At 38.7% G+C, this 72,089-nt stretch overlaps 4 protein-coding genes, 1 non-coding gene and 1 pseudogene across 5 annotated transcripts; 5 read left to right on the top strand and 1 right to left on the bottom strand.

Annotated features, from left to right (window-relative positions):
* The first annotated feature begins 22,836 nt into the window (after window positions 1–22,836).
* Window positions 22,837–24,872, top strand: LOC145052423 (pentatricopeptide repeat-containing protein At5g66520 pseudogene; annotated as a pseudogene).
* A 1,344-nt stretch (window positions 24,873–26,216) lies between these two features.
* Window positions 26,217–28,335, top strand: LOC145052422 (protein NEN1-like). Its single transcript, XM_079000242.1, has 6 exons — window positions 26,217–26,620; window positions 26,712–26,869; window positions 26,948–26,994; window positions 27,075–27,138; window positions 27,228–27,844; window positions 27,929–28,335. Exons 1-6 carry the CDS (start codon window positions 26,341–26,343, stop codon window positions 28,164–28,166), a joined length of 1,404 nt encoding a protein of 467 aa, XP_078856368.1. The 5' UTR covers window positions 26,217–26,340; the 3' UTR covers window positions 28,167–28,335.
* Window positions 28,336–32,278: 3,943 nt separating this feature from the next.
* LOC145052421 (two-component response regulator-like APRR1) lies at window positions 32,279–34,990 on the top strand. The gene is made up of 6 exons (XM_079000241.1): window positions 32,279–33,006; window positions 33,123–33,281; window positions 33,354–33,487; window positions 33,572–33,736; window positions 33,814–33,847; window positions 33,955–34,990. Exons 1-6 carry the CDS (start codon window positions 32,829–32,831, stop codon window positions 34,629–34,631), a joined length of 1,347 nt encoding a protein of 448 aa, XP_078856367.1. The 5' UTR covers window positions 32,279–32,828; the 3' UTR covers window positions 34,632–34,990.
* A 593-nt stretch (window positions 34,991–35,583) lies between these two features.
* On the top strand, window positions 35,584–35,657 carry TRNAT-AGU (transfer RNA threonine (anticodon AGU)). The gene has a single exon. It is a non-coding gene; the product is annotated as a tRNA-Thr (tRNA).
* A 694-nt stretch (window positions 35,658–36,351) lies between these two features.
* Window positions 36,352–40,503, bottom strand: LOC145052419 (DNAJ heat shock N-terminal domain-containing protein). Its single transcript, XM_079000240.1, has 18 exons — window positions 40,279–40,503; window positions 40,111–40,180; window positions 39,903–39,945; window positions 39,737–39,814; window positions 39,556–39,640; window positions 39,331–39,468; window positions 39,131–39,241; window positions 38,978–39,035; window positions 38,760–38,856; window positions 38,633–38,668; window positions 38,406–38,542; window positions 38,164–38,288; window positions 37,955–38,097; window positions 37,743–37,874; window positions 37,425–37,658; window positions 37,274–37,333; window positions 36,932–37,174; window positions 36,352–36,800 (listed from the first exon to the last, which is right to left on the bottom strand). Exons 1-18 carry the CDS (start codon window positions 40,451–40,453, stop codon window positions 36,669–36,671), a joined length of 2,097 nt encoding a protein of 698 aa, XP_078856366.1. The 5' UTR covers window positions 40,454–40,503; the 3' UTR covers window positions 36,352–36,668.
* A 1,161-nt stretch (window positions 40,504–41,664) lies between these two features.
* On the top strand, window positions 41,665–44,324 carry LOC145049498 (uncharacterized). Its single transcript, XM_078997894.1, has 10 exons — window positions 41,665–41,708; window positions 41,882–41,884; window positions 41,941–41,944; window positions 42,028–42,030; window positions 42,077–42,082; window positions 42,163–42,841; window positions 42,890–43,092; window positions 43,179–43,294; window positions 43,662–44,213; window positions 44,321–44,324. Exons 1-10 carry the CDS (start codon window positions 41,665–41,667, stop codon window positions 44,322–44,324), a joined length of 1,614 nt encoding a protein of 537 aa, XP_078854020.1.
* Window positions 44,325–72,089: the final 27,765 nt, after the last annotated feature.

The following is a 72,089-nucleotide window of genomic DNA, read 5'->3' as shown; positions in this document are numbered from 1 at the left end:
CTTATGAGTATATTGTGCTATGGATATAGGTGGTGGAGCCGGTGATGAGTGATCTGATAGTTGGAGCTACCTTTCGAGTCGACATCTGTGAGGTGAGTTATCCTCACTATATTGATAGGGTCTACGGCACCAAGGCTGACCCTTTAGTTGTTATTGTTATGGAATGCTACATGTGATATGATCGGTTTGATCGAAATCAGGGTAGGCAGTATGTTATGCTTTATGATCCGTAGGGATTGGTATGTTAGTGACCTGCTAGGTCAGCGCTCTAGTTACGAGAGAATTCTATGGTTGATGATCAGTGAGATAGATATGTTTGATGTTTGTATATGCTAGTATAAATAGTATGCGCACATGGTTACCTGCTTGTTGGTTGGGTTGAGGCGGTCCTGCTTTGTGCTGAAGGCCAACATACCCTATGAGCGGTCCGGGGAGACTGTAGGCCCACGTGGTGGACCAGTCATGCCGAAGGCTCAGGATAGATTCAGATAGATTGTAGGCCCAGAAGGGCGGACCAGTCAGGCCGATGGCCCAGTATGCATATTGGTTGACTGATTGTTATTGATATGATTTTTGTCTGTACGGTATTGGTATTTTGGGGGTAGCTCACTAAGCCCTCGGGCTTACAGTTTCAGTTTATTGTTTCAGGTACTTCAGGAGATCGAGGGAAGGCGAAGGCGTGACCATATTGCTCCCTATCCTTACGATCTGTTTTTGGGACACTCTGATGATACACGATTTAGGAATGTTTTGTAAAAACAAATACTATTTGTTTCTTTTGTTAATGTTACAAGTTTAAAATTTGGCGTAAATTTCATGGACATTACAAGTTGGTATCAGAGCCTTGGTTTGAGTGAATTGAAGGAACACTTGTGTGAATCCAGTCTCAAATCAATGAGATTTTCAGAAAGTAAAATTTTAAAATGATTTTTAAAATAAGGATGGGGGAATGCAGAGAGTACGATCAGCCAGAGCCTGTAAGTAAGCCCCAAAATACCATACAGCTAATTGATATTCTGATATGATTAGAACGGCATGCTAGTGCTAGGCTAGGGATCTTCAGGAATCACATGATAGATTTGCCTGATTATATGATACCCATTAGCCTAGGGTTCTTGTATATGGAATTGAAATCATGACTGTAGATGTTTAGTGTATACACCACGACTGTGTGTAGTCAAGATCTTATAGCCTGAGAATGTCTGATTCGACCTTAGTGTATACACCATGACTGATGTTACCTGGGAGCAGTTCCGAGAAATGTTTCGCACCCGCTATGTTCCTCGTGTTGAGCGGGAGTGACTTGCTCAGGAGTTCTTGACTTTGAGATAGGATGGAGATTCAGTGATGGAGATTACCCGGATGTTCACAGAGTGGACTATGTTTTGCCTGGAGTTTGCGTCAGAGCAATCTCAGATGACCCGTTATCTGAGTATGCTCAAGACGGACATACGACAGTTTGTGCCCACCCAACGTTGTGATACCCTCCTGGATCTTTAGGAAGTCGCGAGGCGGCGTGAGTTAGAGATAAAGCTGCAGCCGAAGGAGCAACGTCAGGCACTGGCCTAGTCTCAGCCGGCACCCAAGCGGTTTAAACCCGCTGATGCACGATCCGGGGGTCAGCGCCGCACTTGTGGGAAGTGCGGCAGGGTTCATTCAGGGGTTTGTCGAGCAAGAGGTGGGTGCCACAAATGTGGCAAGTAGGGGCACTATGCCAGGGACTGCCGTCAGTCCGCCCCTCCACTAGATATGAGGATCTTCTATCATTGTCATCAGGTTGGTCACGTGAAGACCAATTGTCCGCAGCTTGCCGCTATACCTGCGCAGGGTTCTAACCCAGTTGCTAGGAAGAGTGGGGATGGGAGGCCGGTCAAGGTGGAGCCTCCGAAGGCTCAGGGACGCGCCTTCCAGCTTACGGCCAAGGAGGCCAAGGCAGCACCGAATGTGGTTGCTGGTACGTTTCTATTTCTCTGTCTCGATTATTATATCATGTTATGCGTATTGGTTGTGCCTGTGATTAGGTACGTTGTTAGTAAATTCTTTGCCTCCTTTAGTTCTATTTGACTCAGGGGCGAGTCGGTCGTTCGTATCTCAGACTTTTAATAAGGGGTTCAGTGTGCCGATGGATGATCTCGAGTGCCCGTTGCGAGTCTTGATCGCCAGCGAGCATGGAGTTTCCGCTTGTTCGGTCTACCGGGGATGCGAGTTGGAGATTTTCAGGGTGCCCTTCCCGATAGATTTGATTCCTATTCCCATGAGGGATGTATGTATGATTGATATTGCCATATTTATACCTATTTTTAGGCAATATTTAAGTACATTTTTATTAATAAGTTGATAATATGTTTAGAATAATGGTACTTATGACTTTAAATTGTTATTTTAGTCAATTAAAGGTATTTTCGAAGAGAGGGACCAAAAGCGACAATATATAGAACATGGGAGACTTGGAAAACAAGAGATGAATAAATCCACGAAAATTACTAAACCCACGACGTGGCCTGGATAGCCACGACGTGGCATGAGTATTCTAGAAGATAAAGATCGCGTGAAGGAGGAATCCTTGCCCGATAAGGATAACTTGGGGACCACGACGTGGCATAGATAGCCACGACGTGGCGCGAGATTTTGAAGGATATTTAAGCATTCTTGATCATTACGAAAGGGAGACTTTTTGGCTGAAGAAAAGAGTTCCAGAAGGCGATTTTGAGCAGAAGAAAGGTTCTGGAAATAGGGTTTCAACACCAAAAGAGTGAAGGTCCATAATTTAGTTTATTTATTACCTAGGAACATGTTTCATTATATTTTGAATTATTTTAGTGTGTTAGTTGCTATTATGAGCAGCTGAATCTAGCTACTCTTGTTTAGCTAGATGAAGCCTCCAACTTATGAATAGCTTGATTTTATATGGATTTATTAGTTGGTAAAATTGCTTGTGTTTGATTTGTAGTTACCTAGCATGCTTGTGTTTGTTTCTTTAGTTGCTTAATTTCATGTTCAGTGTAGTTTAGTGACCATTAGCTGCATGAACTTGTTAACCTAATGATTTAGTGAACATTAAATCGTTAGAGCTAAGATTGACCAATCTTAGTTAGTACTTAAAGTAAATAAACTTAGCTGTGTTAGAAAACGTGGATTGTGACTATAATTGTGTTTGATAATAAATCTTACATAGCATATTCATATTCATAATTAGCTCTGTGTTTAGTTGTGTGTGACCATACATAAGTTGACATGAATTAATTAATTATTGGTAAAGTTAGACTTAAATTACTAGTACAATTACAACCAACTTGATAATCCATAATACTTAGCTAGCCATAAGGACGAAGTGGATTCGAACTAGACAAGAGTGTGTTTTTACTTATTGATTGAATTTGAGTAAAGTTCATATGATCTTGTAAAATCAGATAAAACCCCTTTTAAACTTGTTAATAATTAGGTTAATTTAATAGTAAGTAGATTAATTAGTAACACCGTTCCCTGTGATCGACACCCGACTTACCCAAGCTATACTGTAATCTGACTAGGTACACTGCCTATAAGTGCATAGTTAGTTTAAGTTTGTTAGGTTATAAATATTAAAATTAGTGGGTACCTTCGTGCACATCAAGTTTTTGGCGCCGTTGCCGGGGAACGGCTTAGTTTATTAGCTTATTAGCTTATTTATTTACATTAAATTAATCGATCCCTCTTGTGAGGTAAAACCCACAAAAAGTTAATTTTTCAGCAAAGTTTAATTTTTTTTATTTTAGTCATAGAGTCCACGACGTGGCCAGATAAGTTCCACGACGTGGACACCTAGAACTTTAGATTTTTAGTTGTTAGTTAATTTTTCTATTTTAGTTCAGTTTTACGTTTTGTTAATTTAAGGAGTTCATGACCAGAGGCTCAATGTGACATCCCCAAAATCACGGCCAGAAAAGACCGATTTTGTTTATGCTTTATAAAAATCAGAGTACTTCATTTTATAAAAAGGTTGCGGAATTTGTTCCCAGAAAAACATGGTAAATACGTTATTAAAACATTTTCGAAGAAACGTATTTATTTCATTTTAAAATGTTTGGGATGTCATCGTTAATACCGAAACATAAGCATAAACAGAACTTACAATGATTTACACTAGTGATCTACATCTCTTTTAAATCTCTCAGTGTAATGTCACTTCACTTCGTCACCTGTGATATACATAAACTGAGTGAGTCAGGTTGGGAAACCTGGTGAGTACATAGGGTTTTCAACCCACAATAATATAATTATTATGTTCAATCAAACAATCAACCCAATTACCCATCCCCATTATCTTCTTTACTCTTTAAGGATTTAACCTAAGAGTCATCTATCCTGCATTCGTTTATTCCGAAGTCCCTTACTTCCAGGGTTATGGGACTGGCACTAAATCCATAGTTGTCAATGTTCGTTCATAAAGCACTAATTCCATAGCTGCTATAGTCTATTCATCGGGTACTAAATCCATAGCTACCAGTCTTTATCTATAGGTACTAAGTCCATAGCTACCAATGTTCAACAGGTACTAAGTCCATAGCTACCAATTCCTACAGGTACTAAATCTTTAGCTACCAGCGTCTAACTAATAGGTACTAAGTCCATAGCTACCAATTCCCAACAGGTACTAAATCCATAGCTACCAACGTCTAAAAGGTACTAAGTCCATAGCTACCGGTGTTTGTCCCATAGGCACTAAGTCTGTAGCTGCCAATGTATACTCACGTCATCTTCTATCTCTCATCATTCATCTACCCATCTCATACCCAACATTTTCGTATATATAAAATACGTATACAGTTTAAGTCCTTTAAAACATGTATAAAACGTTCAACCAGCATAGACAGCAAGTATTCAGATAATGTGCACACATAGCACGTAGTTTATATAAAATACTTCATATCTATGTGTAAGATGAAAGGGACTATGCACTCACAACACGTAATATATATGAAATACTTCATATCTATGTGTAAGATGAAAGTAACTATGCACTCACTTGAGAAGGTGGTGACTCGGTACTCGGACAGCGCTTCGTTTACTTTAAAATAATTTCCTTCGACGAAACTTACAAGGGGATTTTAGCTAGGAGTCGGGCTCTGTAGGGGCAGAACTTCGTCGCTGAATCTTTCTAAGAAAGATTCGTGCAACGCTTCAGCGCTCACCTTACTATACTAAAACTACAGAAAGAGAAGTCGAATCACGAGGGACCGAAATGCTCGGGGGATAAGGAGAGAAAGACTCTTGAATCAAGAGAATGGTGCAAGAAATATGAGAGCCCAAACCTCTTATTTATAGTAATTGAATTTACAAAAACTACCCCCCATAATTACTTAATGACCTTATAGTTATATAAACAACTAAACACCCCTTTATAATACTATTTTAAATAGATTTAAAGATATTTGTACTAAACTAATGTCGAAAGAACTCAACATTAGTCTTATAATGACCGCATCATCGATACCTTTCTAATGATATATACATATGTATATATATGTGTACGTATATATGATTTATACTTTATTTTAATACGTAAATATGCTATTATAATTTGTAACTCGTTCATACGAACTCCGTTTTTGACGTTCTTTATATCCATGCGTAGGTGGAGACGCACTCTACAACTTTCGTTTAGACTCCTTCGGCTAATTTTGAATTTATTTTTAAAGTTATATTTTTAACAGGCCGGGACAGGATTGGTCCGTTATAATCTCATAACTTCTTCATCCGATGTCCATTTTCGTCTGTCTTTTTATTGTTACGCTACTAATAATGAGATCTTCAATTCTCGTTTAGGTTGTGTCGGCTAAAAATCGCTCGATCTAATATTCGAATTTCGGACTGTACACTGCTAATCCGAAACTTCGAAAAATCGTAACTTCTTCATACGAAGTCAGATTTGGGCGTTCTTTTTATCGAAGTTCTTAGTTTAACATATTCTACGACTTTCGTTTAGAGCGCTAAATCTAAATCTCTCTCTATCATAAATTTACTATTTACGCTTCCCGGCGCCGTGCCGGTTCCGACGCGAAACTTCGACGGGTCATAACTTCTTCGTTATAACTCGGATTTCGGCGTTCTTTATATGTACGGAAACCCTATGACATATTCTACAACTTGGTTAAGATTATTTATTCTAAATAATCTTTTTGTCGAAAAGTCGTTTTCGACCCCTATTGCCTCTAAATTGACTAGCCCGGATCTACGGGCGTTACACTCAAACACACCCTTGGTGCCACCACTTGAAGATCCTAAGTCTGCAATTCACAAGAAAAAGACGCCCTTACAAGAATTCAAGTCAGCTTTTTCAAGCAAGTCGAGAAAGAAGACAGGAGAGTCAAGTTCATCCTCAAGGAACAAGAGCAATTTTGAGCATTTGGATCAAATACCCGTCCAAACCGAATTCGAATATGATACCGAGCCAGAATTTGAAGAACATACGAGCGAACCCGAGAACGAGCCAAGGAACAAGATGGCAGCAATTGAAGAAATGTCCATGGGAGCTTACAAGAAGCGGATCCGAGAAGATGTGGGTCCCGGTTTAGTCCAACCCGCAATACCTGCCACTGCCACATTCGAGTTGAAGGGGCACATCTTGACTGCACTGAAAGATATCCCATTTTATGGGAAAGATCATGAGGATGCTTTTAAGCATCTAGATGAAGTCAACGACATTGCAGATTACTTCAATGTCCCAAATGTCAACAGAAACACCGTTTTGCTTAGGATGCTTCCCATTACTTTCAAGGGAGCTGCTAAAGAGTGGTTAAAATCACTTCCATTGGGTACTTTCGTGTACATCAGTGATTATAGGGATGGATTGGCACAGCCGCTTTGGCGCCATGATTGACTGTGAGGGGCAATGGGTGGTGGTTCGAACCCCAAGTGGGGGAGAACTCGTAGTGTATGGAGAGGGCACCAGGTTGGGATCAAGGTTCTGTTTGGCAGCTAGGGCACGACATTATATTCAACACGGGTGTGCCGTTTATTTGGCATATGTGATAGATACGCGGGATAAGGAGTAGATCTCAGTATCAGAGGTCCCGGTGGTTAGTGAGTTTGCTGACGTGTTTCCGGAGGAGTTACCCGGAGTGCCTCAGGAGAGGCAGGTTGAGTTCAGGATTGATCTAGTGCCAGTGCGGCTCCTATCGCCAAGGCGTCGTACCGTTTGGCACCGCCTGAGATGCAGGAGCTGTCATCTCATTTGCAAGAGCTACTGGGGAAGCAGATTATTTGTCCTAGTAGTTCCCCTTGGGGAGCGCCGATTCTCTTCGTCAGAAAGAAGGACGGTTCGCACAGGATGTGCATTGATTATAAGGAGTTGAACAAGCTAACGGTGAAGAACCGTTATCCCCTCCCGAGGATAGATGATCTTTTCGATCAGCTGCAGGGTGCATCTTGGTTTTCCAAGATCGATTTGAGATCTGGGTATCACCAGGTCAGGGTGAGGGAGGAGGACGTAGAGAAGACTGCGTTCCGAACTCGTTATGGTCATTATGAGTTCGTGGTGATGCCGTTCGGACTCACCAACGCACCGGCAGTGTTCATGGATTTGATGAACCGGGTTTGCAGGCCGATGCTCGATCGCTCGGTCATTGTATTCATAGATGATATATTGGTGTATTCCAAGACCCGGGAGAAACATGAGGAGCACCTCAGGGAGATGCTGGAGGTTTTGAGGCGAGAACGGCTGTACGCCAAGTTCTCTAAATGCGAGTTTTAGTTGTGAGAGGTCCAGCTCCTTGGACATCTCGTTAACCAGGAGGGGATTCTGGTCGATCCGGCCAAGGTTGAGGCGGTTGTGCAGTGGGAGATTCCGAAATCCCCCTCAGATATCAGTAGTTTCTTAGGTTTAGCAGTGTATTACCGGAGATTCATTCGTGATTTCTGCAAAATTGCGGTGCCCCTCACTCGTCTTACGAGGAAGGGGGTGGATTTCCGGTGGGGCCCGGAGCAGCAGAGGGCGTTCGAGACCCTACGGCGGTGTTTATGCGAGGCGCCAGTGTTGACACTCCCCGAGGGAGTGGAGGATTTTGTGGTATTTTGTGATGCATCCATCACAGTCTTGGGGGCAGTCCTCATGCAGAGGGGACGAGTGGTAGCCTATGCGTCGCGACAACTGAAGTCGCATGAGACTAGATACCCGACGCATGATCTGGAGTTGGGAGCGGTGGTTTTCGCCCTCAAGATTTGGAGACACTATCTGTACGGGGTCCGTTGCACGATATACACGAACCACAAGAGTTTGAGGCACATCATGGACCAGCCAAACCTAAACATGAGGCAATGCAGGTGGCTGGATGTGGTCAAGGACTATGATTGCGAGATCCTTTACCATCCTGGTAAAGCGAACGTGGTTGCGGATGCTTTGAGCCGCAAGTCGGCTGGGTCGTCTACCCCAGCCCGATGTATGAGGATAGCGGTGGATTCCCCGCTGGTGGGTTTGGTCAGAGATGCTCAGATCGAGGGTATGAAACTGGAGAATCAGAAGTTGGAAATGATTAAGAGCGAAAGTGCCCGATTTGTTCAGGATAGCCGCGGACTATTGACCCGATATGGTCGGATTTGGGTTCCGATGACCGGAGGGGTCAGGCAGACAGTGATGGAGGAGGCTCATAAGTCTCGTTTTTCTATTCACCCGGGGGCCACCAAGATGTACCGTGATTTGAGTTTGAGTTATTGGTGGCCTGGTATGAAGCGAGATGTCGCTTGGTACGTTGAGAGGTGCTTGACCTGTAGGATGGTCAAGGTTGAGCACCAGAGGCCGCATGGCAAGCTGCAGCCTCTGGAGATTCCCATGTGGAAATGGGAACGGATCGCGATGGATTTCATCACGAAGTTGCCAAGGACGGCAAAGGGATTCGACGCTATATGGGTCATCGTGGATCGATTGACCAAGAGTGCTCACTTCCTAGCCATTCGGGAGAGTTCGTCGGTAGAAAGGTTGGCCGACCTGTACGTCCGCGAGATTGTCTCTCGCCATGGATTCCCGGTTTCAATTGTTTCGGATCGAGATGTCAGGTTTACTTCACGATTCTGGCAGAAGTTCCACGAGGAACTGGATACGAGACTACATTTCAGTACGGCGTTCCATCCGCAGACCGATGGGCAGAGTGAGTGGACCATCCAGACCCTCAAGGATATGCTGAGGGCATGTGTTATTGATTTTGGTGGGAGTTGGGACTCCCACCTACCGCTTGTGGAGTTCGCCTACAACAACAGCTACCATTCCAGTATTGGCGCTCCGCCTTTCGAGCTGTTGTGTGGGCAGAAGTATAGGACCCCAGTCTGTTGGGGCGAGGTTGGGCACAGGGTGATGGGTCGGACGGAGGTAGTTCTGCAAACTACCGAGATGATACAACAGATTAGAAAGCGACTGCAGACCGCTCAAAGCCGGCAGAAAAGTTATGCGGACCGGCGCCGATCTGAGCTGGAATTTCAGGTGGGTGACATGGTTCTCCTGAAGGTCTCACCCTGGAAGGGTGTGATCCGTTTCAGGAAGAGGGGAAAGCTGGGTCCCCGCTATATTGGGCCGTTCAGGATTGTTGCCAAGGTGGGCAAGGTGGCTTATAGGTTGGAGCTCCCGGAAGTGCTCAGCAGGATCCACAACACATTTCATGTTCCCAATTGCGTGTAACACCGTAAAAATTTGAACAATTTTTCACTTTTGAAAAAACATGAAATATAATTTGCATTCATAATTAAAAACATTGTATCAACATTATATCAGTACAAAGACCCCAAGATCAAAATGTTTAAACTCCAATGTGCGTGTGTACGAGTCATGCCGACGCCTTCCCGCGATCATCATTTGTACCTGAAACACATAACACATAACACTGTAAGCATAAATGCTTAGTGAGTTCCCCAAAATACCACATATAGCACATACGCCCTTCCAGGCCATAGGATCTTCCGATCCAAGTGTCTCAGGGGATTTCCATCCCAGGCTCTGTTTGACCTTCCAGTCCATATCATCTTGACCTTCCGGCCCACATCATGCTCATATCACATAACATATCACATATAACTTACATCACATATACATCATACACATAAGACCCTTCGGTCACATATAATTACCCCATCGGGTAAGGCATAGTGAGAAGACTCACCTCAGACGTCTCGTAATCCCTGACTCGGTAGAAGTACTGCCTAGCCTCCGCCTATTCACACAAAGTAAATATCCTCATAAATATAACACTCGAGGCTAGACTCGACCCTCTATTGCCACCCTCAGAAGGGTAAAAGACTATTTTACCCCCTCTTGAATCAAGGATTCCATTGTTGACCAAACCCTAAAAGTCAACAAAAGTCAACGGTCAAACTTTGACCCAACTTGCCGAGTGCACTCCGGTGACTCGGCGAGTACACATATGACTCCTAACTTTTTGTCCCACTTGGCACGTCGAGTCCCTCCCTAAGCTCGACGAGTCACATCAGGCATGAATCGCAGGGCCACCCCGACTCAACTCGCCGAGTTTCAAGAACAACTCGGCGAGTACAACCTTGAACTCTAGTCCTCTAATCCCCTTCTGACTCACTGAGTCATCCCCTAACTCGGCAGTCCACTCACTAAATGATTAATAGGCAACCTTCATACTACTCGCCGAGTTTGTTCTTGGGACTCGGCGAGTTCATGCCATGCACACTCTCAAAACAACTTCTGAGGTCAGATCCGTCCCATACAATCATAGATCTGGCCTCCCCGAGCATGATAATCACGTAAAGTTTGGACCTTGACACACATATAACATAGAAATGGTCCAAAATGGTGATTTAGCCCCAAAAATGACATTCTAAGCTCATGACTTCCAAAATGGCTCATAAAGCCCCAAGGGTTAAGGTCTTTGGACCTCTTTGAGTCCAGATCCAAAGCACATACTTGAAAAAGGGGACTAAATACGATACATACTCTTCTTCTAAAGGTTTAAAAACCCTATCTCTATGAATCAACACCCAACACTGGAGAAGGTTCGAAGGAATACCTTAATATGAAGCCTTTGATCTCTGAAGACACTAGATTTCCACTTCCTTCAGCCTTCTTTTGCCTTGGACACCTTCTCTTTCAAATTTTCACCAACAATGATCAACAAAGGGGCTCTCTTCTCTTCACAAGCGATCTAGGACTCTCTCTGGGGTGTGGTAGCCGCAATAGATGGCCATAAGGGCCTTTAAATAGGTCCCAAGCCCTGGAAATTAGGGCTTCACTAAACAACGTGGACTCGCCGAGTCCACGGATGGACTCGCCGAGTCCAGACATGAACTAGAATGAATATCCGCGTCCCTACTCGGCGAGTCTTGGCGCCAACTCGCCGAGTTCCTCCACAAACTCCCAAAATTAAATGAATAAATAATATACCTGGGAATCCGGATGTTACAATCCTCCCCCACTAGAATCAGACTTCGCCCTCGAAGTCTCACTTTGAAAACAACTCTGGATGCTGCTCACGCATCTCACGCTCCGGCTCCCAAGTCAACTCTGACCCTTTCCGATGTTGCCACTGGACCTGCACCAGAGGCACTTCCTTGTTCCTCAGAACCTTCATCTTTCGATCCCGAATCGCCACCGGCTTCTCAATGTAGTTCAGGCCCACATCCACCTGAATTTCCTCTAATGGCACCACCGCCGACTCGTCGGCTATACACCTTCTCAGCTGCGACACATGGAAGGTATCATGAATCTGGTCCAGCTCCGCGGGTAACTCCAAACGATACGCTACCCTGCCCACCCTCGCGATCACTCTGAATGGACCAATATACCGGGGCCCCAGCTTGCCCCTTTTCCTGAATTGGATCACTCCTTTCCAAGGAGATACCTTCAGGAGCACGAAGTCACCAACCTGAAACTCGAGCTCGGATCGTCGCCTATCCGCATAACTCTTCTGGCGACTCTGAGCGGTCAGCAATCTCTGCCGCACCAGCTGAATCTGCTCAGTCATCTGAAGCACGATCTCTGTACTTCCCATCACCCGCTGCCCTACTTCTCCCCAGCAAATGGGGGTCCAACACCTCCTCCCATACAACAGCTCAAAGGGTGGCATACCAATGCTCGAATGATGGCTGTTGTTGTAGGAAAATTCTGCTAAGGGAAAATACGTGTCCCAGCTCCCGTCGAAATCCAGCACACAGGCTCGAAGCATGTCCTCGAGCGTTTGAATCGTCCGCTCGATCTGTCCGTCAGTTTGCGGGTGGTATGCGGTACTAAAATGCAACCTCGTACCTAACTCCTCATGGAATTTCTTCCAAAATCTGGAAGTGAAACGCACATCTCGATCTGAGACAATCGAGATTGGCACTCCATGTCGTGATACCACCTCTCTCACGTACAATTCTGCCGGCCTCTCTACAGAAGAGCTCTCACTGATGGCAAGGAAGTGAGCACTCTTCGTCAACCTGTCCACAATCACCCAAATTGCATCGACACCCCTAGCAGTCCTCGGCAACTTGGTGATAAAGTCCATGGTGATCTGTTCCCACTTCCACTCGGGAATCTCCAATGGCTGCAACTTGCCATGCGGACGCTGGTGCTCAGCCTTAACCTTGCGACAGGTTAGGCACCTCTCAATGAACCACGCTACGTCCCTCTTCATACAGGGCCACCAATATTCCTTCTTCAGATCCAGGTACATCTTAGTGGCACCGGGATGGATTGAGAACTTCAACCTATGCGCCTCCTCCATCAAAACGGTACGCGTTTCACCCAATAACGGTACCCAAATCTGACCCTGAAAAGTCATAAGTCCTCGGTTATCGGTAACGAACTCCGATACTTGACCGATAAATCGCTCCCTCTTCTGGTTTTCTGGTCTCACGGCCTCGGCTTGGGCTCCTCGGATGGTGTCCAACACCGGAGTCATCATTGTTAATCTCATACAAACGTTTTGCATCGGAACGCTCTCCACCCTACGACTCAGGGCATCGGCTACCACGTTAGCCTTACCCGGGTGATACAGGATTTCGCAATCATAATCCTTTACCACATCCAACCATCTCCTCTGTCGCATATTCAGGTTGGGCTGATCCATCAGGTACTTCAGGCTCTTATGATCCGTGTAAATAGTACACCGGACTCCATACAAATAGTGACACCAGATCTTGAGGGCAAACACTACTGCCCCCAACTCCAAATCGTGGGTAGGATACCTCGCCCCATGAGACTTCAGCTGCCTCGATGCATACGCTATCACATGCCCTCTCTGCATAAGCACTGCTCCCAACCCTGATATCGACGCATCGCAATATACCACAAAGTCTTCCATTCCCTCCGGAAGGGCTAACACCGGGGCTTCGCATAGTCTCTGGCGAAGTGTCTCGAAGGAGGCCTGCTGCTCAGGACCCCAAGCAAAAGTTACACCCTTCCGGGTCAATTTAGTGAGTGGCACGAAGATCTTGGAGAAATCCCTGATAAACCTCCGATAATAGCCTGCCAGCCCTAGGAAACTCCTGATCTCCGTTGGTGACCTCGACACTTCCCAACTCATTACCACCTCAATCTTGGCCGGGTCGACCAATATCCCTTTCTGGTTGATGAGATGTCCCAGGAACTGGACCTCTCGTAACCAGAAATCACACTTGGAGAATTTGGCATAAAGCCTCTCCGACCTCAAGACCCCTAGGATCTCTCTCAGATGCTCCTCATGTTGCTCCCTAGATCTCGAATACGATCACCGAGCGATCCAACATCGGTCTACACACCCTGTTCATGAGATCCATGAACACTGCTGGTGTGTTGGTGAGCCCGGAAGGCATCACCACGAACTCGTAATGCCCGTAACGAGTCCTAAACGCTGTCTTCTGGATATCCTCATCTCGCACCCTCACCTGATGATATCCAGACCTCAAATCGATCTTGGAGAACCAAGATGCTCCCTGCAACTGATCGAACAAGTCGTCAATCCTCGGCAACGGGTAACGGTTCTTGACCGTCAACTTGTTCAACTCTCGATAATCTATGCACATCCGGTGCAAACCATCCTTTTTCTTGACGAAAAGGATAGGTGCTCCCCACGGCGAACTGCTCAGCCGAATAAATCCCTTCCCTAGTAGCTCCTGGAGCTGCGAGGACAACTCCTGCATCTCGGGAGGCGCAAGGCGATAGGGTGCCTTGGCGATAGGTGCAGCCCCCGGGATCAGATCGATACTAAAATCTACCAGCCTTGCAGGAGGCACACCCGACAACTCCTCCGGAAATACATCTGGGAACTCACGCACTATCGGAACCTCTTCCACTGATCTCGGTCTCTCAGAATCAACCCTCGCATCCATCACATATGCTATAAATCCCTTACATCCCTGGTGAAGACTCTGCCTCGCCCGGGCGGCTGAACAAAACGCCGACCCAGAACGTGTACCCTCGTCGTACACTGTAAGAACTCCCCCACTAGGGTCTCGCATGGTCATCAGCTGTGGCTTGCAGTCGATGATCGCTCCAAATCTGCTCAACCAGTCCATGCCCACGATGACACATACATCCCCCATTGCAATGGGGACCAAATCGATCGGAAACTCAACCCCGAAAATCTCAAGCACACAACCTCGAATCACCTCGGTGGCATAGACTGCTCTCTCATCTGCTATGGAAACTCTCAGAGGTCGACTCAGCGCCTCCCTACTAACACTGATGTGTCGGCTAAATGCCAACGATATGAAAGATCGACTCGCACCCGAGTCAAATAACACTAGAGCAGGTACATAATTCACAAGAAAAGTACCTACGCATAACATAACATAAGCATAATATCTCAACATAAAATGAATACATGATAAAATACATACCAGCCACGACGTCATGTGCTGCACGGACCTCCTCCGCTGTCAGCTGAAATGCCCTCCCTCGCGCCTTCGGCGCCGCGGCCTTCACCGGCCGACTCTCACCAGCTCTTGCAACAGTAGGGGCAGATCCCTGAGGTGCTCCCTGTGTCGTCCCTCGCAACTGTGGACACTCCGCCTTTTGGTGCCTGGTTTGGTTGCAATGAAAACAGACCATGAACCCCTTGGGGCAATCCTTGGCGATATGCCCCTCCTTGCCACACTTGTAGCAAGCACAAACCCTGCAGACTCCGTCATGACCCTTGCCGCACTTTCCGCAAGTGCGGCCCTTCTGACCCCCAGTCCTCGAATCGGCGGGCTTGGTCCGCTTGGCTGCCGGTTGAGACTGTACCGGCCGCCGATCCATCTTCTGAGACTCGGCCTCCTCCTTGGCCTGCGTCTCCAATTCGATCTCCCTCTTCCAGGCATTTGCCTGAAGCTCAGCAAATGTCCGGTATGATGAGTTTGCCACAAACTCATGAATGTCTCTCCTCAAAATGCTCAAATATCGACTCATACGTGCCTGCTCGGTCGACACGTGCTCAGGGCAGAACATCGCCCTCTCGTGAAACCTTCGTGTAATCTCTATAACCGACTCAGTACCCTGCTTAAGCATTAGGAACTCCTGCGCCAATCGCTCCCTCTCCACCTGGGGAACGTACTCATCTCGAAACATAGCAGTGAACCTCTCCCAGTTCATTGCAACAAGCTCAGCAGGGGTGTAGTGCGCCGTCACAAACTTCCACCAGTCCTTCGCTCCCAAGCGAAGCTGGTTCAACACGAACCAAACCCTCAAATGCTCCGGACAGGAGCATGTGTAGAAGCACCCCTCTATGTCAGAAACCCACCTCATCGCGGCTATCGGGTCATGAGTTCCGTCGAATTCTGGTGGCTTCGTGTTGCTGAACTCCCGATACAACAACGAGTCACCCCCTTGCGGCCTGGTAGCAGCAATCGGTCGCAGTGGCTGCAACAACAACAACATCAGAAAGAGCAGCATACCACTCATCAAAAGTCTCAAGCAAAGTGGTCTTAATAGACCCGAACATCTCTGGAATCTTAACCTTGATGGCCGCAGCCACCTCCTCGTGGATGATCCTGCAGATCTCCTCATCACTCGTCCCGTTGACCTCTGGTGTGTGGCGTGTCCCAACCATGATCTCCCTCTGAAATACAACATAAGAATATTAGGGACCCACTCGAGTATAATCTCACTTGATAACTCCACCCCACTGGTTCCTTAGTGCCCTAAGGATTCTTACTTGGACTGCGCACCAACCCGGTATCTTCAGTAGTACGGGCCCAATACTACCATCCATACTGCATCGGAATTCATCCCAAGTCCTCCTCCTTGAGCCCCAAGTCCCAAGTGCTCTACTCTTACTATCATGTGCTACTCGCTAGCAAATCTCTCATAAGCACCTCGCTGCTATCTAAACACTCTTAAGCGGTCCGGGGAGACTGTAGGCCCACGTGGCGGACCAGTCATGCCGAAGGCTCGGGATAGATTCAGATAGACTGTAGGCCCAGAAGGGCGGACCAGTCAGGCCGATGGCCCAGTATGCATGTTGATTGAATGATTGTTATTGATATGATTTCTGTCTATATGGTATTGGTATTTTGGGGGTAGCTCACTAAGCCCTCGGGCTTACAGTTTCAGTTTATTGTTTCAGGTACTTTAGGAGATCGAGGGAAGGCGAAGGCGTGACTGTACTGCTCTCCATCCTTACGATCTGTTTTTGGGACACTCTGATGATAAACGATTTAGAAATGTTTTGTAAAAGCAATTACTATTTGTTTCTTTTGTTAATGTTACAAGTTTAAAATTTGGCATAAATTTCATGGACATTACATGTCTCTTCAACTCACCGAGTTACCCATGTCCAGGCTCATCGGGGAAAATCGTAGCCGATTCGTCGAATTATATGTGCAAATAGGTTTGACAATAAAACGAGTTTTGACCATAATCTGATCCAAACCCTTAAGAATTATATGAGTTTGGAGCATAGTTTTTGATTCGTTTACCCGCTAACCTTTTTATTAAAAGGGTAGTGTATGGATCATTACCGATCCGATCCGTTTATAACCCCCCCTATAAATTTTAGAATTATTAGTTTATATTTTATATTGCGTAAAGTTTATTTTTAATTCCAATTGAAAGTCCAAAAGGCAAAAGCTAAAGTTCAAACTATTTTTACATAAGACTCAAGGAGTCTACTTATAGACTTCTAATCTTCTACTAAGAATTATGATGTCATTTCTCAACCAGAAAAATGTTTGTAATTGCTATTCTCTATCACTGCAATTGACAGTCAAGAATCAATCAAAAGTTACTACAATAGTGATTTTTAATTCCAATCGAAAGTCCTCGAGTGCATAATGTGTTTTCTAAATCAACATTTGTTTTTATTTAAGAAGTATTATTTTAATTGTAACATCCCAAAAATACAGACCAAAATTTTCATTTTTAAATACGTCATTATAAAACCAACAGTGTAATAAAACATCCGTAATATCATGTCATGTCAAAACCAAAGTAGAAATAATCAAACGTCTTATCATAGAATAATATCAGAGTGTAATCCCAAAGATCTCATGTGCGGAAAACCATAGTGTGATGCGCTGCGATCAAGCCGGCTCCTTTCCTTTAAACACGAGTACCTGAAACCAAAACTGAAAACTGTAAGCACGAAGCTTAGTGAGTTCCCCCATCATACCGCATACCATACAATCACATAACATACATATATTGTCAGGCATATCTGGGTGCCCGACCTACCCCTTCGGTCCTCTCGACCGGGTACTGGCCAGTATATCTGGGAGCTTACCTCCCCTTCGGTCCTCTCGACCGGATACTGACTAGCCTATCTGGGTGTTGGTCTCCCCTTCGGTCCTCTCGACCGGATACTGACTAGCATATCTGGGTGATGGTCTCCCCTTCGGTCCTTTCGACCGGATACTGGGGACTATTTCACCCCTACCACTACCACATAACACATATATCTCAAACTATCTAGCATGGTTGGGCATATCTGCCCCTTCGGCCCTATCGACCGGTGTTCTGGGGGACTATCTCCCCCTACTGTCACTAGCACATAGCATCATATCATACTAGCATAATAACATATCACATGTAGTAGCAAACCTAGATGAATATCACAGAGACAAACATCTATCATACAATCCTACTGGTGGGCCGACATTGTGGCCGTAGACCCACCACTACTGGAAGGTAACTCACCTCACATTGCTGAAGTCCTGTAGACACAATCCCACACTGCTGAAGTCCCGCAGGCTGAACCCCAGCTATTGGTTGACAGATTCCCGAAATGTCAACACCAAAATAACACCTAATTAATAATTGGGTCCCAGCACATAACCATAATACATACTTGGATGATTACTACATTACCCTAGGCTTGGCTTATCTAAGCCCAAGGCCCAATCCGTAGGCCCAAAGTCAATTAGGAATCAAAGCCCAACACATGGCCCAATTTTCCAAATTGGGCCTAGGCCTATACATGGTCTCATTCTGAGGCCCAAAATCATATAATCATTCAGGCCCAAACTATGGCCCATCTTTGGCCCAATTTTCCAAATTGGGCCCAATCCCCTTACATGGGCTTTACCCTAGGCCCATTAAATTACTCTAGACCATTTGCTTGATCTTGGATAGTCCATTTAATAACCCAAATCATCAAGGCCCAATAGAAAGGCCCAACAATAAATCCAAGTGAAATTAGGGTTTCACATAAAATGATGATTAGGGTTAAGTTTCCTACTTAACCCATTAAGGACTTAACCCATTAAGGACTTAATCCATTAAGTCCATTATCGCTTAGATTAATCTTTGCCAAAGTTTATTATTTAATATCTCAAGTTATTAAATAATCCTCGTGTGCTTCCCGATTAATTCTAAAAAATTAGAGTTTAATTGGCATTAGTGTTTTCCAACCCAAAGACTAACCCATTTATTAACTTGTTGGGCTTCTAGATCAATTAGGGCTTTATTGGGCCTACTAGGCCCACTAGAATGTCATTAAGCCCATTAGGGTTTTATTAGGGTCCATTAAGGTTTTATTAAGCCCATTAAGTCTTATTAGGCCCATTAGGGCTTCCTTGGGCCCATTAGGGTTTCAAACCCTCCAAACGAATCCAAACACCATCAAAGCACACCGCCACCCGACACGGCGGCCGGTGGCGGCAGCCACCACCTCACGGTGGTGGTTTCAAATTCTTTTCTCATTATTCCTTTTTTTTTGTGTTACAATGTACAATACGAAACCCCAAAGAACACACGCACACCCTAATCTATTTACAAAACATATACACACCAAAAGTACACCCACCCGCAGTGGTTCACGATGGCATGAGGCGGAAATAGCTTCATTAACGGTGGTAGCCACCACCGTAAGGTGGTAGCAGTGGTCTCTTTTGGTTTCCTAACTCATAACTACCCACACCAGCCACCCAAACGCACACACACACACGCTCTTCTTGACTAAAGACAAGCCCAACGACCCCATCTGGTGACGCAAACGACGATGGTGGCGTGCAACGATGGCAGCTACGACGACCATTGGTGACAAAACCTTCCCCAACGCCGATGGTTGCTTCGAATCGACAGCCACAACAGCAAAGGAACAGAGAAGAGAGAGAAGAACACGGAGGGTGGCATCGACGCAATCGAGCGGACCCATTCACAGCGTCATTGCCACCGCAATGGTCCCGACGGCCTAAGCTGACGTCGGCGGGCACGGTTCCAACGGTCTTCGGTGGTTCTCCTATTCCGTTCATGACGCGCGACAACAAGTTATGGTGGTGGTCGGGTCTGGCAAGGCAACCACGACCGGAGGTGGTCATTGAGACGGTGACGACCGAATGGAGGGGGCATAAGGATGGTTGCGGCTGGTGAAAGAAGTGTTAGGTTTAGGGTTTAAACAATAGCGAAGCTTTATACCCGGTTATCACCAATTTTCCATAATTACACGAATGGTCCTTCCTTGCCATATTTCTTGCAAAACTGATACATAATTTACCTTTTTAACCCCTGTCATCTAAATTCCCATCAACTTAAGTCCAAAATTTACCATTTGCACCCTGCTTTCCAAAATCACTTCAAATTAAATCCAGAAATTACCATTTAAACCCTCAACATTAAAATCCTTTACACCTTAGGCACAAAATTTACCAAACAAACCCCAATATCTTAATTATGACATAATCAGCCCTTCCACCTCATTCCCTTTTAAATTAAATCCAAATAATTACCACGGAGCCCCTGACTTCATAAATAATTATAAACTGAGTCTGGAACTTACACTTTTAACCCCCAACTTCAAGAACTATGACAATTAGCCCTTCGAGACCATCCTTTGACATATAATTATCTATTTCAGGGCTACCAGCCATTCATTAATTAATTTATTTATTTAATAAATAAACAGGGTCTTACATTAATATTTAAGTAAAATGTGTTTGATAATTCAAAAAACATACAGGTTACGGGGCGGGTTTGGATATATATTGATTCGGTGGATATGAGTATGAGTTAGATTATTCAAAATCCTATGGGTTACAGAGCGGGTTTGGATTGGATTTTGAAATTAGTTAAAAGGGTTTGGATCAAAGTCATTTCACTCCAAACCTACCCCATTGTTAGGTTTGCCTGCAACGAAGACAATCCATAACTTAGGTGGCAGCTAGACCACAATCATGCATACCACCTTCGATGCCACGACAATAACGTTTCGTGCAGAGTGGCACGAGAGGGCACGAACAATTGAGGGGTAACATTCTCTGTCTTTCCCTACCCCTTTCTTGCTTCCTTGCTTCTCTTTCTGTTCTCATTTTTTCTACATTGGGAGTACATTAGACACCTACATTGGTGGTGTTGTTGGTTGATTTGGAAGCTCACCACGCCAAGGAGTGTGGGGAGTATACCCTTCAGCCTTACACCTTGATGTCTAACCACCATTGCTCTTGATTTCTGGCCGCATCTTTCTTGACACCCACTGGTTGTATTTCTTCCATTTTGTGTTGTGAGTTATTATAAAATCTCATGCAACTCACTATCATATGTCATACTAAACAATAGCCCTGTCGAAAATACCCAATACCCGAATTACCCGCCCGATTTTTTTGGGTATCGGGTAAATTTTTTCGGGTAATCAGGTAACCCGATTTTTTTCGGGTCGGGTAAATGGTACATTTTTTGGGTTTCGGGTATACCCGAATTACCCAAATTATTTTAAAAATTCTTTTTTTGTAGAGCTTGTACTGTATAGCAGGTATTTGATCACGCTTAAACTAACTATCATTATTGTAAAACATGAATCTCTTTATTATAACAATATGACACTAACAATATTAAAAGTAATTGTTTATATATCATCATGTTCTTTAAAACTCAACTGTCTTCTAGATTATAGTTTTTATTGCAACTAACAAACTCATTATCTTGACGAAACTTAAGAATATGACAAAACTTATGACTACAATTATCTTAAACATTTTAATCTTTTAAATTAAGATCTTTAAGTATTTGTTTTTTTTAACATCTTATTAGATTAGATTAAGTTGTTAAAAAATTACTTGATATCTCAGGTATTATTGACTAGAAAATCTCAATGTTCAAAGCTTGAGTAACTTCGTTTATGTTTCGTTTGTTTATATAAACAAGACTAATAAAGCACAACGTATTTATTTTATTAAATTTATTTTCCGATGAAATTAAAAAAAATTATATATTTCGGGTAATACCCGAATTACCCAAACCCGACCCGATACCCGAATTACCCGAAATTAGTTTGGGTAGGGTAACGAGTATTTTTTTTAACATGAAAAACCCGAATTACCCGACCCGAATTACCAGAAACCCGAAAAAATTACCCGATCAACACCCCTACTAAACAACACCGTAACTAATGTCCGAGTCATTCAAACCTCACCATATCATTACATCTCTCAAACAAAGAGAACGAAATAAAAATCTAACATTAATATTAGTGTTATTTTTATGATTCGTATGTGACTTGTCAATGAATCAATATTAATGTTTTTTGATCTTATCTATGTTAATTTTTTTGTTTTTATATTGAAAATTTTTGATACTAAGGCGCTGTTTGTTTTTTCTGAAGCAAAATGTATGTAGTCTGCGGACCATATCTACAGACTTCTGCAGTGCAGTAGAAGAGGTGGACCAAATATCTGCAGTTTGAAAGAAGAAGATAGTTTGTTTTTTAATGTCTGAAGACTGCTAAAATAAACTAAAATATAAATAAACTCATTTTTCTTAAACTTAAAAGAGTTTTTCAATACTTTTATGAGTTTATTATAGATAATTAACAAATCTAGATCAAAATTTATGTATCATTGTATAAAAAATGAAAATAAAATGATACGAATTAACCATAAAAAGCCAATAAGATTTAGTCACAAAGTTATATTTAGATATTGTAATAAGCGATATAATGAATGTAAATAGACTTCGATTTTAAAATAAAATTTTCAAAATTTTCATAGACAAATTAAATATCCTTCTATTTTTTTCTTCCTACTATCCTCTTACCCATATGAAATGGTGACAAGTGAATTAAATTATTATTAATTTCATTAAATGTGTCATAAAAATAGGAATATATTTGAGAAATTAAATATTATTTTTTACTTTTTCTTCTTACTATCATTCTAAAACGGTGACAAGTGGATTAAATTATTATTAGTTTTATTAAATATGTCATTAAATATGACACTTGTCAACATTTGATATGATAGGAGGATGTGTAGGAAGAAAATAGAAGGATATTTAATTTCTTATAATAAATACATATCAATTTTATTAATGAACTTTCTTTTTAATTTCAAAATTACTAAATTAAAGATTAATTAATTTTCTTATTTTTCTTTTAAATTTAAACTTCTTAATATTTAAAATTTTATATTTAGTTTTTTTTTATAAATAAAATCCTAATTTAACAAACTTGAGTAATATGTGTTATCCTCCCCTGAGACACACTTTACAGTCTTCAATTTTGTTTATTCTATATGCTGGTTCAAGAAGGTTTTCCCGCCCTCGCTCTAAAACACCCTAGAACTGCTAGATCTTTGCAACAATTCCTCTTCAGTAATCTCCAAAACACCAACACCATTAGAAAAACCACCCAAATCCACGCCCAGATAATCATCAACGCCTATACCCAAAGAAATTTCATCATTGTTAAGTTGCTCCAATCGTATCTATCTTCAGGTTATCTTCATCATGCCCACGAAACTTTTAAACAAATCAACAACCCTAGCACTACCTCCTGGAATCAAATCATTAGAGGGTATGCCGGAACTGATGCCCCTCGTAAATCAGTCTATATTTTTGATGAAATGCTGGCATCAGGAGCAATGCCAGACGAGTACACTTACTCGTATGTGATCAGTGCGTGTGCCCGGGGTAAACTGCTACGATTGGGAGAGAAGCTTCACGGGAAGATTTTAGCAGGTGGGTTTTGTTCAAATCTGTTCGTGCAAACTAATTTAGTGAATCTTTATGCGGTAGCTGGAGAGGGAGACTCTAGTGGAGTGAAGAATGCACGTAAGGTGTTTGATGAAATGGGTGAGAGAAACGTGGTAACCTGGAATACACTGCTTGCTGGATATCTTAAGTGTCATGACATTGATGGTGCATGTACAGTATTCGATAAAATGCCCGAGAAGAATATCGTTTCATGGACAACATTAATTTCAGGATGTGCACATAACGGGAGGTGTAAGGAAGCACTATCTTTGTTACGTGAAATGCTACAAGCTCATATGGAATTAGATCAGGTGACTTTAGTCTCTGCTTTATCTGCTTGTGCAGAAATCGGTGATTTGAAAATGGGGAGATGGATCCATTCTTACATTGACAGAAGTTGGCACATCAAGAACAAACAACGCACAGTTCGTTTGAATAATGCACTCTTACATATGTATGCTGGTTGTGGTGTTATTGATGATGCATACAAACTATTCGCTCAAATGCCAACAAGAACTATTGTCTCATGGACAACAATGATCTCAGGTTTTGCAAAACAAGGTCGTGGCAAAGACGCTTTAAGTGTCTTCCAATGGATGCAAGACTCTCAAGACACAAAAGATGATCATGATCATGATCATAGTTCACAACCTGATGCCATAACAATGCTAGCTGTCTTACACGCTTGCAGCCATTCAGGTTTTGTTGAAGAAGGTCGTTATATCTTCAAAAACATGAAACCCATTTGGGGAATTGAGCCAAAAATCGAGCATTATGGTTGCATGGTTGATCTGTTAAGTCGTGCTGGATTTTTGGATGAAGCACATAAGCTTGTGGAATCCATGCCCATGGAGCCAAATGATGCAATCTGGGGTGCTTTACTTGGTGGTTGTAGAATTCACAAGAATGTGGATCTTGCTTCCAAAATTGGTGAAAAGATTGGTGATTTGAATCTTGAAGATGATAAAGCTGTTGCTTATTTAGTACTATTGTCAAATGTATATGCTGGTGCTAAGAGGTGGAAAGATGTTGCAAATGTGAGAGAGTATATGGTTAAAATGGCACTTAAGAAGCCTCCTGGAAGAAGTTGGATACAAATTGGTGGATCAGTTCATGAGTTTTTGGCAGGTGATAGGAGTCATAAGCATAAGCATGATGTGTCTTTGATTTATGAGATGCTTCTTTTAGTCACCATGGAAGCAGGGTTAACTGGATACAAGCCTGATGTTTATGAGTCAGCTCAATCTTATATCACTCAATAGTTAAGTTACATTATATTATTATGTTCTTGAAATTTTACAATTTATGGTCACATTTATATACCATTGTTTGTTGAAAATTGAAACGCCTTAAATGGGGGTTATATGTTTAATAGTTTAAGATATGCACAATGGAAACTAGTGTTATGAGTTATGACTTGTTAATGGGGTAAATTGGGAAAGAAATTGTTTAGAAGGTGGTATATAGGAAGACATGGAAGATGGTGTTTGCTTGTGGTAATGGTTTATGTGAAAACTTGATTGTTTTGATAAAGTATCTTTGCATATTGCTTTTTGTTCAACATGTTGCATTTTACTTCGTGCTTAGGTAACTTTGAGGAGTTTCTCTTTCAATTGGATATCTTCTTGGGATCTTTTTATTTTTTTATTTATTTATTTTTGTACTTATTATTTTTTTTCTCAGGATTTCTTGGATAATCATTGGCGCTGTTACATGTGATAGACTATCCACACCAATTTTTTCATTTGTGTCGCATCAACTTAAGTATATTATTCAATTAATTAATAAAATAGTAATTATAAAAATAATTTATGTATAACTGCATTTTTAGTAATAGCAAAAATTTACAATATAAAGTTATTTCATTGTTAACTTATTGGTAATCAAAATATATAATAAAATATAATTGTTAGACTATTGATGATATTAAGTAATCAAAATGTATAATTTTTATTAGCTTTAATGATATTTAGTGTTGTTTAATATATAAATCTGTTTATAAAACAATGAAATGATTTTATTTTTATTTTTTATAATGTGACATGGCCTTCCTAAATTAGAAAGTATTTTAGCAACTTTTAGTAGCATAACATTGACGTTTCGGACTTTCAGGAGTTGTTTGACAACAATCGAATGTAACCATTCAGAGGTCACTGAATCTGGTTAGCACTTAACTTGTTTGATACAAGATGAATTAAAAGCCTCTAAATGGTTAAAAAACCTTACTTTCTCCAAACTATCAAGTGGTTTAGCAGCTTTTAAAAGCAAAACAATGTTATTCTGCCTAAAATATAACAACTTATCACTCCTGAATTGATGTCTCTTTTATCTAGCTTCTCTCTCCTTATAACATCTAACATTTTTCCTATTGCATCTCACCATTTCTCTATTATGTCTCACATTTATCATAATATACACAAATAACACATATAATACACATTCAACACATGTATGCTGACAATATATTAAACATGTTGAAGAAATTTGACTTATTTATGCCATGAAAGATGTTGAGTTCTTTTTCATGTGGATGAGGCATAAGGTCGGATAAAACACACAATTATACAATGATATTACTTATTAGCTATTGTAGTTTTAACAATGTTCTCTTAAGCTACAAAATTCGTATAAAGACTTTTTCTAAATGTTATTCTATTTAAGAAATACACAATATAATACTTAAATAAATTATTCTGATTTCTGATAGTTGTTTCTCATATGAGTAGAAATAGAATGTCATTTTCATGAAAAAGATAAATAATTATTATTATGATCAAGTTTAATGAGAAGGTTCTTGCCTTCTGGGAACACCGTTTTCTTGTGAAAGGGTAGAAAGGTAATACCAGACGTTTCTTCTAAACTTCTCTTCAAAGCCAAACCCCATGTGCTTTGCTTGATGCCCATTCCCCTATAAAAACAAAACCCAAAATCCTGCACAACACCAACTCCAAGTTCGCGCCCTAAATCTTCAATCTTTTCTGCGAATTTCCAACTTCTTCACACAGATTGGCGATATGGTGTCGAGCATAGATCGATCGGAGATAGCTTTCTTTGACCTGGAAACAACTGTCCCGACCCGACATGGTCAGGGGTTTGCCATCTTGGAATTCGGTTCGATACTGGTTTGCCCTAGGAAGCTCGTTGAGCTCGAAAGCTACGAGACGCTGGTAAGACCACATGACCTCTCACTCATTTCCACCTTGTCCGTTCGCGCCAACGGCATCACCGCCGATGCTGTCGTTTCCGCCCCGACCTTCTCTGACATCGCGGATAAGGTTTACGACATCTTACATGGTAATTTGAGCTTCAGTATCTTCCTACGCTAGTAAGTTTCTCTGTAAACGTTTAACTAATTGAATTGGGCGTTTGTTGTATCGTTTGGTAGGGAGGATATGGGCAGGTCACAATATAATTAGGTTTGATTGCGTGAGGTTAAGGGAGGCGTTTGCGCAGATTAATAGACCACCACCGGAGCCCAAAGGAACCATTGATTCATTGGCTTTGTTGACACAGAGATTTGGTAGGAGAGCTGGAAACATGAAGGTATAAATATAATCGTTCGTCCTTTAAATCGATTCTCAACTATTGATATGCTCATCCTCCTCCTTCTCTTTTGTTCAGATGGCTACCCTCGCAGATTATTTTGGGCTTGGAAAGCAATCACACCGGTAAGTCTGGCATTTTAACAACACAAACGTGTATCACATACCATAATTGCAAATTTTAACATTTTTAATAACATTTTCAGAAGTTTAGATGATGTGCGAATGAATCTTGAGGTTCTCAAGTATTGTGCAACTGTTCTTTTCTTGGTAAGCTTTTAAGCAATGTTCATTCGTTATCATTTGTGAAGAAGATGAGCGTTTCTTTATAACAAAACTATGATATGCTCTTCATGTAGGAATCAAGTCTTCCAGATATATTTACAGAAAACAGTTGGGTTTCCCCAAATTCCACCACAAGAACCCGTAGTAATGCAAATGCAACTGGCCCAAGCATTAGCCCATCATCTTCCAATTCCCCTCCAAATCAATCAGCTTCTGGTGTTGGTCAACAAGCTCAACCCGACCCGTTTGACTTGGGCCCACTTATAGACAAAATTGAAAACGAAGCCATGGAGGAAGAACCACCGACAGCCGCTGTTGAAACTGCCGCCATCAGTGACACTGACACCATTGAATTTCTCGACCCTGATCAAGTTTCCATACCCTCTGTTACTATATCTCTTGTCCCCTTTTTCCGTGGACCCCAAAAGATACAAATCCTTCACAGAAACACCCCATTGCAAATCCGATGTAATGCCTTGAAGATACGTTTTGGAATAAGCACAAAGTTTGTTGATCAAGCAGGAAGGCCTAGACTAAGTTTTGTGGTTGATGCGCCCCCAAATCTTTGTGGTGTTCTTGATGCATGTGATAATATTGCCAAGAGGTTTGTGGATTCTGATAGTAACTCAGAATGGAGACCTGTTGTTAGCAGAAAACCCGGGTTTTACAACTCACCTACTGTTAGATTACAGTAAGTCTTTTCCCCCATTTTTATATGTGGTTTGTAATTTTTTTTTTTAAATAAATGTTAAATATTGTTATTGGAATTTTACAGGTTACCTACTGTAGCTGAAGGAGATAGTGCAAGATGGATTACAGAGATATACCAGAAAGAATCATCTTCGTTGTCTGTGGAAAGGGTTATGTTTAGTAGGTATGACGTGGCAGAACTTGAGGCTTTGATTCGTCAGGGTTCCTTGGTGGATGCTTGTTTTCTTTTGGATCCGTATGACTATAGACAAAGTGCTGGAATTCGATTAGTGGCTAAGAAACTGATTGTTGATTCTAATTGAAGGGTTTTGGTGTATAGATCACACACTAATGGCTGACTTCTAGAAAAGAATCTTGGTTTAATGTTTGTAAAGATTTGGGATGTAATTTGTTTTATTGTTGATGTAGAAGGTGAAGGACTGATCCTAGGGTTTCGAATTCATCAATGCAAAATGTTGTTATTCTTTGTTCTTTTTTCTATTTGATAAGTAGAGCTGTAGAGATAACCAAAATGTCTTGAAATAAGTGGGCATAGGTAGAGATGATCAAAAGTAGGTACCCGGCCAAATCGCTAGGAACCGGAACCTAAACCGCCGGTTCCTAATATATTAAAACCGGAACCGGAACCGTTGACAACGGTTCTTTGGATATTGAAACCGATCCCGGAACCGGTTGGAGGCGGTTCCAAACCGGTTACCCGGTTTAAATACACTTTTAAATTTTCTTACTATAAAACAAGGCAACAAAGTTGGTTTAAACCAAAGCAACTTAGACCCTGGGCAAAGCATGCACGCCAAGAAAAAGGCTGTGAGGCCTTTACCTATTGTTTTCTTTACAAGCCTTCCCTTTTATAGGGAGAGGCATTCCTCTTTTTTCCTTCAAACCACCGATGTGGGATATGAAGATTAAAACCAAATTCTCATTATTACTTCATCACATGAATTTATTCTTATTCACAGTATATAATTTTGCTTAAAACTTTTAGTGACCAACTTATTATTAATTCTTTATTAATATTGAATGCGTTTCATACAAACAAACATAAGTCGCTACGTATGCAATTTTTTATATCAAATGTGTTACATGTCCACGATGTGAAGATTTATATTTTGAGATTGTATAATTAGATTTAGTATAAATTGTTCCATTATGAGAATTAAGTAACTAAAATGATGACTTTAATTTAAGCATTCGAATTCAACCCATATTATCAGATCTCAAGTTTTCAAGGCTAATGTATAACTTATTATTATTATTATTATTATATAAATATATAAACACAAATCGGTTCCGGCGGGTACCCAGCGGGTAGCGGTTCCGAAAAAATAATAATCGGAACCGGAACCGCTAAAGGCGGTTCCAAAACTTTAGGAACCGGGCGGTTCCGGTTCCGAAAGTGGGTACCCGGTTCCGCTGCTCACCCCTAGGCATAGGTGAGCAAAAGTTTTAGCGGTTCCAAAACTTTACGAACCGGGCGGTTCCGGTTCCGAAAGTGGGTACCCGGTTCCGCTGCTCACCCCTAGGCATAGGTGAGCAAAAGATTGGTAAGTGCTTTTGCCACCGGGTTCGACCCAGTTATAAAGAAAGCCCATACCAGTTATGGAAAGCCAAACAGGGTACGAATGTACGATTAGTTACAACATTTTTGGGTCCCAAGGGGTTGATTATCTGAAAGGTTTCAAAAGGCATGAGATGGTTATACATAAAAAAACATGTAACTCTAGGTTTATATTAAACGAGGGTATCATTCTAGTTTATATTAAATATATTAAGTTTTTAGAAGTTTTATATCAACACCTAATATCAAAAAGTCAACAAAACCTCAATGGTCTAATGCGTAGTAGGAAAAAAGAAAAAAAAATCGTTACTCGAAAAAAAAGTCTTGTAACAAGGCACAAATACACCTAGCCAATCCTTTTCCGACTTTACAACGGAGCGTTTCGGCAAATAACGTTGAGAGTTTCTGGTTTCTAGCGTTTGAAAAAATGTTACGTTTTGAACAGAAAACCTCGTTTGATACTAGGGATGAAAGTGGGTCTAAACCCGGACCGGATGGACCCGGACCCGAAAAACTCGGAACCGGTTAACGAAATTTTGTAGAACTGGAAACCGGACCGGTATATAGGAACCGGTTCCGGTTCAGTTCCGGGCATGGTTCCAGGTAAAGTGAGTCTAGAACCGGAAAAACCGAAATTTTTTGGTAATTACTTACTACTTAGTGGATTGAACTTTGAAAATTTTCATATTGATATCCCGACTTTGGGGGATTGTAACTCATTGAATATGAAACCAAAATTAACAAAATTATAGTCTAAAATCATGTATAAACTCTAAAATAAACTCTGGAAATAACCGCATGTCAATCCGAATTTAAACGAATGTGATATGCATGTGTTAACATTTTCACATAATACAAAGTACAAAAACAAATAGCTGAAAAGTTGAAAATTTTCAGTTTTGATATCCCGACTTCGGAGGACTGTAAATCATTGAATGTTAAACCAAAAATGACAAAATTATAGTCTAAAATCATGTACAAACTGTAAACTACAAGTTGGAAAAAACCATATGTCAATCTGACTTCAAAAAAATTAGATATGCATGTTTTAAAACTTTCACCGAATACAAAAAAACTGAAAAATTAAAAACTTCCAGCTTTGATATATCGACTTTGGGGGACTACAAGTCAATGAATATAAAATTGAAAATGACAAATTTATAGTCTAAAATCATGTACAAACTCTAAACTACATGTTGGAAAAAAACCGTATGTCAATCGGAGTTGAAACGAATGAGATATGCATCTTTTAAACGTTTCACAAAAAAACGGTTCCGGGCCTAAAAGTGGTTCCGGTTCCAAAACCGGTTCCGGTTTTTAGACCCGGTTTACCCGGACCCAATGGACCCAAACCCGGATTACCCGGAACCCGGATAAAGCCAATTTTTAAACTCGAAACAAGAACCAATTCTGTATATTCCGGTTCTAACGGTTCCGGTTCCGGTCCGGTTTTCCGGTTCTAAATCTCATCCCTATTTGATACTACAAGCTTCTAGCTTTCAGTTTAAACAAAACGCTCTAAATCCAAATGTTACTTCACGTGAGATTTAACAAAACGTTACCTGCTACCAACTATTTTTGCCGAACACGTCATTTGTAGTTGTTAGATCGCCAAAAACATTGAACTTTTAATTTTTACGATATTCCATTATCATGAATATAAAAAAGAATACTAATTCGAATTGAAAACTAGAAATTTTAGAATGAGAATATAAAAAAGAAATAATGTCTAAGGTGGAAACAAAATCTTGGATTTTTTTTAATGGCAAACGGGGCATGTTGTCAAAGCCTAGTCTATACCAATTTAGACCGAAACGAGACCAATTCAACATTTATTTTCTAAAGACCAATTTAGGACTAACAAAATTGACCTACGATCGGTCTGAAATAGCAACCGTTCTGAGACCGTTTGGTCCTAAATAGATTTGGATCGATCTACTCTATGCACCTGATTCAAATTGGTTTGAATATTCACCTTTAAGGGAGATTGGTATGCCCAAAAGGATTTAGCAGGATGGAAACCATGTGGAGGCGGTCTTGCAATGGAGCCAAGGGCGTAGCCCGTGCTACCCTTTAATTTTTCAACTGTAATGTGAAATATTTAAAGAAATTTATAGGCACAATTTAATTTTTTTGAAGAGATACCCCTAAAAGTGTACGCTACCTTTATATTTTGTTTTAGCCTTTTAGGTCCACCCTTGTCTTTTAGATAGGGGTTGGCTAAAAAGACACCCTATATTGCAATATGGACACCCTAATCAATTTTTTAAATGTTTTTATTGGCTGAAATTGCATTGTTTTCCGAAAAAGCTGATTATAAACAGTTAATTATTGATTGACGTTTTAAAAAAATGGTCAATAGGGTGTCCATGGGGTATCTTATTAGCAACACCCAGATAGGGGTGTTTTATGTCTCTATGCATAAATGTTTTATGTAACACAATCTTTCTTTAGTAGCTGGATAAAAAGAATACTTGATCGTTTAATTGGGGTGCCGATGTAAAAAATAATGTTAGAGAAAAAGAAATTATGAAAATTACTCATACCCTCCTACATAATAAATGACAAATTATGGGTCCCCTATCCTCTGGACTTTGGTGTCCAATTAGGCCTAGACCTCCTGTCCCCTCTATCAATATGATCATATCTGCTCTTTTCTGACGTGGAAAGATCTCTTTTTTCTTGACGTGGCCTCTTCTTTTTCCCTAAATAAACTATCCTCACGCGCTCCACAAATCATTTTTTTTGTGCACTTTTTTCCACGTCCGCCTTATGTCTAACGTACGCGGATACCCTACGATACGCCCATCCCAACTCCGATCCTATCAGATCTAACGTCTCAGGATATTCGCCTAACCATGGCGCATGGTAGCATCCACCACTGTGGAAAGTGAATGGAAAGTGAATTTGCGACGTATCCACTACAAGATCCAACACCAATCAAAGATCTCGTTCTCTCTCTCACACACTTACGCTAAAAACCGAAACTTCCCTGTCGAATTCGGCGATGCTAACTTCTGTCGTTTGATCGGCGGGATTCGGGATAGATTTGAGTCGTTGCTTTAGGTATTTTAGATTGTGACAGACTTTTCGTTTTTGGTTCGGTTGAGTTTTCCGAACATCAGGAGGATTTGATTGTTTAATCGCTCCATTTCTGAACTTCTGATTCATTTTCCTTTTTCCATTTTAGTTTTGTGAGAACTGTGGTAATCTCATGTTGATAGAGTTAATAGAATTAGAAGCGATAACCCTAGATGGCAAATCCTTTATATTTGAAGTCCACGAAATTTTGTGCTGTAATGGAAGTTCTCTAGTGTTGACTCCGTTCTGATACTTGTTTAATTTGGGGGATTGTCGAGGCTTCTGTGGTTGAAAGTATAAGGATAGAGCGAGTCTGATTTGACTGATGTGGGAGATGGAACCAAAGGGAATCTCGTTGGGCAGAGGTGGAGTTGGAGGAGGTAACTTTGGGAAGACTGGGGATGGGTTTATTGATCGCAGTAAAGTGACAATTTTACTTTGTGACAATGATTCGATGGGTTCAGGAGAGGTTTTTACTCTTCTTCGTAAATGTTCCTATCAAGGTATCGTACTCTAACTTGTAAATATGGGAGCTCATTTGAGGCGTTAGACCGGATCTAATTAGTTTATCATTGATATTTTCCTGTGCTGTTATGTGAGCATGTTTTGTGGTTTACAGTGATTTCAGTGAAATCACCGAGGCAAGTGATTGATGCTCTGAATGCTGAAGGACCCAACATCGATCTCATTCTTTCTGAAGTCGATCTTCCTATGGCCAAAGGCTTGAAGATGTTAAAATACATCATGAGCAAAGAGTTGCAACGCATTCCTGTGATCAGTAAGCTTTGTTGTTCATGGATTCACTTCTTGTTTTCATTTTCCAGTAGTTCATCTTTTTTCCTTCTCGCAGTGATGTCTGCACAGGACGAAGTTACCCTTGTTGTCAAATGTTTGAGACTTGGAGCAGCTGATTATCTTGTGAAGCCTTTAAGGACAAATGAGCTCTTGAATTTGTGGACACACATGTGGAGAAGAAGGCGAATGGTATGTATGCCTGTTATTATCATCTTATAGAGTGAGTGATCATTGCATTTCTAAATTCTAACCTTTACTTTTTGCAATCGGCAGCTTGGTTTGTCTGAGAAGAAGCTCATGAACTGTGAATTTGATGTGGTACCTTCAGACCATAGTGATGTTAACACAAACAGTACTGTATTTTCAGATGATACAGATGAAAAGCCACGAAAGAGTGCCAATCTAGAGATGTCTGTATCAATCCATCATACAAACGAGGTGAAAATCATCTATAAATAAAGATTGCCAAGTTACCTGGATTCAGTTTTGATAAAATTTGACTTGTTTCTTTTCAGATTAATGTGATATTAGCTCCTGGCCATCAACAAGGTGAATAATTCATCCGATCTAGATTATATTTTCTTCTAACTAGTTGTATAAATATATTGAAAGAATAATAAACCAAGTGTAATATCAAATATCTGGATTGTTTTCAGGGAAACTTATGAGTGGTCCAAAGAAGAGTGAACTAAAGATAGGTCAATCTTCAGCATTTCTTACATATGTCAAATCAAGCATATTTACAAAAACTGCTCCAGTGGTATCAAGAATTGAGAAAGTATCTAGTGGAGAAGTGGATCAAAATGTTAGGCCATGTGATGGAGGAAACGTTTCTCAAATAGAAGACTTTCATGGCAGTTCTGTGTCACTGGATGAGTCATCTACACCTCCTCTAGAGTTTCCCAAAGCACAAATAGAAGAAGGGTATAATCGTCATTCTGGTTATCCGTATTACCTTCATGGTGCAAATGCGATGAATCAGGTTATGATGCCACCATCATCATCAGCAGAAGCAGCAATGTATCATCATCATCATCATCAGATGCCTGGGATGACATCATATCCGTACTACCCGGTTAATCTTTGTGTACAAGCAGCAGCACCCGGGCAGGGGCAGAATGAGGGGAAAATGGATAGAAGAGAAGCAGCTTTGGTGAAGTTCAGGCAGAAGAGGAAAGAGCGTTGCTATGATAAGAAAATAAGGTATGTAAATAGGAAAAAATTAGCTGAGAGAAGGCCACGTGTCAGGGGACAGTTTGTGAGGAAGGTTAATGGGATAGATGTGGATCTGAATGGGCATCCCACATCCACTACTCATTTTCATGAATCATGATGATGATGATGATGATGATGATGATGATGATTCTCCTCAATGACTCTGGTAACAAAACGAAGATCACCACTGGAAATTTGTGGTGATGACTGTTTCAGCAACTATTCTTGATTGGAATATATGTATATGTCAGTCAGCTTCTGGTATTTATTAATGATTGTGAATCTGAGGAAAGGAAGCCAACATTCTTGCATTTGTTTTGTAAAAAGGGAAGCTACAAATGGTAAATTAAAGATGGAGGAGGAATCTCTACTCGTTTCAGACATGCTTTTCTTTTTGGATGTTATTATGTACATTTATTTTGGTTAGGTAGCACTAACCTGTAAAAATTTATAATTTGTTTGAGGTTTATTGAAATATACTTGTGTCACAAGAAAACACAAAGCAGAAACTCAAGAATTGAATGAAAACCCAAAATTGGAAAACCACAAAGCCACTAATATTATTCTTGAAATTTCGATAAAAAGAATAAAAAGACATAACATATTATTTACCCATAATATTTTCTTATTAATTTGCTTTAAATTTTCAAGTAAAAAAAAGACGTAACATAGTCACAATATGATGCAATTATCAACATATTCATGCATCACGTTGTTTTAAAACGTATGTGCAGTTGCACTTAAAAACACTTTTAAATTTTAATTAAAAACTATATTTTAAAATTTAACTTTTAAACTTTAGAGATATACTCCATTTCTGTAATTAAATAAAGCCCGATTATTAGAATACATGTCATTAATAACCATGTGTAATGAAAGATAAAAACAATTTAATTTCTTTTCATGCTAGCACAAAAAAATAGAAAAATTACAATTTATATGAACACCTGATATTATTATTTTATGTTTAATCTTCTAAAATCCATCAATGTTGATAAATTCGTATGATAAAAAGATCATAAATTCACACATAATTGATTTAAGTAAATTACTTCGGACAATGAACAAAAGCTTTCATAGCTCAGTTGGTTAGAGCACCCGTTTAGTAAGCGGGAGGTCTTGAGTTCGACTCTCAATGAAAGCAAGATAGTTTTTTGAAGTTTTTAAAAGGATGGACCAAAACTGGATATTTTTTTTATGGTTTCAGTTTACACTCAGCTCCTCGGGGTTTGTTGTCATGTTCATTTTGGTCCTAAATACACAGCTTTTTGTAGGGGAGATAATAGATATACAAGGATACTAAAGCTCGTAACAGATTTCAGGGCTTTCCAAGGGCCAAAAATACTCGTAAAAGATTTAAGGGTTTGTAGTCATGTTTTTTTTTCTTTGTTTATAAAATTTTATTTATTGTGTTCATTTTGGTCGTCGACATCTCTAGTCATGTTAAACTCGTACATGTATTGTATTTTCTTTCTAGGTGAAGTAAATTTGTTTGGGGATAATATATGAGAGGGTTATCAAAGTTTGTGAAAGCTTTCAAACAAACAACTCAATTATATAAATATCAAAGATTGTCACCGGTTTTCAAAAGCAGTTCATGTATGTCAACCCTGTCAAAAGTCATTGAAAAAAAAACAACTAAAAACATACATCTTTTGATTTATTTTTAATTTAAATTTGAAGTTAAAGATTCATACAAGAAGACATGGAGAAAACCTTTTCTTGATATAAAGGAAAACTTAGAAAAAAAAACATGAATTAGAAATTAAGTAAAATTAATTCAAGATTTGGATGATCATACATTCTGAAAAAAAAAGCATGAAATAAAATTACAAGTCTTAAAAAGATAAATTGATTTAAACCGAAATTTACGAAAACTTCTTTAGTGATTAAACACCATCATCCCAACAAAACAAAAACAATTCCTGATCATCATTACATTGATTGATTAAGACATTAAGTTGTTAACAAAGTTATGAAAACTGGGACTAAATTACAAATTAGGTAAAAATGATTCAAGATTTGGATGCTCATACATTATGAACATATAACTATAAAGTCACATCCGAAGTACCTACCATATATTAATTTAAGACCTCTTGTTTCATGTAGTTTATGTAAAAGCAGCTTTCAATTTTTTTTATGCATAGTTTCTTTAATCAGAATCAGAATCTGTAAACGGCATCTGGAAAGCATTAGGTGGTTGCATGTCAGTAACAGAAGGCGCTGCATCCTGCTTTTTATGGCTATTTGGCCTTCTCCTTCTCATTTTTGGTCGCTCATCACCCTGTCAAACACATACAATCGTCAGATAAAAATGCAAGAAATAGCAACATACTTTTATTTGTTTGTTTATTATAGAAAAAAAAAATACATTGGAATTAATACAAGAAGAAAGAGAGGTTACCCAATGTTTACCTCGGTATTTGTTTGACTTGACTTAATGGACTGATTTCTCCTCAAATAAATGAAACCAAATGACATCAATGCCCCCAAAAGCAACATGGGACCAAACCTTGGATCTTCCATAACATCATGAATTCTTTCAGGGATGTTTTCAAGCCTCTGTTTCATCCCCCTGCTTGAAGAAATAATTTGTTCTCTACCCTTTGACCAAATAGGATCCACATCCTCAGCCACTAGCTCAGGAGTTGATGTTCTCTGCATTTAATCAAATTTTATACAAACACATGTGTCACAAAATAAGTATATATACCTTTTGATTATAAAATTAAAAAAAAAAAAAAAAAAAAAACTCACATGAAAGGGAAGATCTCTGGAATCACCATCTTTGACTGTTTCAGAGATCCATTGTATTATCTGCCACAAATTCATACATATAAAAATATCAAGACTCGAAGAAAAACTTATCTAAAAAATATTTTTCATGGAGAGATGTTCGAATTCAAACCTGTGGGGCTTCATCTAAACCTTTGTAAAGTGCCACTAATTGGGATGTGGGGTCCACATCCTTAGAAGCAATTGTAGCAAACATGTTCATTGAGTTTTTTTCATTAATTTTATTAGCTTCTGTATCATTTCTTTTGTAACGTACAAGAAATAACCTTGGGACATCTGTTACATCCCTCCTTGGTCCACACGTGTCAAAACTCTCCTCCACATTTACATAAAACAAACAAAACCTCTGTAACAACAAAAAAATAATTAATTCAAATATTATCCCAGAATAAAAAATTGTTGTATGTATTCATAATTCATGTATGTATACCTTTTGTGCTTCACCATCCACCCAAGCAAATGTGAGTCTTTTTTCCTTCAATGCTGACATGGCGGCTTGGTATTGGTCAACCTGATTTACATTTTCACCATCTGATAGTATATCTTGGGCCCTACGCATGGTCTTTAACAATATAATATATAATATTATTCTTTCAAATAAAAAAAAGAGTATTGTTTTATGAATTAAGATAAGAATCTTACTTCACGCATTTTATGGAGTTCTGTGCTTTGTCTTCCAATAAGAACAGCACAATACCAAACAGTGGTGTCATTTCCAGCACGTGAGTAGCCTTTTGGATCACAACCAAGCTCCATGGATGTAACACTTCTTAATTGGGGAAGCACTGAAAAAATAAATAATTAAATATAATTTTATTAAAAAAAGATTGTGACAAAAATGATTTATGCACCTTGATGTTTATTTTGTTCCATGATATCAATAAGTCTTGAGTTGTTGATTGACCCATGGTAGACTACAGGTTTGACTCCAGGGTCTCTTAGAATAACAATGGCAGGAGCTTCTTCCACACCAAATCTGGAATTATTATTATTATTATTATTATTATTATTATTATTATTATAATATATGTTTAACAAAATTAATCGCTAATTTAAACCGGTGTTTATAAAAAAAGTCAAAGTGGAAAATTACGTGTTTGACCAAAAGATAGATTCTTCTTCTCTGTAAACCGTGAATGCGAAGGAGGCATACGACCAATAAGCTTTTGCCACTTGGCGCACGAATGGTGTGGCGCGTTGTCCTGTTTTTGAAACATAAATGACTTTGACCTAGTAAAAAAATATTTAAAAAAAAAAAGTTAAGAAAATATTGAACATTTGAATGTGAAGAAAGTGTTGAAAGTTAAAATGTATTTGTACCTTATGCCGACTCCCTTTTCCTAGAAAACTTTGTGCCTGTAATTAAACAGATGTTACATTTTATAACAATGTAATTAAAAAAAAACATTATGTATGTCTACTTGAGGAGAGAGATTATGGAAATTACCAAAGTGTCCCTGGAGTAGTATGAAATACGAGGTAAGCTTAGTATGGTTGTTGCAAACCAATCAGTAACAGCATCAACAGACAACTCACCGGTGTACCTAACAAATTGTAAAAGTATAATTTATAAACAATTATTTGGAAGATTAATTATTTATTTTTTATGTTTTAATAACAATAATAATATGGTTATTAACTTATTTATTATCCGCATAAACTCACCTCACAATGCAATCTGAGGTTTTACAGCCAGGGGGAAAAGCCAAAAGTGAAGGAACACCTGTATCATATCAATAGCTTGGAGAATTATAAAATTGTCCAATATTTTAATAAAAAAATAATATGGTTAATTATTATTGTTTAATTATAACCAACCATTTCGATAGAAAGGAGCTCCTGTATATTTCTTCTCAGATAAATATGTTGCAAGCTTAAGATCACTAATATCAATCATCCCAGTATTTGCTATACCATCCAATAAACTAGCTGAAATATATACAAGAAACCAAATGCTAAAAAAGTTATAGAGTATTTATTAGAAAAACACAAATAAAAATAAAATAAAATAAATATACCGATTCTTTTCCAAAGACTAGAAAATTGGGCACATCGGCTGCTACCAATTGAATAAACTTGAACAAGCAATGCACTGCTGTTTTGTAGCTTAGAAATAAAATTATCCGATGAAATGGCATCAAAAACATGATCTGATTCTGTTACAAAATATAAAGAATAAACTGCATGAATAAAGATTATAGTTTTACAAAGGTAAATTTAAAGAAGCAGATAATTTAACGAACCAAATGAAGTGGGCTTCAATAATGGAAGATTAATATCAGAAAATGATGCACTGGAATATTTCTCCTTGACCTTTTCCATTACATGCTGTAGTCAACAAAGCAAGCATTTTTAATATTGAATAATTATATACAAAACTGAAAATGAAAATTGGATATTGTGACCATGTCAGAAGCTACTCACAAGATATTCATCAACGCTAAATATGTCATAATCTCTTTTCCATATGGGATTGCTAAGAAGTTCAAAAGCATACTGAATCTGCAATGCAACAATGTCACCATCAATTGTTCAAGTATTGAACATTAAGAACAAGAAAACGAAGAGTACAGTAAAGAATCACACCAACCTTAATCATATCAAGAGTTGAAGAAGGTTCACTATCGGTTTTCCTGGAATGTCGAAATTTTCAATTAGTAATGCTTTGTAAGTTATTCATCATTATTAGGGTTTAGACAAATAGAACTCGACGTCTTTCTTTGCCTTGGTAAATAACTGGGGAGGTGAAACTATACAACTGCAAGGAACAACTAACGCAAGGATAATTTAGAAGTTACCAATTAGAAGAGAGGTGTTGGTAGGCTTCATTCACTTGTTCAATTGAACTGTAAGTTTTGATCCCAAGAACTGTAAAATCAAATAGAAAACGAATAGTTAAGCTGTGAATTTGTAATGGGTAGAAGCTAAGTAGATTAACATTGTTTGGAAAGTAAGGAGCCACAAACCGTCGTAATGAGAAGGCGGGAAAGAACGAGGGAGAGCTACAAGCTGGAAGAACATGGAGGCGGAGAACAGGATCGCCGGCAGCCAATATGCCTTAACAATCGACGGCAAAGATCCCGATTTCGCCTTTGGAATCTCCGGGATCGTCGCTTTTGGATTCTCCGAAGTCGTCGCCATTGGAGGCTGAGCAAGGAGTTGGATTGTTGCAGTGAAGAAAGAAGATTCTGTTTTCTTTTAAGATGTTTGGATTATTTATTTATTTTTTCTTTTGAAAGTTATGTGCACAAAAATAATATATATATATATATATATATATATATATATATATATATATATATATATATATATATATATATATATATATATATATATATAGCTTGAGGCACATTTGATATCATTCATTTGTGAGACAAAATCTAAAAATAATTTTAAAATATAAAATAAATGGAAAAATCCAAATATTCTTTTTTAAATATTATTTTCGAAATTTGAATTAACTAAAAATAATAATAAAAAAAATCTTGTTTTCTTTAAATACTTGAAATATTCTAATAGAATATTACACTGTACATATTCTAAAAAAAAAATTTTAAAATGCAAAATAAATGGAAAAATCTAAAAAAAAAAATTTTAAATATTATTTTCGGAATTTGAATTAACTAAAAAAATATAAAAAAAAATCTCGTTTTTTTTTAAAAAATACGTGAAATATTCTAATAGAATATTACACTGTACATATTCTAGAAAATAATTTTAAAATTCAAAATAAATGGAAAAATCTAAAAATTCTTTTTTTAAATATTATTTTCGGAATTTGAATTAACTAAAAAAATATTAAAAAAAATCTCGTTTTTTTTTGAAAAATACGTGAAATATTCTAATAGAATATTACACTGTACATATTCTAAAAAATAATTTTAAAATGCAAAATAAATGGAAAAATCCAAAAATTCTTTTTTTAAATATTATTTTCGGAACTTGAATTAACTAAAAGAAAATAAAAAAAATAAAAAAATGCGTCTCACGGTCTCACAAAATTAGGCCGTCTCACATGAACCTAACCATATATATATATATATATATATATATATATATATATATATATATATATATATATATATAGTTTTTGACCATATAGGTGTTTTTAAAAAACTTATTTACCCAATCGGTATACTTTTAAACTTATTTACCATATAAGGTTATTTAGCAATTTAATTAAAAAAAAACAACTGTGCCCTAATTTACTTTGTTACTGAACCGATTCTTACCCTTCGTCTTCTTCCAGCGTCGACTGTACAACTCGAAATATCACAATCGATTTCAGCGACTTCGGCAGCAAGAACATCATCCCCGACACACCACTGTCGGCGACTCCGGTGGCGACCCCAATGACAACCAACAATCAACGACTTCGCCGTCAATATCATTCCAGGTAGGTTTCGAATTATAACTTCGATTTTTAGGTTGTGATTGCTCCAGTCACGTGTTTGTTAGGTTGTAATTGCTTCGATTGTTAGTTTAGATTCATTTGAAATTCGATTTTTGATTTATATATTTGTGAAATCGATTTTTGTTTGATTCGATTTTGTGAAATTCAATTTTTAGGCTGTAATTGCTTCAATCATGTGTTTGTTAGACTGTAATTGTTTCGATTTTTAATTTAGATTCGTTTGAAATTTGATTTTTGATTTCTATATTTGTGAAATCGGTTTGATTGGTTTGATTTGATTATGTGAAATTCGATTTTTTAGGCTGTAATTGATTAAGTATGTTTAATCATAGTTTTTTTTTGTTTGATAGGATGCTGTTTGATTTCTGATTTCAATATGTTCAATTAAACTTCTCAAATTTTGTTTTTTTCCCTGATTTTATGTATTTGATTGTAGATGGATGTCATATTAGACATTGTTCAGAATGAGGATTTCCACTCAATCTCTCAATATGCTGTTGCAAACAATGCAATAGCAATTGATAATGAAGTTGGTGCAAATGATGTGTTAGAAGAAGATGAAATTGGAGAAAAAGATGATGAAGAATCTTTTGAAGTTCCTTCAACTTTTACTACTATGGAGGAAACAAATATGACTACGGATGGCAATTGGATTGTGTCACAATTAGCGAGCAAGAATGATTTTACACAAGAGTTGGGAAAAGATTCTTTCAAGGATAAAGAAGAACTTATTAGAGCTATCAAGCTTTATAGTATTAGGACACATAAACAGTTTGAGGTTGTTGAGACACGTCCAACTCTATGGACCATAAGATGCAAGTTACATTTACAATCCAGTTGCAAATGGCAAGTTCGTGCAATCAAACGAAAACGAAGTGAATATTTTGAAATTACAAAGTATACCGGTCCACATACTTGTTTACATGATAATATTTCTCAAGACCATCCAAATCTAGATGGAAACTTGATAGCCCAGGAAACCAAACATCTTATTAAAGAGCAACCTTCAATTAGTATTCCTACTTTGAGAGCCGAAATAGTCGATAAATTAGGTTATATTCCTTCATACAAAAAGGTTTGGACCGGAAAACAGAAGGCAATTGAACAAGTGTTTGGCAATTGGGAATAATCTTATTCTGCTTTACCCAAATTTCTAAGCGCAGTTCAAAAGTTCAATCCGGGGACTATAGTCGAGTGGTTAGTTTTGAGCTCAACTGATGAAGAACCCATGGAATTTAGACGTGTTTTTTGGGATTTTTCCCCTTCTATTAGGGGGTTTGTACATTGCCGACCAGTTATTAGCATTGATGGAACACATTTGTATGGTAAATACAAGGGAATGATGAGATTGCAATGGGAGTTGATGGTAATAATCAAATTTTGCCACTAGCATTTGCAATTGTAGAAAACGAATCATATAATAGTTGGAATTGGTTTCTTTCTTATATCAAGATTCATGTGGTAAAAGAACGTGAATGTATTTGTTTAATTTTTGATCGTCATCTTGGAATCCTAAAGGCAGTCAATCAACATGGATCGTCATGGTTAGAGCCACGTGGTTTTCATAGGTATTGTTTATAACACACATTATGTTTATTTTTTTTTTTATCTTTATAACTCACATTATTGTTTACGTCATTTTATCAACAACTTTTATGAGAAGTTTCGTAATTTAGAATTGAAAGCTCTAGCTTATCGTGCCGGGAGTCAAAATCAAGTTCGAAAATTCAACTCAACCATGGAAGAAATTGGGAAGCTAAATCCACAAGCTAGACAATGGCTAGAGATTCATCCACTTGATAGATGAACACTTGCACATGATGGTGGGAGGAGATATGGGTTGCTCACAACAAATTTGTCGGAGATTTTCAAGAGTGTCCTTAAAGGTGCCCGTTTTTTACCAATCACGACTTGTGTCCAACTTACTTTTTATAGATTGGTGCATTACTTTGAGGTGAGACGCCCTTTAGGAAATAGTTCACGAGCTAATGGAGATGCATATACCCCTCATGTTCTTCTCAAACAAGTAGCTTTGATGTCAAAAGCAAGTGCACATTCCTTGAGATCTTTTAATCGAGAGAAAGGTATAATATTTGAGTTGATAACTCAAAGAGGAAGAAATGTGCAAGTAGTTAATTTGGAGCAAAAAACTTGCACATGTGGTAAGTGGGAAGTGTTTAAATATCCTTGTTCTCATGTCTTAAGTGCACGTGCCACACTTTCTTTGAATAGTTGGCAATATATTGATAAATGTTATTCAATTGTAAAATATCGTGATACTTGGGCTTCTGAATTTTCCCCACTTCCTCATGAAGCGTATTGGCCACAATCTTTGTTTAAAGAATTGCTTCCGAATTTAGAGCTTTTACGGAATAAAAAAGGTCGTCCTCGTTCGACAAGACTTCGAAATGGAATTGACATTAAAGAAGGAAGAAAAGCAAACTATTGTGGAATTTGTAAGCAAAGTGGTCACAATCGAAAAAAAATGTCCGTCTAGACCAAGGTAAATTAAGACATTCAATATTTTTTTAGTTCATTCGTATAACTTTATATCTTATTATTATTATTATTATTTATTTATTTATTTTTTGCAGATAGTGTTTATCGAATCAAAGTTATTTGGAATGTTTCTTATTTTCTTTTGTCTTTTGTAACAAACGATTGTTGGGTTTGTACTTAAAATATTTTACTTATGATTTTTTTTAGTTTAAGATGATGTTTGTTAGTTTAAATTTAAAAAATTGTTGGTTGGTTTAAATTTTAAAAGATATTTTTTTTGTTTTTTGAATATTTGTTAAATATAATGATATTTGTTAAAAAAACAATTAATAAACAGTAAAAGCAAAGAAAAACTAAAAAAAAATTATTATATTAAATGAATAAAGAATTGGTTACAGTGAAGCTTTAGACTTTAGAATGCATAAAAAACTTTATTTTGTGGTCTATGGTCTATGCACTAATGAAAGAAAGAAAAAGAAAAGAGCATCACATGTTTTAAAAAATAAAATAAAATACTAAATAACCCTATGGTAAATATGTTTAAAAGTATATCTATATGGTAAATAAGTTTTTCAAAAACACCTATATGGTCAAAAACTATATATATATATATATATATATATATATATATATATATATATATATATATATATATATATATATATATATATATATATATATATATATATATAAGGTGAGATGGGTTGAGAACTCATAGTTTTCTGAAAATCCGAGAACTAAAGTGGAGCGTTAGATTAAAATTAACTCATTAAGGGCATAATCATCATCTTACCAATCTCATTTAACTTTTTTGTATTATTGGAAATATTAATAAAAAATTCTCAAATTAACATTATAAATCAAATTTTCGGATTTTTTTATAAAAAAAATAATTTTCGTTTTTTTTAAATTGGAGATTTTTTTTAATTTTTCCAGAAAACATAAATTTTTAAAAACGTTGAAAAAAACATTTTTTTTTTCAAAAACTACATTTTTTTAGAAAAACAATAATTTTTATAAACTTAGTAAATCTTTAAAAAAAATCTGGAATATTTAAAAAATAAACCTATAATTTTTTTAACCAAAAAATCAAACATTTTAGGATCATATATGCATATTTTTTCAAATGTATGTATACATATTTCTTATATTATAATATTCATAAGTAAATCATAAAAACAACACATTTTAACTTACTAATCTATAAACACAATAGTACATGTAATTTATTCGATACAAAATAAATATAAAAAACTAAAAATGCTACAAAATTTCAAATCACTTTCATGTCTTCGTGTCAACATTTCTATATTTTCTTCAATTTATCACTTTTCACTACTTCAATATTTTCCCAAAAATTTTCCGAATCTAGAAGAAAAAAATTAGAGCATATATGCATATTTTTTCCAGTGTATGTATACATATTTCTTATACTATAATATCCGTAAGTAAATCATAAAAAAACACATTTTTACTTACTAATCTATAAACACAATAGTACATTTATTTTATTCGGTACAAAATAAAATATAAAAAACTAAAAATGATACAAAATTTCAAATCGCTTTCATGTCTTCATTTTTCAATTTATCAATTTTCACCATTTCAATATTTTTCCAAAATTCTTCCAAATCTAGAATAAAATTAAAAAAAAAATTGATTAATGCAAGAACATTCACAAAAATACATGCGTATAAATCATGTAAGATTCACATATAATTATATAATATGATATTCACATGTTATTGTTTCTTTTAAGACTCATACGTGAATTACATGTGAATCACATGTAATTCATATGTGAATTACATGTGATTCATATGTGAATACATGTGAATCACATGTAATTCATATGTGATTCACTTGTGATTTACATGTGAATCACATGTAATTCATATTTGATTCACTTATGATTTACATGTGAATCACATTTAATTCACATGTTAATCACATTCAATTGATACATGATTCATTTGTGATTTACATGTGAATAAAATGTGATTCATATGGGAATTACATGTGATTTACATGTGAATCATATGTAATTCACATGTGATTCATATGTGATTTACATGTGAATCACATTTAATTCATATGTGATTCACTTGTGATTACATGTGAATCACATTTAATTCATATGTAAATCACATGTAATTCATACGTGATTCATTTGTGATTTACATGTAAATTACCTGTAATTCATATGTGAATTACATGTAAATCACATGCAATTCATATGTGATTCACTTGTGATTTACATGTGAATCACTACATACTTGATATTGTAGTAAGTAAGAAAAAAAAGTTGTATAAAGGGGACAAAAATATGAAAATAAAAAATACCTGAGAGCCACCTCTGTATTGTCACCAAAAGCGGAGTTGATCGATTTTTTTTTTCAACTGATTTGAAGCATTCATAGGTTGGATATGAATAACCAAACACCATTATGTAATTTAGTACTTTTTTTCATTAGAGAAACTGAAAGTGAATTGAAATTTTGTGACAATTGAAAACAGAAAAAGTTTTGATTAACTTACAATAGTCCTCTAGTAAGAAAAGATCCAATCATCTTGTAAGCCTGTTAGAAACAATGAATACAATGTTTAAATAAACCCATTCACCAACTATGAGAATAAGAAAACAAAAACATGTGCAAGTTTCTTCATGTCTACTCTATTATGTTGTATCCACAACTAGATTCAAATACTGAAGATTAAACTAGGAAAATGGGCATATATGATGTATCCTACTGAAAGTGACACATCTCATCTATATTGTTATCTAAGCATACGAATTGCTAATTTTTGTGAATGTTAACAAAAGCCACAAACATATAAAAGTGAATTTGAAGCTTTCTTCATCTTACCTACATTAATCAAATTTAACTACCAGAAGCATAATTGTGAAAGACTGGAATCACTTTTTGTTCTTTATACATTTTAGGAAAAATAGTTACAAGACAAGAAGCAGATGCTCACATCTTTGAGAAGCAAAAACCTTATATTACCGATAAGATGCTCTACAACCTTGTTGGGTTTTGAGCACTATAACACTTCCTAAGTGCACATGCAACCCTAAATTCTTTGGATCTATGTTTTCTATAATTATACATGCATTTTCTTTTTCGAAAGCATTCACCCTAGCTAGCATACAATTGAAGCTATATAACAAAACTTTTGGTTTGGATACATACCTTTTCGGTAGGGAGAAAGAGTCTGAAGGAATTGGTGTGGAAGCATTGTTTGGGGTAGACATCTAAAAAAGAAGAAGAAGAAAGTTTAGATTAGATGAGAATCCTTAATATTACACCCAATATGAAATATTAAGGCTATGATCCAACACAATATTCTACAATTGCAAAGAGGGATGCTGTGACATCCCCAATTTCACGGCCAGAAAAGACCGATTTATTTATGCTTTGTTTTTAAAATCAGAGTAATCTTTTAAAGAAAACAGTTGCGGAATTTGTTCCCAAAACAGAATATGATAAAAATTATCAAAGCATTTCTTTAATGAAATGTATTTTCATTTTATAACAAAATCTCGGGATGTCATGTTCAATACAGACCAAAAGCATAAACAGAACAAAATTGACCTTACAACAGTTATTCATAACTACTGGCCTATAATCCAAAATCTCTCATTAAGTCCACCAACTTATACTCTTGTGCCATTACCTGTAATGCAAAGAAAACTGAGTGGGTCATGCTTGGGAGCTTGGTGAGCATATAGGGTTTTCAACCCACAATAATATAATTATTATAATTAATTATCAAACGATCAACCCAATTTCCCATCCCCATTATCTTCCTTACTCTTAAGGGTTTACCCTAAGAGTTATCTATTCGTTTACTCTGTATTAGGCACTAAGACAATAGCTGCCAGGATTCTTTATTAGGCAATAAGACAATAGCTGCTAAGGTTCCTTCGTAAAGCACTAATTCCATAGCTGCTATGGTTCATTCATCGGGTACTAAATCCATAGCTACCAGGGTTTGTCTATACGGTACTAAATCCATAGCTACCAGGGTTTGTCTATACGGTACTAAATCCATAGCTACCAAGGTTTGTCTATACGGTACTAAATCCATAGCTACCGAAGCTTGTGTATACGTCTCATCCTCAAGCTCATCCGTCATCACACACCAACTAATTCGTCTACCCATGTTCTACCCAACGTATTTGTAGATATAACATACATATACAAGTTAGATCATTTAAAAACCTGTATAAAACAATCATCCAACAACCATCTCAAGTAAACCAACAACATATAAACACATAGCACATATTTCTTAGCAAATACTTCATATCTATGTGGTAGAAGAAAGTAACCACACACACTCACACATATAAACTACAATATACTAAATACATTCAAACAATACTTGTATTATTATCGTGTTTATGAAAGGGACTATACACTCACTTGATCAGAAGATGATCGGACAACACTACGGCTTGTAGAAGTAGTATTCTTCGGTGAAACCGGGATCACTTCACACACCGAGTTTCTCGCGGGCAGAGCTTCGGCTCGGAAACTCTTTTCTTCTCGGGATCTTCAAGCTTTGGGACTTGCTTCGGGTTTCAGGGTTGATACCGGGGCTTCGGGGGTACTTCTTTGCATGTAAATTGATGTAATATGGGAGAGAGATGAGAGAATGAGCAACCAAAACTCGGCTGGCCCTTCAAATCTATTTATAGGGAAAAATTGGCCTTCACTGCATGCGTCATCCCAAGTTGCATCTGGGAGACTCCCGGAGGTGTCAGGAGACTTGCCACGTCGTTGCACTGCTTGCCACGTCGTGGTCTCTGACAGTTTTGGGGTTTCGCGCCCCGAACTTCAGAAATTCTTAACTTCCGCATACGAACTCCGTTTTCGACGTTCTTTATATCAACGCGAAGGTGAGATTATGCTCTACAACTCTCGTTTAGACTCCATTGGCTAATTTTGACTTTATTTTTAATATATTATAATTATATTACTTATATATTATTTTTAGTAGGCCGAGACAGGAAAACTCCGTTATAGACTCATAACTCCTTCATCTGAACTCCGTTTTCGTCTGTCTTTTTATCGTTGGACTACTATCGATGAGATATTCAATTCTCACTTAGATTGTTTTGGATAAATATCGATCTAATGTAAATTCACTATTTACGTCACGTTGTGTCGTGCCGGTTCTGTCGCAAAACTTCGACAGGTCATAACTTCTTCGTTATAACTCGGATTTTGGCGTTCTTTATATGCACGGAAACCTTGTGACATATACTAAAACTTGGTCAAGATTAATCCTTATAAATAATCTTCCATCAAAAAGTCATTTTTGACGCCTATCGTCTCTAAATTGACTAGCCTGGATCTACGGGCGTTAAAGATGCCGTAATCCAATTGCAGAATATTTGAAGGTAGGTAAATGACGATTTACCAATTTCCACCATGAAAAACGAAATAGATTGTTAGGTTTTAATTGGTTTGAAATTCCTAGATCTTTGAGATTCATTGAACTTTTCAAAGGCATGTTTAAATCTCGATTGTGCCCTTCAAGTTTGTGACTGGGATGCCGAGGATCACAAACAAGGTGTGAATAACCATGAAAATTAACATGGTACACCCAATGTTACAAATCACCTAATCAATGTGTCGGTTAACCAAACGCGCTCCATTGATCTATGATTAACATCAAGCTACCCTTTATCACACATTATCAGTCCCAAATTATTGTGTCAGTTAACCACACACGCACCACTAACAACTTAACAAGGTGCAAAGTGTAATTTCATGGATTAGCACCATTTTCATATTTTTCCTAAAGTAAATAAGATTGGAAATTTAATAAAATGTTTAGTTACTTTATATTTATCATTATACTTTTAATGTAACACCCCGAGTTCAGAAGTGCAAGTTCATGGTTCTTAGTGTAAATAAGGAAGTTTGACTCGGCGAGTCGATGGATAGACTCGGCGAGTCGAGTCGCGATTCTGGTCATGTGTTAAGTGACCAACCCGGCGAGTCGGAAGTGGACTCGACGAGTTGGTGCTGAAGGGAGAAAACCCTAATTCCGGGAGTTGTTCCCTATATAAAGCACATTATAGCCACCCTCAGCCTCTTTACTACCCATTTGAGATCCAGAAACCCTCATCTCGTGTGTGTGACTCCATTGATGAAGAATTAGAGCTTGGAAGAGAAAATTGGTGTAAGAAGCTTGGGGTTTTGGAGACCATCATCAAGGGGCTTGGGTAGATCTGGAATCTATTTCTGTTTGGGTACATTTCAGGGGTAAGGAACCTCCTCCTTAAGCTATTACATTATCGATTCATGAATGATGGTTGATTTGGGATTCATTAGCTTGTTTGGGAGCTATCTTGAGTTTGAGGCTTAGATCTGAAGTTGCTACTTCAGATCTAGACTTGTGATGGCCCAAAAGGTCACAAAGTTCCTGTCTTAGAGTCATTGGTGAAGCCCTTTGTCTTAAACCCTAGCCTTAGAAGTGTTTTGGGCTTATATCTCCTTGCCTTCACGTAAAGTTTGCAACTTTATGTGAGGGTTAGGCTGTAGAGGAATGGATCTATGGATTGGAGCCCCTGCTTGGCTTAAAAAGCCTCTGTATGGAATGTGAACTGAAGAGACTCGACGAGTCACATGGGTGTGCTCGACGAGTTGTATGAATATGTACATGGACTCAGCGAGTTGGAAGAACAACTCGGCAAGTTTGTTCTTGGACTCGGCGAGTCTGGTCGTGAAGTCCTAACCTTTTCTGGTTAAGCTGTGAATCGGTGAGTCGAGGGATGACTCAGTGAGTTGAGCAGGAAGGGACCCAGAGCTTGTTGGGCTCGACGAGTCTTGGGGCGACTCGGCGAGTTGAGTCGTGGCATGGGAGTTTCTGAGCATAGGAACTCGACGAGTCAATAGGTTGACTTGGCGAGTAGGATTGAACAGTTTGACCTCCAAGGGTATTTTGGTAATTATTGGTGTTTATTAGTTTTGGTTATTTGGTAATGATCAGTGGTGGAGTTCGTGCTGGTGGTCGGAGCAGTGTGGTCTTATTTCTTCAAGTCGGCAGTTGCAGGTGAGTTATCCTCACTATATCGACAGGTTCTAAGGCACCAAGGCCGGCCCTTTATCGTATGGGAATCTGGGTAGTTGTTTGTTATGTTATTGCTTTGCTATGTCAACATCTTGGTAGTTAGGATGGTATATGTTAGAGACCTGGTTAAGGTCGGTATCCTGGTTAGGATGTTGCTATGTTATCTGATCTTCTAGATCGGTTTGATTAGATGTGAATTGTTATTTGATTATATGTTTATGTGCACATGGTTGTTTGGACTGGGGTTGGGTTGAGGCGGGTCCTGCTTTGTGCTGTAGGCCAACATACCCAGGCGGACCGGTTAGACCGAAGGCCCGACGAGCGGTCCGGATAGGCTGAAGGCCCCAAGAGGACGGACTAGACGTGCCGAGGCTCAGAGAGTGGACCAGATAGACTGAAGGCCCGGTGCGGGCGGACCAGACGTGCCGAGGCTTGGAGAGTGGACCAGATAGACTGAAGGCCCGGTGTGGGCGGACCAGTCATATTGTAGACTCGGAGAGTGGACCAGGTTGACTAAAGTCCCGGTGTGGACGGACCAGTCACACTGTAGACTTGGAGAGAGAGTGGACCGGGTGGACTGAAGGCCTGGTGCAGGCGGACTAGTCACACTATAGACTCGATATGCATGGCTTTTCTGTTTATGATATGATATGATATGTGTATGGTATTGTGGTTGGTATTTTGGGGGTAACTCACTAAGCTTTCGGGATTATAGTTTTAGTGTATTGTTTCAGGTACTTCAGGAGACTGTGGCAAGGCGAATGCGTGATCGTACCGCTCCTCAGTTTTATGTTGATGTCCTGGGATACTCTGATAATAAATGAGTTGGAAACCTTTTTGTGATAACTTAATGAATATGGGTTGTTTTTGAAAAGTTTAAATTGGTTGGATTTTACAAGTTGGTATCAGAGCCTTGGTTTAAGTGAATTGGAGGAACATTCATGTGAATCCAGTCTCAAATCAATGAGAGTTTTTTTTAAGTGAAATTGAAATGGTTTTTGTTGAGAGAAAAACTTGGAGACACACTTGAACAAACGTTAGAACAAGTATATTGCGGAATAGTTAATCTCAAAGGATCTAAAAGCTCAACAATAATATAGTTAGTAAGTTAGATAGTTAGTTGCGGAAAGTAAAGAACTATAAATGACAACAGTTGTTATATCAAGAATACTCTTAAGCTGATTCGTAACAAGGAATGCATTCACTCCGAGTTAATAAGGAAGATCAAACTTAGTGATTAAGTCTTAGAGACTTGCTCCGAAGAGAGTTTACAGATAGATATATTTTAGTAATAATTTAGAGTAATAAGAGTATAAAGATAAAGAAAATGAAGAAGATAACTTAGAAATATATTCAGAATAATTCATAAGTCATCAGAGATGAGTATTACAGAGGTAATAGAGAGAATTGCAAGAGTAAAGGAAGTGAAAGAAGTCTTAGAAGTATTAGAAGTAAAGAGAAGTATTTAATACAAAGGAATGAGTCTCTATTTATAGAGTCTCAGAACTAAACAACTCTATAAGCAGCCGTGCAAGGCATGCTGGACAATAGAGTGTATTACATAAAGATAAGAAAAGTAATCTAGTTAAGTAGTCTGTAGTGAAGAAAATGGACTGCGGATGCTGAAGAAGATCTGACTCCGGGTGCTGAGTTGATCGCGGATGCTGAACCGTTGCGGTAGGTAGATGATTGCGGTAGCTGAGTTCAAGAGGGTCACTTTTATGTTTCAACAGTTTTCACAAATAAGCAGAGGAGGATGCGGAGGTACGATCAACCAGAGCCAGTAAGTAGACCCCAAAATAACATACAAGTTATTTGATTATGCGATATGTTAGAACAACATGCTAGTAGTAGGCTAGGGATCTTCAGGAATTGCATGATAGAATTGCCTGATTATATGATGCCTACTAGCCTAGGGTTCCCTGCTATGTGAGGTAGTTAGCAGTTCCTCTAGAGGTGAGGATTGAGTGTTGCCATGTATATGTTTTTCACTAGGGTGTTGTGGTGATACTTGATATAAATATGGGTAGGTGTGGAAGGTAGTATGGGCCCGTACTACTGAAAGCATAGGACCCATACGCGTATCAAGGAAGTCACAACCCCTAGGGTCGGGTTGGGAGTTGGTTCCTGGGTTATTGGGAAAGCATCTGATTTCCTTGTGGTGTATTTTCAGTATGGTGGTTACTAGGCATGTCGGGGGTGGATCCGGGTCATGATATAGATCAGGAGAGGGCGGTCAGGGTGGATCAGTGCCACCCGAGGTCATCGGTCAAATGAGTACGGATGAGTTGGATGCCAGGATTCGAGAGATCCTGCATGATGAGATTGCTGCTATGTTCAGGGCGGAGATGCCGGAGATGTTTGGGTCGATCAAGACCGCCATGGTTGAGTATTTTGATGAGCGTTATGCGGCTCTTGCAAAGACGGATGCCACGATAGCTGCAGCAGCTATAGCAACGGCAGGTGGAGGAGCCGGTCGAGGTTTCAAGTATCGGGACTTCGATAATACGAATCCCCTTACTTTTGATGGAGTTCAGGATCCGATCGTTGCTATGAGATGGTTGTCGGACGTGGAGGGGTATTTCTTCACGTGTTCATGCCCTGCAGATCAGAGAGTGCGGTGTGGTCTAAACCTTTTGAGGCTCGGGGCGAAGTATTGGTGGAGGTTGAATACAGGATCTTATTCGGACGCACAACGGGCTGCGGTTACATGGGATCAGTTCCGGGAGATGTTCAGTACCCGTTATGTTCCACGGGTTGAGAGGGAGAGGTTGGCTCAGGATTTCTTGGAACTGAGGCAGGATTCAGAGTCGATAACGGAGATTACCAGGATGTTCACTGAGAGGGCGATGTTTTGCCCTGAGTTTGCTTTGGAGCAGGCTCAGATGTCCCGATATCTGAGTATGCTCAAGAGTGATATCATTCAGTTTGTGTCTACGCAGAGGTGCGAGACTTTGCTGGAGTTGCAGGAGGCTGCTCGACGGCGTGAGTTGGAGATTGAGTTACAGTTACGAGAGCAGAAGCAGGCCCCGGTGCAGTCGCAGCCGGCACCGAAACGGTCCAAGACCGTTGATTCCAGGTTGGGAGGTAAGGGTAGCCACACTTGTGAGAAGTGTGGGAAGGGTCATACCGGAGTTTGTAGGTCCGGTGGTGCGTGCCGCAAGTGTGGGAGAGAGGGGCATTATGCGAGGGATTATCGGCAGTCAGCCCCGACTCAAGATATGAGGCTTTGTTATCATTGTCATCAGGTTGGTCACTTGAGGGTCAACTGTCCATAGCTGGTTGCCAGATCGGTGCAGGCTCCAGCACCGGCCACTTTGAGGATCACTGGCGGGGGTCATGGTGGAGCGGAGCCTCCGAGGGCTTAGGGACGTGCTTATCAGCTTACAGCAGAGGAGGTCAGGACAGAGCCAGATGCAGTTGCAGGTATGTTTTCATTTCATTGTTGCCTGGTTATTTTGGTATTTATGTGGTGTTGTATTTTATTCGCCGTTTTGCGTGTTCATGGTTTGGTTGGGAGTGTTAGTAACTAGGAGTTGTAGGCAGTTAGCATCCAAGGGATTGATGGTCAGAATTTGGTTGTATGGTCTTGTTGTCGGGTATAGCAATTGCGACTTGAGAAGTGTTCAGCGGAGAGTCGAACTCCCTTAGAGTTCGTGATGTGCGATACCGAGAAGTGATTTTGTGGAGGATTGCTCGCTTCAGAGGAAATCAGTTCATGGATAAGAGGAGCATGTTGAGTAGGGTTATTTAAGTGATGTCGGCTGGGTCACCAGTGGTTGGAAATTAGTGCTCTAAGTGGGGAGAATTGGAAAATTCTTAGGAGGATCGACAAGTATTTGAGGTTGATTAGCTGTTTGGGATTCAACAGTTTTTCAGTCAGTCAAGAGTGTGGGCTGGTATGAGTAAGTGACAGACAAATGGGGCAGGGTATAGGCCACGGTTTTCATAAGAGGTGACTGGTTGTTGTGAGGCCTAGGATTAGGCTGGGATCTTAGTAGACAGAATGGATTTAGAGTTTGGAACCCCTAGAGAGCTAGAACAGTATGTATGGGAGAGATTCCCAGGAAGGATAGTTCGGGATGATGTAGGATAGTTGAGCGGTCCGGGGAGACTGAAGGTCGGTGAGCATACCAGTCAGGCCGAAGGCTCGGAGAACGGTCCAGACAGGCTGAAGGCCTAGGAGGGCGGTCCAGACATGCTGAAGGTTCTAAGAGTGGTCCAGATTGGCTGAAGGCCTGGTAAGGCGGTCCAGTCATGCTGAAGACTCTGTATGTGTTGATAGATCTATATGAGGAAGTGGCTTGAGTATGTTGTGATGCAATAGCAACCAGTTGGTCTGGCCCCGGGTATTGATTATGTTAGTAAAAGGTGGTGTATGGACTTCGATAGTCCTTGTGATCTGATTCAGAGTATATGCGATGCATGGAACAGTGGTTGCTCTACAAGGGATAGTGTAGAGTAGGGTGTGAGCACCGTGACACTTGTTGTTATGGCAAGGTATTCAAGTAGACTTCCTTGGATAAGGAAAGGGAAAGGCATGTAACTCTGGGAGGGAGTGTTGGTTCATGAACGTGAATGCAGTAGTGAGAATGGATGATTGAGAGTATTTCAATTATGGTTGTTGAGCACTGTGATTGTGCCAGTGGTATGGAAGCACATCCGGATTGAGTGTCTGTTGAGGTTGTGGAAGAATTTCCGGTGGTGTAGAACCAGAGGAGTCCGGAAGGGATGCAAGGATGGAGCCTTGGATTTTCAGTATGGCTGTGATCAGGAGGTTATGTATGTAGCGGTAATTCATCCTGGGGATGTCTGGAGGTATCATCAGTAAGTCGGGTTTTTCCAGCCCGCGGGTGTTGGATCAGGTGCAATATGAGTATGGAAGTGTAGATGAGTGCTCATGGGAGCTGCTCAAGAGCTGTAGGATGTATTATCTTGACAACACATGAAGGAAAGAGTTGGATTCAGAAAGGAAGCGGGATGAGTCCCAACGGAGATTTCAAGAGAAGGTAACACCAGTTGAGGAAAGGGATAGCAGTCCGGTACCGGGTCAGGACCCGGTGGTTCATGGTGATATCCAATTCAGTAAGGGGCAAGTGAGTGGGTAAGTTGGAATGATGGAAGTATCATCGGGTGATACTTAGTTGATGTGGACATCATTAAAGAGAGAAACCGGTGACTGGTTTGAAACAGTTGTCGTGACTCTGTGAGGGAAGAGTTGGACTTCATAAGGTTTGATAGCAGTGTCGGTTGAGACCAGGAGTTGTATTGTGGGAGTATCATCTGGGATGCGTTGCTGCAGGCTTCGAGGACGAAGCCTAATTTAAGTGGGGGAGAATTGTAATACCCCGAGTTCAGAAGTGCAAGTTCAGGGTTCTTAGTGTAAATAAGGAAGGTAGACTCGGCGAGTTGATGGATAGACTCGGCGAGTCGAGTCGCGATCCTTGTCATGTCTTAAGTGACCAACTCGGCAAGTTGGTGCTGAAGGGTGAAAACCCTAATTCCGGGAGTTGTGCCCTATATAAAGCACATTATAGCCACCCTCAGCCTCATTACTACCCATTTGAGATCCATAAACCCTCATCTCGTGTGTGTGACTCCATTGATGAAGAATTAGAGCTTGGAAGAGAAAATTGGTGTAAGAAGCTTGGGGTTTTGGAGACCATCATCAAGGGGCTTGGGTAGATCTTGAATCTACTTTTGTTTGGGCACATTTCAAGGGTAAGGAACCTCCTCCTTAAGCTATTACATTATTGATTCATGAATGGTGGTTGATTTGGGATTCATTAGCTTGTTTGGGAGCTATCTCAAGTTTGAGGCTTAGATCTGAAGTTGCTACTTCAGATCTAGACTTGTGATGGCCCAAAAGGTCACACAGTTCCTGTCTTAGAGTCATTGGTGAAGCCCTTTGTCTTAAACCCTAGCCTTAGAAGTGTTTTGGGCTTATATCTCCTTGCCTTCACGTAAAGTTTGCTACTTTATGTGAGGGTTAGGCTGTAGAGGAATGGATCTATGGTCAGTATTCTGGTTAGGATGTTGCTATGTTATGTGTCTGCTAGATCGGTTTGATTAGATGTGAATTGTTATATGATTATATGTTTATGTGCACATGGCTGTAGGCCAACATACCCAGGGCGGACCGGTTAGACCGAAGGCCCGACGAGCGGTCCGGATAGGCTGAAGGCCCCAAGAGGGCGGACCACACGTGCCAAGGCTCAGAGAGTGGACCAGATAGACTGAAGGCCCGGTGCGGGCGGACCAGACGTGCCGAGGCTTGGAGAGTGGACCAGATAGACTGAAGTCCCGGTGCGGGCGGAGCAGTCACACTGTAGAATCGGAGAGAGAGTGGACCAGGTGGACTGAAGGCCTGGTGCAGGCGGACCAGTCACACTGTAGACTCGATATTCATGGCTGTTATGTTTATGATATGATATGATATGTGTATGGTATTGTGGTTGGTATTTTGGGGGTAACTCACTAAGCTTTCGGGCTTACAGTTTCAGTGTATTGTTTCAGGTACTTCAGGAGACTGTGGCAAGGCGAAGGCGTGATCGTACCACTCCTCAGTTTTATGTCGATGTCCTGGGATACTCTGATAATAAATGAGTTGGAAACCTTTTTGTAATAACTTAATGAATATGGGTTGTTTTTGAAAAGTTTAAATTGGTTGTAAATTTTTGGATGTTACATTTAATGAGGGAGAATTAGTGTCCTATCCTACCCGTTCGGCTAACGACCCTCTACCAGTCAAGGAAGCGGCCGGTTCAATCCGGTTCAGAAATCAATGTAAAACCGGTGATGGTTGAACCGCTCCCTCTCCCGGTTCCCGGTCCAACCGGTTCGACCGGCCGGTTCAAACCAGTTTTTAAAACATTGCCTATGAGTTTAATTTGATTTTAATGATGAGACCTTTCATATTCCATAACTTGAGGACAAGTTATGGAGGTCATACAACTAAATTATCATATAATTCTTGATCTGACTAAACTCATATACAAGGCAATTCTATATCAACAATTTTAAAACAATTTGGTTTATCATATAAAACAACAACTATTTTTAAACTTTGATAATAATCTTTCAATTTGATGAGCATGTTCATTAGCATATCTTAAAACAAATATGTTTAGGATTCAAAACATTTTGGGGTAATGATCATATCCAATATTGGCCAAAAACATGAACTTCTTCACTATGAACAGCCAACTCGACGAGTACATGAACTGGACTCGTCGATTAGCTTCATTTTTGCATGGCCTCGTCGAGTTCCCCAGTGGACTCGGCAAGTTCATCGGTCGGAATATAATAGAAAACAATCTTAGGCTCTGATACCACTGTTGGGTTTTGAGCACTATAACACTTCCTAAGTGCACATGCAACCCTAAATGCTTTGGATATATGTTTTCTCTAATTATACATGCATTTACTTTTTCGAAAGCATTCACACTATCTAGCATACAATTGAAGCTATATAATAAAACTTTTGGTTTGGATACATACGTTTTCAGTAGGGTGGAGTTCTTGACCTTTGAAAGCTTGAGCACCTCAAGTGTGATGCCTCCAATGGTTCACAAACACCAATATGCAAGAGGAGGTTCTAAGAGAATAAGTTACTTGTATCTATGGTTGGTGCAACCGATTTTGGTGCATGGAGGGGGCTATTTATAGTTGTGGCAAGTGCTAGGGTTACACTTTGCAAACCCTAATGATCCATGACTTTCCAAATTCCTATGATCCATGGGTTTAATCTCCATGGACTATCCATGGGTTATATGATTGGTTTAGCCCACTTAGATAATCATGGATCACTTAACCCAAACTATAAGTATCATTGATTTACATAATCAATCTCTCCATATTTAATTAGTCTCTTTTGACCACATAATTAATTCCAAATTAATTCTTGGACAATACTAATTAAATAACCATATTAATATATTATACTTATAATATATTAATAAATCGTAAATAACTTTATTCTCATAAAACCATCCTATCAAATTGCACTGGTAAAGGCAACCCAAAAGGACCATGCTACTATCGGGTCAAGTACATACCAGTTATAGTTATGGGCTTAGACACCAAATCCAACAAACCTAACTAATGCAATCCTAGATTCGTAAGTTACAAACCAGAATTGTAGGAAAAAAGAAAGATAAAGGGTTAGTTGTTTACCAGAACATCTACTTCTTCTAATCAAAATAGTAGTTCAGAGATCTCTTTGCTTTTTTGCTCTTCATATCATGTTATAACAAGTAAAAAAATCAGATCAGTTGTTGATATAATCATACTAGAACACAATAACAACCCAAAAAATAGAACGGAGAAACTAAATGTAGTGAAAGCTAAAAAGAAATACCTTCATCAAGAATAGAACCAGTTGCGTTACATTTTCTGGACAAATTTGTTGAAAGCTCCCAGTACTGTCGCTCGTACCCTTCAAATACTTCGCTTATCTCTACCTTTATTCTACAAAACACTCCTCAATCACAATCTGCTTCAAATTAAAAACCAACATTACAACACAGACATTTCTTACAAATCATAAATAATTCTTGATTACTTACCAAAATGGAAATTAATCAAGTCAAAAGGAGCAAACCGCGTTGAAGAATCCATCATTTTCGCAGAGGAAGAAATTGCTCAATAAACTAGTCACTCAAAGTTACTGAAAACACAATTCCACACATCTGAAGCTTAATTTATGTTTCCTAACGCATAACATCCACAAAAACCATCAGATTTATAAAACCCTAATTCGTGATCTGGTCGATATTAGAGAAACAATCGATCTAAATTACAGATGAAAATGTTAACATAGAGTAGGAATTGAATTGGTTACATCAATTTAATTGCAATAAGATTTAATTCTACACAAATAATACACGTACCTGACTTTGCAGACGAAGATCTATCATTTGGGCCAAGTACAACCCCAGTTTGCATCATCTTCAACTCTCATATTTGCGCCATTAACAAATGAGTATGTTTTGATGATGAAAAAATCGGTGATGAACTAAATCGAAAATTGAAAATGAATCAGATAAATATGTTTTGAGAAGAAAGGAAGAGTGGTGAGTCGAGATTGTGGCTTCGAACGACAATAGATTGTGGATTCGCTTTCGAATGGATGAGGAAGATGATTGAGACGGTGTGGGGAGCACGACCTAGATCTGTTGATTCGTGGATTAAACGTTTGCGATTTGGAGATTAGAGAGTGCAGATGCGCGAAGAAAGCCATATATTCCGGACAATTGGTGATTCACAGGAGTATGGAGGAGTAAAGGTTGAGGTGAAACACTCCGGCGATTGAAGATGACAATAAGAATGCGACGAGATTCGGTGATTTCATCACAAAATCTGAGATGAAGAGGTGAGATTCGGTGATTTCATCTCAAAATCTGGGATGAAGATGAACATGAGGGAGACAGAAAGACGATGAGAGAGAGTTGTATTTTCAAAATTAATTTTGATTAATCATTATGTATGTTAATTTTTATCCCTTAACTACCCTTGTAATTTATTGTAAAAAGTCAATGTTACCATTGAAATTGTTAATAATTACAAATATGCCATATTTGATCTAGGCCATTAAAAGTTTTGATCTAACATTCCACTTTTAGTTCTCGGGGTTCTTAGGAAACTTTAGGTTCTCAAATGATCCTTCCTCTCTCTCTCTCTCTCTCTCTCTATATATATATATATATATATATATATATATATATATATATATATAGAAACCGGATCGGGAAAAGACTTATTTTAAAGTGAGGACTCGTGAGGACACCTTAAAAAATTGAAAAAAAATCTAAAATAATACAAATCATAAAATCGAACATAGATCTATGTCTGGGAGAAAAAAATTAGAAAAAAAATTTAGATCATTAAAACTGAGTCATGGATCATAATGATCCAAAATAAAAAATTAAAACTGAATCATGGATCAATTTTAATGATGCAATTTTTATTATCTATTTTTTTTCTCCTAGACATAGATCTATGCTCGATTTTAAGATTTGTATTTATTTTTAGATTTTTTTCAATTTTTTTTAAGGTGTCCTCACTTTAAAATGAGTCATCACAGGAGCCTAACCCTATATATATATATATATATATATATATATATATATATATATATATATATATATATATATATATATATATAAATCGAGAACACTTCTTATTGCGATAACATTTGAGAACAAATTTGGACCACATAATTTTTTTAATTAAAACTATAAAATAATATTTATAAAAATCAATAAATTGTTACAAACAATTTCAAAGCTTACTAACCAAACCACGCACCACCCAACCAACACCACCCATCACCACTACCTACCACCCACCACCACCTCCACTACCACCTGCCACCACCACCAACCACCACACCCACCACCATACACCACTACTCGTCACTATCGACCACCACCACATATCACTAGCACCCACCTCCACCATCGCCCGCTACCACCACCCCCACCCATCACCCACCAAAACCACCACAGGCCACAACCATCACCACTTACCTCCACCACCCCCATCCATCACCCAAAAAAACAACTACCCGCCACCACCATTACCACTTACCTCCACCACCCATCACCACCATCCTCACCCACCTCAATCACCCTTCACCACCATCCACCACCACCTACCACCATCGCCACCTATCACCACCCATCACCACCACCACCCACTAAAAACCAACACCCGCCACCACCATCACTTCCCACCACCCATCACTACCACCCACCACCACCATCCATCACCACCGACCACCACCACCCATCACCACTGACCACCACCACCCATCACCACCACCCGTCACCACCACCTGTCCCATCACCCCCACTCACCACCCACCAAAACCACCACCCACCATCACTACCACCCACCCATTACTGACCATTATGATCACCGCCTGCTATTACCACCTACCACCACCTGCCTCCACCATCCATCACCACCCCTCCCCCAACCCCCACCACCACCACCCATCACCACCGACCACCACCACATATCACCACCACCCGCCTCCACCATCTTACCCATCACCCACCAAAACCAACATACACCATCACCACCATCACTACCAACCACCACCCACCCACCCACCACCACCACCACCTATCACTTTCACCCGTGTCTACCACCCATCACCACCACTCGCCATCGCCACCTGCCACCCACTATAATCACAAACCTACATGTCACCCCCACCACCCTTCACCGCCACCACCACCACCACTTACCACCCACCACCACCAAACATCACTACACACAACCAACACCTGTGATTTTGTGTATATAATCACATGTGATTATTTGTATTTAATCACATATGATTTATATGGAAAATATTCTTTTTTGTCCATATAAATCATGTGATTAGATACATATAATCACATGTGATTAGATATATTTAATCAAATGTGATTAGATATATTTAATCACATATGTCATTATTGCGTTCTCAATTCAATAATTATTTTTTATCAACTTTAATCATATGTGATTAGATACGTATAATCACATGTGATTATATGTATCCAATCACATATGATTTACATGAACAATATTCATTTTTGATTTTTCGTTTCAATAATTTTTCTCATATATTTAATCACATGTGATTATAACTATTTAATCACTTATGATTAATGTGGACATAAATTTGTTTTAATGTTCTTGATTCAATAGTTGTTCTCGTGTATATAATTACATGTGATTATATATATTTCATCACATATGATTTATAGAATCGAGAATGTGAAAACAAATCTTTTTTACATAAATCGTATGTGATTAAATACATGAGACCAACTATTGAATTAAAAATGCAAAAATGAATATTGTCCACAAAAATCATATGTGACTAAATAAATATAATCACATGTGATTATATGTACCTAATTACATATGATTTATGTGGACAAGATTCATTATTTCTTTCTCAATTCAATAGTTGTACTCAAGTACTTAATCACATGTGATTATATGTATCAAATCACATATGATTTATATTGATAATACTCGTTTTCGCATTTTTGATTCAATATTTTTTTCTTATGTATTTAATCGTATGTGATTGTATGTATTTAATTACGTATGATTAATGTGGAAAAAGAAAAACTATTGAATCAAAAACACAAAAATGAATCTTGTGTACATAAATCATATGTGACTAAATGTATAAGAATTACTGAACGAGAATGAGAAAATGAATATTGTCCATATAAATCATATCTTATTAGATACGTATAATCTCATGCAATTAAATACACAAGAACAACAACTGAATTGAGAACGCGAAAATGAATATTTTCCACATAAATTCTATGCGATTAGATACATATAATCACATGTGGTTATATGTGTTTAATCACATATGAGATATGCAGACAATATTTATCTTTGTGTTCTTGATTCAATAGTTGTTCTCGTGTATATAATCATATGTGATTGTATGTATCTAATCACATATGGTTTATATAGACATCATTAATTTTTGTCCATATAAATCATATGTGATTAGATACATATAATCACATGTGATTATATGTATTTAATCACATATGATTATAGTTGACAAAGAACAATTACTGAATCGAGAATGTGACAATGAATCTTATCCACAGAAATCATATATGATTGGATACATATAATCACATGTATTTAATCAGATATGATTTATGTAGACAATATTTGTTTTTGCGGTTTTGATTGAATAATTAATTTTGTGTATTTAATCACATGTGATTATATGTATATAATCATATATGATTTGAGGTGGTCAAGATTCATTTTTCCCTTCTCGATTCAATAGTTGTGCTCATGTACTTAATCACATACAATTATACATATGATCACATGTGATAAAATACATGAGAACAACTAAATCGACAAAGCAAAAACAAATTGTGTCCACATAAATCATATGTGATTAGATTCATATAATCACATGTGATTAGATTTATTTAATCACATGTGATTAATGTGGAAAAATAAAAACTACTGAATCGAAAACACGAAAATGAATATTGTGTACATAAATCATATGTGACTAAATGTAAAAGAACAACTATTTAATGATATTATGAAAACGAAATAGTCCATATAAATTATATCTGGTTAGATACATATAATCTCATGTAATTAAATACACAAGAACAACAACTAAATCGAAAACACGAAAATGAATATTTTCCATATAAATCAGATGTGATTAGATACATATAATCACATGTGAATAGATGTATATAATCACATATGATTAAAGTTGATAAAGAACAATTACTAAATCAAGAATGTGATAATGAATCTTATCCACATAAATCATATGTGATTAGATACATATAAGCACATGTGATTATATGTATTTAATCATATATGATTTATGTAGACAATATTTATTTTTGCGGTTTCGATTAAATAATTAGTTTTGTGTATTTAATCACATGGAATTATATTTATATATAATCACATATGATTTGAGGCGGACAAGACTTATTTTTGCCTTCTCGATTTAATAGTTGGGCTCCTGTACTTAATCACATGCGATTATACATATAATCACATGTGATAAAATACATGAGAACAACTATTGAACCGATAAAGAGAAAATGAATTGTGTCCACATAAATCACATGTGAATGGATCCAGATAATCACACTTGGAGAATTTGGCATAAAGCCTCTCCGTCCTCAGTACTCCAAGAATCTCTCGAAGATGCTCCTCGTGCTGCTCTCTGGACCTTGAGTATATCCGAATGTCGTCTATGAAAACGATCACTGACCGATCCAACATGGGCCTGCACACCCAGTTCATGAGATCCATGAACGCTGCCGGTGCGTTGGTGAGTCCGAAAGGCATCACCACAAACTCGTAATGCCCATAACGAGTTCTGAAAGCCGTCTTCTGGATATCCTCCTCGCAAACACTCATCTGATGATATCCAAACCTCAAATCAATCTTGGAAAACCAAGATGCCCTCTTCAACTGATCGAACAAATCGCCGATCCTTGGTAGCGGATAACGGTTCTTGACCGTCAGCTTGTTCAACTCCTGGTAATCAATGCACATTCGGTGTGAACCATACTTCTTCTTAACATAAAGGATAGTTGCTCCCCATGGCGAGCTACTCAGCCTGATGAAACCCTTCCCCAGCAGCTCCTGGAGCTGTGAGGATAACTCCTGAATCTCTGGTGGCGCAAGGCAATAAGGTGCCTTGGCAATAGGCGCCGCACTCGGAACCAAATCAATCCAGAACTCCACCTGCCTCTCGGGAGGCACACCTGGAAACTCCTCGGGAAAAACATCTGGGAAATCGCACACCATTGCAACCTCGTAGATAGAACTCGGACTCTCTGTAACAACCCGTGTATCCATCATGTACGACAAGAAGCCCATACAACCCTAATGTAAAATCTGCCTTGCCCTGGCAGCAGAACAGAAAGCTGATCCAGATCTGGTACGCTCGCCATATACTATAAGCACTCCTCTACTAGGGTCTCGTAGAGTCACCAATTGACGCCCGCAGTCAATCACAGCTCCAAAATGGCTCAACTAATCCATGCCCATGATGACACAAACACCCCCCATTGCTATCGGCACCAGATCTATCGGAAAAATCGACACCAAAAATCTATAACACACATCCTCGGAATACATAAGTAGTAAAAACCGCATGCTCGTCGGCTATAGAAAATCTCAGAGGTTGACTCAACGCCTCACGTCGGATACTGATGTGACGACTAAAAGCTAAAGATACGAAGGATCGATTCGCACCCGAATCAAATAACACCAAAGTAGGTACATAACTCACAAGAAATGTACCTAAATACAACACAAAATAATCTCAATAAATCTCAAAATAAATAAATAAGGAAATATATACCAACCACGACATCAGGTGCTACGCGAACCTCCTCCGCTGTCAGTTGAAAAGCTTTCCCACGAGCCCTCGGAGCCTCAGCCTTCACCGGCCGACTATCTGTTAGATTAATGTCTAAGTCCATAACTATATTTGGTATGTACTTGACCCGACCCGGCATGCTCCATTTGGGTTGCACTTCACCGACACAATTTATATGGATAATCTTTTGAGAATAGTATATTTATGATTAATATTAATATATTATAAGTTCTAATATATTAATATGGAATCATATTATTTAATTAGTATTGATCAAGAATTAATTTAGAATTAATTAAGTGATCAAAATGAACTAATTAAATATGGACTCTTATATATATGGAATAGGCCAAGTTCATTTAGGATGGGCTAAGATTTCATGGATAGTCCATGGAGTGTTTAACCCATGGATCATATGAAATGAAAGGTCATGGGTTTAACCCTAGTCTCCATACTATATAAAGATGTCATTGGTTGGTGAAATTGGCACTAGTGTGGGTACACTAAGAAGGGCTAGCCGATTTCACTAGAGAGAACCAAGTATCCATATTCTCTAAAGTCTTCCAAGGTGTTTTGGTGATTTGTGATTCCACTTGAGGCTTCCACACTATTGGGGCTAAGCTCTTAAAGCTTGAAGACATCAAGCTACATCAAAAGGTATGTCATCTAACTAGTACTTTGTAGAATAAGAGCCTCATAATATGCTAGTTAGGATTAAAGCCTTGGAAAGTTCTTATTTGCATGTATAATAGAGAAAACATAGATCCAAGGTTTATAGGGTTGCATGTACACCATAGGAGTGTTAGAATGCTCAAAACCCAATAGTGGTATCAGAGCCTAGGCTTGCTTTCTGTTATACTTGATGCAAATTGCTGAAAAATGCTGAAAAACTCGATTTTCTGGCTTTCTGGGCACTGGACTCGCCGAGTCCACTGATGAAATCGCCAAGTCCATGAGTAAAATCATCCTACTCGCCGAGTAGGTTCATGCACTCGACGAGTAGGAGCCCTAGACAACATATTTTCGAGGTTTTTGGCTAGAAATGGACTAGGAACATTACCCTAAGTTGTTTTTGAACTTATAAACTTGTTTTTGATGTGGTAATGTTCATGCTAATCCAATTTCAAAGATAATTGTCAATAGATTCATGTTTTGAATTAGTTTAGTGATTAGGCTAATTACATGAAAAAGTTTGATTTGAATTATCTTGTTCTTATGAGTTGCTTAGATTAATAGAAAGTTATGTGAAATTATTGTTTTCAATCCAAATTAATCTAAGAGTTGATTCTAAAATGTGTTTTTGTAACTTGTCCTCAAGTTATATGAAAAGTCACATTTAAATTTCATAAAACTCAAAAAAGTTGGCAATGGTTACAAAAGATGAAGAGTCTTGTCCTTAAGTTATGGAGGTTCAAGAGTCACTTCATTAAGTAATAAAATATGTAACCTTAATTAATTCCATAAGTTACAAAATAAAGGAAAAGTTACATTCTTTAATAGTTTAAAGTCTTCCATAACTTGTCCTCAAGTGATGGAACTTGAAGAGTTTTTGGATTAAAACTACTTTAAACACATAAGTTATGAAATTAATTAGTTTCGAATAGTTTCAAAACTTACCCTCAAGTTTTGAAATTTGAAAAGTTTTCACTTATGAATACTTTAATTCCAAGTTAGCACTTAGAATTTTATAAGTTAAAATTCAACCCTTATACTTCATAATATTATAACTTAATAATTAATAATATATATATGTATAAGAGCAAGTCAGTCTTACCGTTAGTAGGCCTCATTCACGAAGCCGATCTATAAGGGGGGTATAAGGTTACTGCCTATAAAATGGCAGTTTAATGGGTGTCCACTCTCACCTACCGCTTCCTTGACTGGTGGAGGGTCGTTAGCCGAACGGGTAGGACAAGGACTATAATTCTCCCTTCATTAAAAGTATTAATGATAAATACTAAGTAACTAAACCTTTTATAAATACCCAATCTTAGTTACTTAGGAATGTGAATAAGGTGCTAATCCATGAAATTACACTTTGCACTTTGTTTAAGTCGGTTAGTGGAGCGTGTGTGGTTAACCGGCACACTAACTCGTATTTAACAAGGTAGGCAAAGGGTAACTTAATGTTTATCATAGTATCGATGGAGCGTGTGTGGTTAACCGGCACATCGATTGAGGGGTAAACACTTAAGGGTACCAAGTAATTTGCATGGTTACTTCACACCTTTTTTTGTGATCCTCGGTATCCCAGTCACAAAAGCTGAAGGGCACACTCAAGATTGAAACATGCCATTGAAAGTTCAATGAATCTCAAAGATCTAGGAATTTCAAATCTAATTAAAACCTAATTAATTATTTTGTTTTTCATGGTGGAAATTAGTGAATCGTCATTCACCTACCTTCAAATATTCTATAGCTTGGATTACAGCATCCCTCTTCCAAGTTATAAAATAGTTTGTTGGGTCCTAGCCTTAATATTTCATATTGGGTGTTATATTAAGGACTTTAAATCAACTATCTTGAATATCTCCCAAGAGATGTCAAGTTCAGACATCTATGATCTTCCTAAATATCTTGGAACTTCACTTCCTCCACCTCCTCCAATTATTCTCCCTAACCCACAAGTTCAAGGTCACTCAAGCCCTATTGGCAAGGCAAGGTCTAGGTGTGATCACATCTTGGAGATGAAGTCACATGCTGACAAGCCGAGAGAGTTGGGTGTCAAAGTCTTGAGAAAGTTAGTGGTTCAATCACTTTCTAAGTCTCATAGTGAGTTCCTTTGGGACTCCTATGAAATAGACTATGACAAGACTCTTAATGATCTTATTTATTTACTTGGTGCTGCTAAATCAGAAATGATTTAGTGTACTAGTAAAGCAAATTTGATTAGGAGATCAACTTCCCAAAACTTTATGGACAGGGACAATAGTGACACAGGAAATCCAGAAATGCATTCTCTTCCCAATGGAAATGGATTGGCCATAGTCAACTTGGTTGACCAAATGGTAAAGAGAAAGGCTAAGTCTGAGATAGTCCCATGTACTATTACCTAAGGGTCCATATGTTTCTATTGCCAAAGGAAGGGGCTTTGGTTACGAAGCTGCCAAACTTACCTAAGGATGGTAAAGTCAATAAGTTTGACTTTATTTCAGGTAAAGTCCATTGTCTAACTCCATTAAGTTCCTACTTGGAGATTCTTATTACATGATGTGGCTGGGTCACATGTTGATGTTTTAAGAATCAAAGAAAAGTAAAGAAACTTAAAGGAAGTATATGCTGATTCTGATCGCGAAGATGAATTTCAATCGCATGGTTCGGTGATCAGAATTTTGAGCACGTGCTTAAGAGTTATGATAGATTGCTTAGGAATAGATGTCAACAAGTTTTCATATACATCTGCATTGTAAGGATTAGTTTTTCCGCAAAGTTTTAAAATAAAAGAAAAATTTTTAATTTTATTTATTTTAAAATATCCTTACAATGGCATTTGGGAAAAAAGATGTTGTTTATATGATTCCATTGATAGCAATATTGGAAATATGAATTTGATTCTTTCATTTGTGGTAGTGTCTAAATTTACCAAATAAGGAAAGATTCTCATCACCCAAGTTTCAGTTGGATAGAAACTTGAAATCATGCAAGTTGTATAGCATGATGAATTGTAACAGCCCGGATTTCCAGGTATCTTTTATGCTTATATTTTTGGAGTTTTGTGAGGGGACTCGGCGAGTTGGAGCTCAAAGTCGCCAAGTAGGATCGCGGTTCAGGACGCAGGTTCGCGCCTGGACTCGGCGAGTCCACGCTGTTTAATGAAACCCTAATTTCCCGGTCCTAAGCCCTATTTAAAGGACCTTATGGCCCTTCATTGCGGCTACCTTGATCTTGAGAGCACCAAAGCAGCTGAGGGTTCTTGTGAGTGAGATAAGAGGCCATTGTTCACCAAATTTGTGCGTTTTTGCAAGAAAGGAAGAGGAAAGTCAAGCTAGAAGAGTTGGGGAGCTTGGATCTACTTCCATTTCATCAGAGGAGGCTTCTTGAGGTATCATTCAGAGCTTATTTCCGTATTTTTGTTGATATGGTCAAACCTAGGGTTTCTTCATGCCTTATTTGCTTTGTATTTGAAGTGTGAGAGGTCCCATGGGGATATGGTGCTTAGATCTGGACCTTAGTAGGTCCAGAGAGTCCCTAATGTCATGCTTTATGTCCTTCCTTTTGGGTTGGAGGCTAGGGTTGCCATTTTAGAGGTCACTTCTCCAAAAAGAGCCTTGTAGGTGTTGTATGGTAACCAAGACATGAACTTTACGTGATGGATGAGCTTAGGAGGGCCAGATCTATGAGTGGATGGAGCGGATCTGACCTCAGAAGCTAGTTTGAGTTGATGCATGGCATGGACTCGCCGAGTCTGAAGAACAGACTCGGCGAGTAGCATGAAGATTGTCCTTAACCACTCAGCGAGTGGTCCTGCCGAGTTATGAGTTGACTCAGTGAGTCAGGGAGAGTTAGAGAGGGTTGCAGGATGGACTGAGTCGAGCTGGAACTCACCGAGTTGTTCTTGAGACTCGGCGAGTTGAGTCGTGGTGGCCCCGCGATTCATGCCAGGTGGAACTCGTCGAGTCAGGGGAGTACTCGACGTGTCAAAAGAGAATCCTAGAGAGTTGGTGAATACGTATAGACTCGCCGAGTCGCCCTAGTGCACTCGCCGAGTCCGGTCAAAATTGACCATTGACCGTTGACCGTTGACCAGAGTTGACCAGTGTTGAGTTGATAGGGGTAGTCAACCTTAGTGGTAAAAGTGTTAATTAGAGATGTATGATGTTATAGGAGGATTATAGTTCGGAGGATCGAGCACGAGTGATTTCCAGGATTCGCGGGTTATCAAGATATACGAGGTGAGTCTTCTCACTATACTTTACCTTGAGTAGGTAATCAGAGTTATGTGACAGAGTATGTGTATGTTATGTGTATGTTATGTGTTGTACTGCATGATGTCTATGTGATTTATGCTGTGCATGTTTATAGAGTTGGAACCGGAAGGTTCCCAGAGTTAGAACCAGTGGGTTCACAGAGTAGGGTCTACGGACCCACAGAGTTATAGCCTCGAGTGGCTAATATGTGTTATGTGTGGTATTTTGGGGAACTCACTAAGCTTTGTGCTTACAGTGTTAGTGTTGTTTGTTTCAGGTACTAGTGATGACCGTGGGAAGGCGCCGGATTGATCTGTACACACGCAAGGGATTTTTATGTGATATGATCTTGGGATTTTGTATGATGTGAATTGAAGATTTAAACTTGATGTTTTACGAAAATTAAATGAAAAATGTTTTTATATTTTGCGAAAAATTATTTTGAAATTCACGGTGTTACAAGTTGGTATCGGAGCCTTGGTTTGAGGGATTCGAGTACACCTTCGGGCGTATTTGAACTCAAACTGAGGATTTGAGAAGTATTTTCAAAAAGAGTAAAAGATTTTGAAAAAGAAACGCAGAGCAGAGTTGTGTGTACGATCAGTCCGCGCCCGAACGGTGATTTCCCAAAATACCCTCATGTTATGTGCTATTGATATTGATATGATGTATTCGCATGCTAGAGTAGGCTAAGTATTCCTATTAGGACTAGAGTGGCCTGATTTGTGATGCCTTAGCCTAGGAAGTGGTGAGATGCTATGAGATGCTTGAGAGTGAGTAGGTAGCAGCGAGAGGCTTATGAGGGATCTATTAGAGAATAGCCTGTGCATGATAGAGTACTTGGAAGTTAGGATCCGAAGAGGAGGACTTGGGGTGTATTCTGAGACGGTGCGGACAGTAGTATTGGGCCCGTACTACTGAAAGCACCGGAGCGGTGTACAGCCCAAGTAA

This window comes from Lactuca serriola, chromosome 5 (assembly GCF_051521515.1).
Source record: "Lactuca serriola cultivar US96UC23 chromosome 5, Lser_US96UC23_V15, whole genome shotgun sequence".
Taxonomy (NCBI): domain Eukaryota; kingdom Viridiplantae; phylum Streptophyta; class Magnoliopsida; order Asterales; family Asteraceae; genus Lactuca; species Lactuca serriola.
This window is presented reverse-complemented; position numbering and strand designations above follow the sequence as displayed.

What these genes read in the sequence shown, in the direction of transcription:
- LOC145052422 (XM_079000242.1), top strand. Translation starts at nt 26,341, where the DNA reads ATGGTGTCGAGCATAGATCGATCGGAGATAGCTTTCTTTGACCTGGAA. An exon ending in CTTGGAAAGCAATCACACCG is followed by an intron (nt 26,995 to 27,074) that starts GTAAGTCTGGCA and finishes TAACATTTTCAG; the next exon opens with AAGTTTAGATGATGTGCGAA. An exon ending in TCACCTACTGTTAGATTACA is followed by an intron (nt 27,845 to 27,928) that starts GTAAGTCTTTTC and finishes GGAATTTTACAG; the next exon opens with GTTACCTACTGTAGCTGAAG.
- LOC145052421 (XM_079000241.1), top strand. Translation starts at nt 32,829, where the DNA reads ATGTGGGAGATGGAACCAAAGGGAATCTCGTTGGGCAGAGGTGGAGTT. An exon ending in TGTGGAGAAGAAGGCGAATG is followed by an intron (nt 33,488 to 33,571) that starts GTATGTATGCCT and finishes TGCAATCGGCAG; the next exon opens with CTTGGTTTGTCTGAGAAGAA. An exon ending in AGCTCCTGGCCATCAACAAG is followed by an intron (nt 33,848 to 33,954) that starts GTGAATAATTCA and finishes GATTGTTTTCAG; the next exon opens with GGAAACTTATGAGTGGTCCA.
- LOC145052419 (XM_079000240.1), bottom strand. Translation starts at nt 40,453, where the DNA reads ATGGCGACGACTTCGGAGAATCCAAAAGCGACGATCCCGGAGATTCCA. An exon ending in AGCTCCTTTCTATCGAAATG is followed by an intron (nt 39,036 to 39,130) that starts GTTGGTTATAAT and finishes GATATGATACAG; the next exon opens with GTGTTCCTTCACTTTTGGCT. An exon ending in GTTTAGATGAAGCCCCACAG is followed by an intron (nt 37,334 to 37,424) that starts GTTTGAATTCGA and finishes AATTTGTGGCAG; the next exon opens with ATAATACAATGGATCTCTGA.
- LOC145049498 (XM_078997894.1), top strand. Translation starts at nt 41,665, where the DNA reads ATGACAACCAACAATCAACGACTTCGCCGTCAATATCATTCCAG. An exon ending in GGCAATTGAACAAGTGTTTG is followed by an intron (nt 42,842 to 42,889) that starts GCAATTGGGAAT and finishes TTCTAAGCGCAG; the next exon opens with TTCAAAAGTTCAATCCGGGG. An exon ending in GAGCCACGTGGTTTTCATAG is followed by an intron (nt 43,295 to 43,661) that starts GTATTGTTTATA and finishes TACTTTTTATAG; the next exon opens with ATTGGTGCATTACTTTGAGG.